The 72089-nt window shown below is 46.7% G+C and overlaps 1 protein-coding gene across 1 annotated transcript; it reads right to left on the minus strand.

The window, feature by feature from the left end:
- Nucleotides 1-22679: 22679 nt before the first annotated feature.
- LOC141167093 (transmembrane 4 L6 family member 5-like) lies at nucleotides 22680-45436 on the minus strand. The gene is made up of 5 exons (XM_073654440.1): nucleotides 45128-45436; nucleotides 44711-44776; nucleotides 43897-44078; nucleotides 27105-27373; nucleotides 22680-22924 (listed from the first exon to the last, which is right to left on the minus strand). The coding sequence occupies exons 1-5, from the start codon at nucleotides 45308-45310 to the stop codon at nucleotides 22920-22922; spliced, it is 705 nt and encodes a 234-aa protein (XP_073510541.1). The 5' UTR covers nucleotides 45311-45436; the 3' UTR covers nucleotides 22680-22919.
- Between the last annotated feature and the right edge of the window lie 26653 nt (nucleotides 45437-72089).

A 72089-nucleotide genomic window follows, 5' to 3' on the forward strand; every position in this document is an offset into this window, starting at 1 on the left:
CTGTACTCCTGAAGAAGCCTTGTGCTCTGCCTGCGAAACGCTCTCTTCCCACAGTGTCATTGTCATGGACTCTCGACCACTCACCTATTCTTTTCACCATGCACTTTAACCTTGAACTTGGTAACATTCTGGATGGACTTAGATCAATACTTTAACACACGCGATGCCCCATTTTTACAATTTCCGTATTTATTGAATATTTTCTATGTGGCGCTATTCCAATGTGTCTGCTGTGGCTTTAATATCTGTTTTTGATTTCATGTATACGACAGGTTGTCTATCACATATATAGCACACTGTGTGAGGAGGTCTCCTCTGCCGTATCTTGGGCAGAGATCTTGAGGTTCTTGATTAGTCGTTCCTTGATTTTCTGTGCACTCGTTCCTGCTCTTTTGTTGTTTTTTCCTCGGTTTTGTAATGAAGCGTAACCTTTCCTGTCTTTTGAAGCGCTGCCCACAATATGTTTGTTGTCCTTTTTCTCTTTTTTTTATGGTCTCAGGCCGCACTTCGGTCTTCCTCCCGGCCCCTTGTCCACATCGATAACTACAATATGATAGATTAGTGTCTGACGTCGCAGGTTCTAGGTGTGTCTCACGTATTATCTCACATTCCAGAACTTCTCCTCACGCTCTACTGACAAAGGTGCAGCTATAAGGGGTGCAGAGGTAATGGTCACCCCCCAGTGGAACCATGAGACCCTTTGTCACATAGTATTATAAATGGCACATATGGTGAGTGGTGGCCCTGGTACAGATTTTGAATTGCAGTCCAAGTTATAGTCCACTTTCCAGATACTAGACTTCTAAGGGGGTTATTTCTAGTGATGAGCGAGCACTAAAATGCTCGGGTACTCGTTGCTCGGGTCGAGCACATTGGAATACTTGGGTGCTCGACCCGAGCAACGAGCCCAATGTAAGTCTATGGGAAACTCGAGCATTTTTCCGGCGCCCCCCCCCGGCGGTCTGCAGAGGGCCTAAAAATTGGCCAAATCGATGGGAACAGTGCTCAAATGACATGGGGACAGCATGGGGAAGACCCCTGGAAGCATCTCTGACTCCCAGGTCACTGCTGTCAACAACGTTATCAGAGTATTACACCACTTTTACGGACTCACAATAAAACATACAAAAACTAAACCAAAATGGATTTTCCTGTAAAAAATGTTAAGGAACATCCTTTCCGGGGTAATGACTTGTATATAAAGCAAAATAAATAACCAAAAACAAAAATGCTCCTCCATACTTTGGGCTATGTTCAAACGTAGCGTTTTTGATGCGGTTTCGCACTTTTGCATTGCTTTCAACGGTGAAAAATACATTCACCAGTAAATGTAATTTTAACATTTTACTACCTTATCTGGCTATGTGGTGTGTGAGATATCATCAGACACATCATGTTTAATTTATGAAGGATGGACTCTGAAAGTCACAAAGCCTATTTTTACAAGGCCATCAGGCGGCCCTTACTATTGTTAGAGGGACAGCAGTCGTCCCTCACTATTGTTAGAGGGCCATTAACCGGCTATGCTTTGCAGTTCCCATTATTACGGAGTGGGTCTGTGGCGCCCAGCTGCGCTTGGTACCACAGATCCTAGAAGGGTGCATGAACGGATTCCTCCACAAGAGGCCCCCATAAGCATACACTTACCTCCACCTTCCACCTCAGACCACCAGAGGGAGCCCGTTAGGGATATAAATAGGGAAGGTGGAGCCAGGCAGCTCAGTGATTCAGCAGTTCCTGCTCAGACACAGAAGGAGTCAGTGCAGTCGAGCCAGAGCCTAGCAGTTCCTGCAGAAAGAGTTCAGTACAGTCTGAGAGCGGCGAAGAAGTGCAGCGTCCCGGCTGCAGTGTGTGTAGCCTAGTGAGGGCCCGAGCGGGGCCGAAGGCAAGTGGAAGAAAGTAACATAGGGGGCAGAGGAGCTTTACAAGCTCACCGCAGAAGCATATACTGGACACCGGGTCCGAGTCTACGTGGATCTTCATGACCAGTATAAAACAACCGGAACCCCTGACGAACTACATGTCCCAGGATCACCAAAAGCTGATACGTACCAGGGTCAGGAATCACGGAGACTCCAAAGAATAGGGAGAGTGATCTCCAACAGAAGGCCCTATCACCAAGTCAGCAGGTGCAGAACAGAAACAAAGTTAGGCCTAGCTCCAGGCAGGTCAGAAACTTACTACACAAAGGCAAGGAACAGGAGGCCCTATACCCGCTCCCTGGGGAGAGTCCTGAAATGCACCCTTCACCCTACAGTGGTCCAGGATGTGCCTGAACTTCCATCAGTAAAAGGTACTGAAGTGACTATCGTGTCTGTCCCTGTTCTTGCTCTGACCCGGCTGGGTCTCCCCTGTCCTGCATCCTTACATCCCCGCTGCCCTGAGGCCTAGCTCCACCTGTGGGGAGCTATACCACACAAGCTGCCTTAACACCAGCCTCAGTGGGCTGCCGCAGCGCTGGTGATCTTCACCAGACACCACAGGTGGCGTCACGAACATTTACAAACCTATTATCCCAATATACATTCCCCTCTTTTCAGTTGACTGCCCTGGGCCACGGACCGGACCAACCACCGTGATTTCCCCCAAGCTTCTGAAGGCCCGGCTGCCGAGTACCCCACAGCCCTGGGGGCACGTCAGGTCTCCTATACTATTATTGCATATGCAGCAAGTTCAAGAGTTGACAAAAATTGAGACGCACTCCAATACCCCTTTCAAGAGACATCGAAGAGGTCCTCATTAAAAAAATTGTTCCCATTAATAAGGAGTGGGTATCCTATAGTGGTAATGCCCATGCAGTGACTGCAAGGGCTGCCCAAAAATTGGACACACTCCAATATCCCTTTGAAGAGACATAGAGGAGGTCCTCATTAAAAAAATTGTTACCATTGTTAAGGAGTGGGTCTTCTATACTGGTAATGCCCATGTGTCACAGAAGAGCAGATCTCACAATTTTCCAGCCTTTACATGGTAATTTTCCTCCTTTCTGAAGTCCTAGATTCCTCTTTCATTGCACCCATAAAGTATGATGCCAAAAAAATGCCCCCCAAAAACAGTATGATACCCTCATGGTGCATTCCTCCACATTAGCCTCCACATGCACAGTATAATGACCCTACTGTGCCCCACATCAACTCCCAAGGCAAAGTATGGTAACCCCAACACAGTATAATCCCCCAACTGTGACTCCCACACAGCCCTCCAAACAGTATGATGGACCCCACACAAACCTTCACACCGTATAATTGCTTTCATACAGTATAATCGCCCCCCACATAGCCCTCAAAATATTATAATGGCCCCACATAGCCTTCCATATAGTATAATACGCCACCCATTATCCTCCATTATCCTCCATATAGTATAATGCGCCCCCCATAATCCTCCGTATAGTATAATGAACTTCCCATGGTCCTCCATAGAATATAATGCACTCCCCATAGTCCTCCATACAGTATATTACACATCCCATAGGGTAAAATGCAGCCCCCATATAGTATAATGCACCCCACAGTCCTGCAGTATTATGGGCACCACGTACTCACTGATTTTAAAATACCATATATTTTAAACAAGCAGACCCAAGTATAAGCCGAGGCCCCCAATTTTACCACAAAAAACTGGGAAAACGTAATGAATCGAGTATAAGCCTGGGGTGGAAAATGCAGCAGCTACTGGTAAATTTCCCAATCCTGGTACGCATGGCTCCCTCATCACCAATCCTGGTATGTATGGCACCCTCATCCCTCAATCCTGGTATGCTTGGCCTCCTCATCCCCCAATCCTGGTATGTGTGGCCCCCCTCATCCCCCAATCCTGGTATGCATGGCCCTCCTCATCCCCCAATCCTGGTATGTGTGGCCCCCCTCATCTCCCAATCCTAGTATGCATGGCACCCCTCACCCCCAATCCTGGTATGCATGGCACCCCTCATCCCCAATCCTGGTATGCATGGCACCCATCATCCCCAATCCCGGTATGCATGGCCTCCTCATCCCCCTATCCTGGTATGCATGGCCTCCTCATCCCCCAATCCTAGTATGCATTGCCTCCTCATCCCCCAATCCTGGTATATATGGCACCCCTCATCCCCAATCCTGGTATGCATGGCCTCCATCATCCCCCAATCCTGATATGCATGGCCCTCTCATCTCCAATCCTGGTATGCATGGCACCCCTCATCCCCCAATCCCGGTATGCATGGCCCCCTCATCCTCAATCCTGGTATGCATGACTCCCCTCATCCCCCAATCCTGGTATGTGTGGCCCCCTCATCCCCCAATCCTGGTATGTATGGCCCCCCTCATCCCCCAATCTTGGTTTGCGTTACCCCCTCATCCCCCAATCCTGGTATGCGTTGCCTCCTCATTCCCCAATCCTGGTATGTGTGGCCTCCTCATCCCCCAATCCTGGCATGCTTGGCCCCCTCATCTCCCAATCTTGGTATGTGTGGCCCCCTTTATCCCAAAATCCTGGTATGTGTTGCCCCCCTCATCCCCCAATCCTGGTATGTGTGGCCTCCTCATCCCCCAATCCTGGTATGTATGGCCTCCTCATCCCCCAATCCTGGTATGCGTGGCCCTCTCATCCCCCAATCCTGATATGTGTGGCCCCCTTCATCCACCAATCCTGGTATGTGTGGCCCCCCTCATCCCCCAATCCTGGTATGTGTGCCCCCCTCATCCCCCAATCCTGGTATGCGTGGCCCCCTCATCCCCCAATCCTGGTATGCATGGCCTCCTCATCCCCCAATCCTGGTATATGTGGCCTCCTCATCCTCCAATCCTGGTATGCGTGGCCCCCTCATCCCCCAATCCTGGTATGTGTGGCCCCCTTCATCCCCCAATCCTGGTATGCATGGCCCCCTCATCCCCCAATCCTGGTATGTGTGGCCCCTCATCCCCCAATCCTGGTATGCGTGGCCTCCTCATCCCTCAATCCTGGTATGTGTGGCCCCCTCATCCCCCAATCCTGGTATGTGTGGCCCCCTTCATCCACCAATCCTGGTATGTGTGGCCCCCTCATCCCCAATCTTGGTATGTGTGACCTCCTCATCCCCCAATCCTGGTATGTATGGCCTCCTCATCCCCCAATCCTGGTATGTGTGGCCCCTCTCATCCCCCAATTCTGGTATGTGTGGCCCCCCTCATCCCCCAATCCTGGTATGTGTGGCCCCCTCATCCCCCAATCCTGGTATGCATGGCCCTCTCATCCAGCAATCCTGGTATGCATGGCCCTCTCATCTAGCAATCCTGGTATGTGTGGCCCCATCACTGCACACACAAAAAATAAACACTTATACTCACCTTCCTTCCTCACCTCTGCGCCAGTGCTGCGTCCTGCCTGACAGCAGCTCATGTCGGCATTTGAGCAGCGCGTGCTCTCAGATGCTGATGTGAGCTGCTTCTGCCGACATATTGACTCCTCTCCATGCCGGGACTATGGGCATGGAGAGGAGTGAATATGCATTCTCTTTAGTAGCGGGCACTGTCAGCAGGAGCCGCAGCTCAGCGCTCCTCTATGCCCGCTACTAAAGAGGATGAATATTCCCTCTTCTCCACCACCAAGGGAGTGTAGAGGAGGGAATATTCATGTCCCTTTAGCAGCGGGCACACGTGGTAGCTGCAGCAGCCGGCTACCGCGTGTGCCCGCTCCTCCGCCGCCCCGACCTCCCTTCCCCTAATACTCACCTATCCTCCTCGTTCCCCTGCTGCTTTGGGGCCCTCCCGGTTCACAGGCCCCATAACAGTGGCGTGGCCTGCCGCCATTGGCGGTATTTCGCTGTAGCTGTGGAATACCTAATACCTCACTAATAAACAGCCAATTTTCTCCCTAGCTCAGCAGCAGCTCTCTCTACTCTGCCTGTTTCCGGGGTAGACTGAGACGAGAAAAGGGTCACCAGGTCTGATATAGACCTGATGACACTATGCAGTAATCCAATCACTGTAATGCCATAACCAACCTGGATGCAGCATTACAGTGAGTGGCAGGCAATTCCCGCATGTTTATTCGCTATTAAAACAGCAACAAACATGCGGGGCGGGGACTTGCGCTCTCTCCTGGGCATCCAGGAAGTACTCGCCGAGCATCTCAAGCAGTGAGATGCTCGGGCGAGTACCGAGCAGTTGCGAGCGCGCTCATCACTAGCTGTTTCAAAGGTAAGGATGTGGAAATAAAAAATCTTATACTCACTTCCCAAACTGGAGCTGCTCCTACCCACCTTTCCATTTGCCACTGTGTCCCCCACTGGTCTTGGGGCATCAGCATCCAGAGAGATGCAGCAGCCACAAGTTGATGCCCCGAGTCCAGCAGGAAGCACAGTAGTGAGTACATCGAAGCCGCTCCGGTTTCGGAGGTAAATACAGGATGTTTGTCATTACTCCACCCTGAGCCCATTGAGAATATCTTTTAAAATAAGAGATAACCCTCCGAAATCACTTTTTTTCTTAATATTTGGAAGGAGCTTGTAAAAAACAAAGCAGCACGAATCAGACTCTAGCTATGTTATTTCAGCCGTGCATGTTTTATTCTGAGGCACTGTGACGTGAACATCCGGCCGAAGACTAAGTGGCTCAGATGACTAGTCTGAGGCGGGTCTTGTTGGCTTCAACCAGCCTTGAAACCTTTGACTAATAGGTCTCTCCCTATACATGCACACAAGGAGTGACCTGTTAGTCTTAGGGAGCGGGGCGGGGAGAAGCAGCCGAGGATTTGCCCCTTGGACTGGTCATCCGAGACACACAGTCCCCGGTTGACTTTTCAAGCTACAGTATGTGTTTTCTGATATTCTGAAATGTCTGATTCATGCTGCTTGTGGTCCAGGCAGCAGGAATCTCCTGTTAGGTCCCCTATAAGGGGTGAAATTTAACCTACTAGTAGAGAAATAACCTACAGGTACAACCCCTTTTTTTTTAAAAAAAAAGTAGTCCCATTTGTAAAATGAAAACACCTTATACTCACCTCCCATACCGGCATCATTCCAGCAGTGTCAGTGTTGGGGCTCATGTGACATTGTTATACCATGTGAGACCTTCTTCTGTTTGTCCGAGGTTCACACTTTCGGAAGAAGCAGCCTAATAGCGGCCGCCCCGGGAGACTCATTGCCAACATTTCTGGAATTGTGCTGGTACAGGAGGTGAGTATTTGGTGTTTGTATTTTATAAGGCATACTACTTTATTTAAAAAGTAGTTGTCCAGATAGTGAACAACCTCTTTAATTATACTTGTCTTGGGATAATGTGGCCTGCATCTAGCAGAAGTTGGAGAAGTTGCTACCATAGCCTTGATTCACCGCTTGTCTTAGGCTAATGAGATCCACTTCATGGAGAAACCTTGCCATAAGCAGAGACATCTTTCAAGAACAAGCTACCCTCTTCTATTCCTCTTGGAATTTGTACAAAACTTGACAGCAAAGTCAAAAAACACTTTAAAAACTACTCAAAACCACTCCAAAGGCAACATTAAGACTAGAAACTTTATAAAAAAAAATCCATGGATTTCTTTTGAAAGACATGTTAAATTTATCTGCCTCATAAAACTGTGAATATACCCAAAATCTCATTTAAAAATGCTTAGATTCCTGGGTGCTGCTCCACATGCACAGGCTACTAAAAATACCATAAATTTCCTCTTGAAACTTGACCAGCAATATTGGGTTGGGATGTTATTTTGATGTCACTTGATGTATCAAGCCTCTACCACTTTATAAATCATGATAGGGGTCTACAAACCATTTTTAGTTCATTGAATTACACTAAGTATACGTAAGAATATATTTTCTTTTTAATGGAACTACAAGATATTGTCCTGACAGAGAATTACTTCTTGCTTCGCAATATGTTTTTGTTTAGAAAAAGGGGACCGCAATGGGGTCGAACATAGGCCCCTATGTATGCTAATATCTTTATGGCAGATCTTGAGATAAAAGAGCATCTATGTATTATCCTACTTCAAATATATGCTGAGGAGGTTGTGATACATTTATGGCATCATCTTTATCTGGACTGAATCTAAAACTGAACTGAATTAATTTTTTATATTTTTGTTTAAGATTGATTGTGACATAAAATTTACCATGGCATCATTTACAGAATTTCCCCAAATTCTAGACACAAGATATATATATATATATATATATATATATATATATATATATATATATATATATATATTCAAAAGGAAATAAATGGATTATACACATGTGCACCAAATTATTATGCAAATAATATTTTCTCAGATTTTCCCAAATTACCTATATGAATTGCAGTCATTGTAATTTTCTTGTCAAATAACTATTAGAGTACAATTGAAAGGTTTTTGTACAAACTGCCTATGATAACAGTATATTTTTAAAAAAATAAAAAACTCAAACTGCACTCAAAATGCATGTTCCAAATTATTATGCACAGCAGAGTTTTCAACCTTTTCATTTTAATAAAGAATAAAAAAATGGTCATTTTTGAAATTATAAGCATTAGCAGGTTATTACAAACTGAAATCAAACAGTTTTCAACTCAAAACTTTATTCTAGGTGATGTTACATTTGCACATAGGACCCCTTGTTCGAAAGGAGCTTGTGAACTCTCTCGTCCATTGAATTTGTCAGGTTTTGGATGGTTTCTGCTTTAATTGTTTTGCATGAGGACAGAATACCCTCCCAGAGCTGTTGCTTAGATGTGAACTGCCTCCCGCCATCATAGACGCTCCTTTTGATGATGCTCCAGAGGTTCTCAATGGGGTTGAGGTCAGGGGAGCATGGGGGTCACACCATAAGTTTGTCCCCTTTTATGCCCATAGCAGCCAGAGATGCAGATGTGTTATGTGCAGCATGAGACAGGGCATTATCATGCATGAAATGATCTCGATGGTCCAGATGGATGGAGTGGAGGATGGCTGGTTGATGGACACCCCATGCAAACACGGCTACGGCGCTAACAAGGAGGAGGTGGAGTAATGTTTTGGGCTGGAATCATGGGGAGAGAGATTGTCGGCCCTTTTAGGATCCCTGAAGGGGTAAAGATGAACTCCATAATGTATGTTGAGTTTCTCAAACAGCACTTCCTTCCATGGTTCAAGAAGAAGAACCATGTATTCCGCAGCAAGATCATTTTCATGCATGATAATGCCCTGTCTCATGCTGCACATAACACATCTGCATCTCTGGCTGCTATGGGCATAAAAGGGGACAAACTTATGGTGTGACACCCATGCTCCCCTGACCTCAACCCCATTGAGAACCTCTGGAGCATCATCAAAAGGAGTGTCTATGATGGCGGGAGGCAGTTCACATCTAAGCAACAGCTCTGGGAGGGTATTCTGTCCTCATACAAAACAATTGAAGCAGAAACCATCCAAAACCTGACAAATTCAATGGACGAGAGAGTTCAGAAGCTCCTTTCGAACAAGGGGTCCTATGTGCAAATGTAACATCACCTAGAATAAAGTTTTGAGTTGAAAACTGTTTGATTTCAGTGTGTAATAACCTGCTAATGCTTATAATTTCAAAAATGACCATTTTTTTGTTCTTTATTAAAATGAAAAGGTTGAAAACTCTGCTGTGCATAATAATTTGGAACATGCATTTTGAGTGTAGTTTGAGTTTTTTATTTTTTAAAAAATATACTGTTATCATAGGTAGTTTGTACAAAAACCTTTCAATTGTACTCTAATAGTTATTTGACAAGAAAATTACAATGACTGCAATTCATATAGGTAATTTGGGAAAATCTGAGAAAATATTATTTGCATAATAATTTGGAACACAGGGAACACAGTGTGTGTATATATATATATATATATATATATATATATATATATATATATATACAAAATACCTACCGACCGCAATAACCTGGTATTATTATTGTCATGATTCTTCTATTAATTATTATTCCTGATCTGTGGTAACCAAAATCTTATACCAACTATGGCTTTTTTATGTGAACTTTATATTTTAGTGTGCATTTTGTTCCTTTCATATGATAGTTACTATCTTCATTATTTATTAACACTGACTGACAAACCATTAACATGATTGGAAGCATCTATCTTTTCTTTATACATCTTTTGGAACATATTGAGTTTTTCACATTTTGCAATATTGGGCACCAGTGGTCATTATTAGAGATCACTTTGTAACATCCCTGGCGGCGTGCTGGCATGGCTCACCATCTCCCAGCATGCAAGACCGCCAACTTACCTATCAGTCCTGGCTGCACACTTTGCTCCATTACTTGCTGTGTGCATGTCTCTTGTCTGATTGCTTAGGCCGGTGGCGCCGTTACTTCCTGATTCTTAAAGTTCCAGTGTGCGCAGTCCTAATGCGTCCCGAGCCTATTGCTGTGAGTCACTGGATACTTAAACCCCCTCCACCCAGTAGGAGGTGCCTGAGCAATGCTTTCTTTCAGTGTGTTCTGTGCAACTGAGTTGCCAGGTCCTGTCCTGTATCTTGTCTGTTTCCGCCACCCTGTGAGCTGAGTACCCAGGCCCATTACCTGTATCTGTGACTTCTAGTCTGTTTCTGCCACCCTGGGGGCTGAGTATCCAGGCTCGTTCCTGTATCTTGTTCCAGGTTCAGTTCCTGTCTGAACTGTGTCGTAGCCTGTTACCTGTTTGTCTCTATGTCCGATCCTTCCCTTTTCTTGCAGTGTCTGAACCTGTACCTAACTCCAACGCGTTGTCTCTGTACTTCTGTTTGTGAGTTTTGTGTCCACAGTTTTGTGTCCACTCGCTACTTCATTGCAAGTACCTTGTGTGTATCTGGTTTTGCTTGTCCCATTTCCCTTCCTCCGTATATACCTCCTGTGTTCTAGCTATCTTCCTGTGTTTCCCAGTCTGTTCCATGTGAACAGAGCCCTGTCCTGTCTGCCTGCACCTGCGGTTCTTCTCTGCTCCTCTTGTCCTCCGCACCTGCGGTTCCGCTCTGCTCCTCTTGTCCTCCGCACCTGCGGTTCAGCTCTGCTCCTCTTGTCCTCCGCACCTGCGGTCCCGCTCTGCTCTGCTCCGCTTGTCCTCCGCACCTGCGGTTCCGCTCTGCTCTGCTCGTCCTCCGCACCTGATTTCCGCTCTGCTCTGCTCGTCCTCCGCACCTGCGGTTCCGCTCTGCTCTGCTCTGCTCGTCATCCGCACCTGCGGTTCCGCTCTGCTCCTCTTGTCCTCCGCACCTGCGGTTCTGCTCTGCTCCGCCCGTCCTCCGCACCTGCGGTTCCGCTCTGCTCCGCTTGTACTCCACGCCTGCGGTTCCGCTGTGCTCTGCTCCGCTCATCCTCCGCACCTGTGGTTCCGCTCTGCTCTGCTCCACTCGTCCTCTGCACCTGCGTTCCGCTCTGCTCTGCTCCGCTTGTCCTCCGCACCTGCGGTTCCGCTCTGCTCTGCTCCGCTCATCCTCCGCACCTGCGGTTCCACTCTGCTCTGCTCCGCTTGTCCTCCACACCTGCGGTTCCGCTCTGCTCCTCCCGTCCTCCGCACCTGCGGTTCCACTCTGCTCTGCTCCGCTTGTCCTCCGCACCTGCGGTTCCGCTCTGCTCCGCTTGTATTCCACGCCTGTGGTTCCCCCTGTGCTCTGCTCCGCTCGTCCTCCGCACCTGCGGTTTCGCTCTGCTCTGCTCCGCTCGTCCTCCGCACCTGCGTTCTGCTCTGCTCTGCTCCGCTCATCCTCCGCACCTGCGGTTCTGCTCTGCTCTGCTCCACTCGTCCTCCGCAGCTGCGGTTCCGCTCTGCTCTGCTCCGCTCATCCTCCGAACCTGCGGTTCCGCTCTGCTCCTCTTGTCCTCTGCACCTGCGGTTCCGCTCTGCTCCGTCCATCCTCCGTACCTGCGGTTCCACTCTGCTCTGCTCCGCTTGTCCTCCACACCTGCGGTTCCGCTCTGCTCCGCTTGTACTCCGCGCCTGTGGTTCCGCTGTGCTCTGCTCGCTTGTCCTCCGCGCCTGCGGTTCCGCTCTGCTCTGCTCCGCTTGTCTTCTGCGCCTGCGGTTCCGCTCTGCTCTGCTCCGCTTGTCCTCTGCGCCTGCGGTTCTGCTCTGCTTGTCCTCCACACCTGCGGTTCTGCTCTGCTCTGCTCCGCTTGTCCTCCGCGCCTGCGGTTCTGCTCTGCTCTACTCTGCTTGACCACCGCACCTGCGGCTCTATTCCTGTATCCCAGTCTGCACTGGTCACCATCCAGCCTGCTTTCCTACCTGCCAGTATCGGCCTGTCTGCATACCTGCCGTGCCTGCCAGTACCCGCCTGTCTGCATACCAGCCGTGCCTGCCAGTACCCGCCTGTCTGCATACCAGCCGTTCCTGACAGTACCCACCTGTATGCATATGAGCCGTGCCTGCCAGCACCCGACTGTCTGCATACCAGCCAAACCTGCCCGTTCCTGCATTCCCCGGTGTGGGTCAACAGCTGTGACCGGGGTCTGACCTGGAGTAGCACTTGGGCCACCTCCCACGTCCCTCCTCGGACCACGGAGTCGATTAAGCCGCCGTGTGTTCGTGGTCGGATCTGGCGAGGCCCCTAGTCACGCCCCTCCAGGCACTGCTCGGTTTGTGGCCCAGTGGGACCACTAACCACGCTCACGTCAGTCAGTCCGGGCGCGAGCGTAACACACTTGATATGATATTGACAAGTGTATAATATATTGATAGCCTCTGCGAGCATCTAAGTGAGTGTTTTTTTCTAGCTTGTATTTCATTACATCTGTTGCTTTGTTTTCGGATATATATGACTAGCTATTGAACCCGTTCTACGCCCGGGTGGCGAGCATTTTTATTGGTATATGGTCTCCCATGCTGGTATGTGCTGCCCCCCTCCTGGTATTTGTGCTGCCCCCATCCTGTCCCCACCATCCTTTCCTGGTATGCAAGGCACCCCTCACCCCAAATCCTGGTACGCATGGCACCCCTCACCCTCAATCCTGGTATGCATGGCACCCCTCACCCCCAATCCTGGTATGCATGGCACCCCTCACCCCCAATCCTGGTATGCATGGCACCCCTCACCCCCAATCCTGGTATGCATGGCACCCCTCAACCCCAATCCTGGTATGCGTGGCACCCCTCATCACCAATCTTGGTATGCGTGACACCCCTCATCCCCAATCCTGGTATGTGTGGTACCCCATTCCTCATCCCTCATCCTGGTATGCATGGGCCCCTCACCCACATCCTGATATGCATGGCACCTTTCATCCCCAACCTGGTATGCATGGCACTCCTCATCCCTATCCTGGTATGCATGGGCCTCTCATCCCCAATCCTGGTATACATGGTACCACTCATCCCTATCCTGGCATACATGGTACCCCTCATCCCTATCCTGGTATGTATGGTACCCCTCATCCTGGTATGCATGGTACCCCGCATTCCTATCTTAGTATGTATGGTACCCTTCATCCCTATTCTGGTATACATGGCACCCCTCACATCCCTATTCTGGTATGCATGGCACCCCTCACCCCTCACTCCTGGTATGCATGGTCCCCTCACCCCCCAATCCTGGTATGCATGGTCCCCTCACCCCCCAATCCTGGTATGCATGGTCCCCTCACCCCCCAATCCTGGTATGCATAGTCCCCTCACCCCCCAATCTTGGCATGCATGGTCCCCTCACCCCCCAATCCTGGTATGCATGGTCCCCTCACCCCCCAATAATGGTATGTGTGGTACCCCTCAACCTATGTATTTATGGTGTCCTCACCCCCCAAACCTGGTATGTGTGGTACCCCTCACCCCCCCAATCCTGGTATGCATGGTGCCCTTGTAGCACCCTGAGGATTCGGCTGCTACAGGGGTATTGCACCTCAACCCAGAGGTGTGGTATTCCACTCCCGGGTAAGGATGGAGTGTGGAACTGAGCTAGTAGGCTGCATGCACTACATACATCCCATTTCCGGGGGACAGAACAACGGTACTCCCACCAGTATATGTGCAGGTACGACAGCGTCTGTCCCTGGCTGGAGTGGGAGGGGGGTGGAACATCCCAGTAGTGTAGGGGCAGATAGGGGGAGCAGCCTGGGTAAAGCTAGGAGCTCATTGGGTGCTGGTCACCTGAGCTCACACATAGAGGGAGTATATAAGGTGGGCACCATCTTAGATCAGGGTCAGTCAGTCAGTCAGTCAGTCAGTCAGCCTGTGAGTCAGTCAGACAGTCTGTCTGAGAGCCTGAGAAGCAGAGCAGAGGAGAAGGAAGAGAGACCCAGAGGCGCAGGACGAGAGGGGACCCCAAGATCCCAGAATAAGGACAAAAGGGTGAAGGGTCGGCAAAAGGGTACCGGATCCCAAGCTGGCGGAGGCTACAGCACACCTTAGCCAGGAACCGGAGGTCATGGGCAGGATCTGCCACGACCCTCACCAAATCCACTAGAAAGGCATACCAAGCATAGGGTCAGGGAGCCCAGAGGAGGCTTGACCACCAAGAGACCCGAGGGAGCCGGCCAAAAGTGGATCCCTGGTGGGAACGGCCAGAGGAAGGGAGAGTCAGAAAGGAGCTCAGGACCACGCTCCGGAATTGCCCGGGAGTTGACCGAGTCCCGCACCTGGTGGACGCAGCACGGCTTGGGTGGTCACTGCTGTACACAGTGACCCGAGCAACACCAGTAAGTAAAACCCTGGAACTGCATTTTATGCCTCTGAGTCTCCTTGCTGCACCTTCACAACCACCATCCTCCACGTCTGACCCCCTGAGGCTATACCCCTTCCGTTGGGGGTTATACTACCACAGCTGCACACACACCACCAGCCTCAGCGGACCATCCTGCAGCGGCGGCCTTTTGACCGCAAATCAACGGGTGGTGTAGTCGACACAGAAACAACAACTACCAGGACTGCCGCACACTGAGTTTGACACCCTGGGCACGGACCGGGTCACAGCCACTCGGAGACTACAACCCCCATCTGATCCGGCTCCGGGTATCCCTAACAACATGGCCCAGGGGGCGCGTCAATTTTGGCGTAGTTGGCAGGATCACGTGCCCGCAACCACCGGGTACTGCGTGCCTGAAGAAAAGTTCGCATTTACCTCAAAGAGAAGTCTCCCGCCAATTCCAGAGGGTCCCCGCCATCGGACGCCATCTCGGATCAGTTCCCGCCATTTGCCCGTCATCTGCAGTCTTTTCCCGCCATCCACAGAGTTTCCCGCCACTGGGAAGCGATTCCCGCCATCAGAAAAGATTTCCCGCCTTTTCAGAGCGGACGCCATTATGGGCGTGCCAAAGGATGGCAAGAGGCCACCTCCCATCGTGGGCCAGGACCGAAAATGGCGCCAAAAGTGGAAACCGCCCCCACCAGCAGAGACTGTGATGATTGATATGTCCATCAGCGTGAGAGAACTGCCCCTGGAACTGGCAATCATAAAGTTGCCCCAGGACCGCCCTCGGTATGGGCGTAGACAGAACAAAAGAGAGAAGATGGGAGCAGCTTGGAGGAGTCTGGAGGGGAGTCCAGAGAGAACACACCCGGAGATGGAGGGAGAGTCAGGCAGCACCGACCCAGTGGTCAGGAGCCTGTTGCAGGTCGCCACTCCAGAAGGCCTGCTGGAGATCCTGGCGCAGCTCCCCGGAGATCGGGAGCGTGCACAGACCGCGCTGGAGGGCCTCGCACGGAGGATGGCCCGGGTGCAGCAGGAAACACTGGCGGAGTGGAGCAGAGAGATGGCCCAGCAGGCTGGAGCCCGCCAGCGAAGCATGCCACCCGCAGCGAGGAGCAAATCCACCTCTGAGGACGGCGAAGGAGGGACGACGGCCGGAGACGACGCCGCGGAGGGAGCCGAAGAGATGAAGGCAGGTAATGGGGACGACAGCATCCCGTGCCCAGAAGCCGCAAACCTGCCCCAGCTCCCCGTCGCAGAGCCCGAAGCCCCACTCACCGTTCCCGTATCCGCTGCGTCATCGCTCCAAGCTAGGCCTCAAGCGGCCGGAGCCGCGGCCACGCCCCCTGCTACGTCACGCGCCTCAATCCAGAGCGCGGGCAAGCAGGAGACGCCACCGGCCTGGTCGCAAGGCCGAGTGCCCCCGGGCGCCGCAGTACCAACAGCGCCCTCTACCTCTGCCGAGCCACCGGCCTGGTCGCAAGGCCAGGAACACCCGGGCGCCGCCGTCTTCACGGTGCCCTTCACCTTCAGGGTGCCCCAAGCCTGGTCGCAAGGCCTGGTAAACCTGGGCGCCGCTACCACCTCCGCGCCCTCAACATCCACAGCGCCACAACTGGGTGAAGACTTGTTTGCCCAGCACACTTGCCCGGATGGGCAGCCCTTTGTGTGGCCACCGGAGTACCACCATCCCCGACTCCGGAAAGAAAGACCCCTGGATGAGCCCCTGATCCCGGCTCCGGCGCCCGCCAAGATCACCCCGCTCTCGTTGGAGGAGGCGCAGTTTGAGTGGGACCCCACTGGAGGAGACCTCATGGGGTTCACCCAAGAAACACGGGCGGCCGCAGCTGAGCGTGCAGAGTGCTGCCGGCAGCAGCTGGAGGTCTTTGACAGGGAAAGGAGAGAGAGGCGGGTCCGTGAGCAGCGGCTGCAAATACAGAGCGCTGAACAGAAGAGCCGGACCCGAAGGAACCCCCGTGCAGCTCATTGTCCCCGTGCCACCGGGACTGTGATTAAATTCTAACTGCAGCACGGTTGAGGTTTCATCAGGGATCATCAGACCCCCGGCGACGTCTTTGTTACCCGCAGAGACGTTGAAAGTCATCTGCCGGAGGGACACAGAGGACGTGACCTATATGTAGGGGACGAGGTCACATTCACCCGGCACAAATGTGCCAAAGGACCGTACGCCCTTCATGTACACCGGCTGACGGAGGAGGAGCTGCGGTGTGAGAAGGAACAGGAGGACGCCGTCATTAGAGTACGGTATCGTGAAACTGTAAAATAGTTACCCATCAGGGTACAAGAACAGTTAATAGTTTAAAATATAGTCCCCGTTGGGACCAGTGAACTGTACCCGTGTGTCCCTATCCCCCAACAGGTTGAGGACTGTGAACAGCCATTCCTCATCCCCATTGGCCGAGGACTGAGAGCGGCCATACCTTCCCCTTTATATACATAGTTGCGCTTCTTAAAGCGCCCCCTACTGGTTTTATAGGAAACTGTTTTTCTTCCAGAAGAGACTGTGGCACTTACCCGGTCACAATTTGCACCGTGGCCGGAGGAACAAGAATGTTTAATATGAAAAGTTTTATGATATATATAATGTTTTATATGTTTATGTTTTGAAAAAAAAAAAAATTGTATGTTTTTGGATGTTTATTCTTTTACAGCCCGAGGACGTGCTGTGATTTACCAGGGGGGAATGTAGCACCCTGAGGATTCGGCTTCTACAGGGGTATTGCACCTCAACCCAGAGGTGTGGTATTCCACTCCCGGGTAAGGATGGAGTGTGGAACTGAGCTAGTAGGCTGCATGCACTACATACATCCCATTTCCGGGGGACAGAACAACGGTACTCCCACCAGTATATGTGCAGGTACGACAGCGTCTGTCCCTGGCTGGAGTGGGAGGGGGGTGGAACATCCCAGTAGTGTAGGGGCAGATAGGGGGAGCAGCCTGGGTAAAGCTAGGAGCTCATTGGGTGCTGGTCACCTGAGCTCACACATAGAGGGAGTATATAAGGTGGGCACCATCTTAGATCAGGGTCAGTCAGTCAGTCAGTCAGTCAGCCTGTGAGTCAGTCAGACAGTCTGTCTGAGAGCCTGAGAAGCAGAGCAGAGGAGAAGGAAGAGAGGCCCAGAGGCGCAGGACGAGAGGGGACCCCAAGATCCCAGAATAAGGACAAAAGGGTGAAGGGTCGGCAAAAGGGTACCGGATCCCAAGCTGGCGGAGGCTACAGCACACCTTAGCCAGGAACCGGAGGTCGTGGGCAGGATCTGCCACGACCCTCACCAAATCCACTAGAAAGGCATACCAAGCATAGGGTCAGGGAGCCCAGAGGAGGCTTGACCACCAAGAGACCCGAGGGAGCCGGCCAAAAGTGGATCCCTGGTGGGAACGGCCAGAGGAAGGGAGAGTCAGAAAGGAGCTCAGGACCACGCTCCGGAATTGCCCGGGAGTTGACCGAGTCCCGCACCTGGTGGACGCAGCACGGCTTGGGTGGTCACTGCTGTACACAGTGACCCGAGCAACACCAGTAAGTAAAACCCTGGAACTGCATTTTATGCCTCTGAGTCTCCTTGCTGCACCTTCACAACCACCATCCTCCACGTCTGACCCCCTGAGGCTATACCCCTCCCGTTGGGGGTTATACTACCACAGCTGCACACACACCACCAGCCTCAGCGGACCATCCTGCAGCGGCGGCCTTTTGACCGCAAATCAACGGGTGGTGTAGTCGACACAGAAACAACAACTACCAGGACTGCCGCACACTGAGTTTGACACCCTGGGCACGGACCGGGTCACAGCCACTCGGAGACTACAACCCCCATCTGATCCGGCTCCGGGTATCCCTAACAACATGGCCCAGGGGGTGCGTCACCCTCACCCTGCAATCCTGGTATGTGTGGTACCCCCCATCCCCCAATCCTGGTATGCATGGTCCCCTCACCCCCCAATGCTGGAATGCATGGTCCCCTTACCCCCCCCAATCCTGGTATGTGTGGGTACCCCTTACCCCCCAATCCTGGTATGCATGGTCTCCTCACCCCCCAATCCTGTTATGCATGGCACCCCTCATCCCCCAATCCTGGTATGCATGGCACCCCTCATCCCCCAATCCTGGTATGCATGGTCCCCTCACCCCTCAATCCTGGTATGTGTGGTACCCCTCATCCTGGTATGCATGGTCCCCTCACCCCACAATCCTGGTATGCATGGTCCCCTCACCCCACCATCCTGGTATGTGTGGCCCCCTCATCCCTTTCACACTGTACACACATGCAAAAAAATAAACACTTTCTTCTCTGTGCTCCAGCGCTACTGCGTCCTGTTTTGCCGAAGGCCGAGGGAGGAGTGCGGCGCCGGAGCACCGTGCTGTCCGGCGCCATTTTGCTGAAGACACACTGCAAATGTGTCTTCAGTAAAATGGCGCCGGGTAGCGCTATGCGCATGCGCCGATCAGACGCCTCACTCCTGCCCCGGTCTCCGGGGAAGAGAGGCACCGCGGCAACACTCCTCCCGGTCAGGTAAGTATGTAAGTATGGCGCCGGAGATCGCGGTATGCGTTCAGTGTCTACACATATTGCGATCTCCGGCACCATACACTCCTCTTACCTGTAACGGCTCCATGCGTTCTTCTGTCCGGAGCCAGATTGCGTGTCGCGCATGCGCAGTCTATAGAGGCTTCAGACAGAGAGACGCTTGGCCGGTTATATTATAGATCTTGTTTACATATATAACATTCCTCCTATTTTGCCCACCTGTAGTATATTTTGGAAATGTGACCCCCACTTTGATGGATTGTTTGCTGCTTTTTTATCCTTTTTTTCCTTTTTAATTACTATAATCCTGTAATATAGTCATTATGCACCATTTGTTAAACATGAACTGTCACCAGGTACATTTTTGCACTTCTCGTATTCCCATTCCTCCCCTGAGTATTTTATTTTTCAAATTTATTTAAATCCGCTATATGGTTCCGGTGATATGGGCCTCTTTGATCTTTACTAAGGGGGCTCACAGCATCCTCTGGGGCGTGTCTTTAGGCTGTGCCCCATATTTACCCTGTGAGCCACACCCCCTTGAAAAAGACCATAAAAATTAGCATGAAATAAAAATGTCCATATCTCTGGAACTGAATGGCGGATTAAAAAAAAAAACATAAAAAATTGAATATTCAGAAGACCAGTGGAAATAAAATTAAAATAAAATCTGTCCACGTTTGACCTTGTGACAGGTTTTCTAAAAGCTTTATATATGCACCAATTATTTATTTGGACATGGCAAAAGAAGTCCTTATTATTATTAATGGCCTTCAGCTCGATCTCGAGCCATGGCAACACGATGAATGAACGCTCTGTAGGAAGATTGATCTTGTGCAACCTAGATAGCTCCACCAGGGTCTTCTCCTCCGTTATCTTGATTGTATCAAGCCATCGGGTTGCTGGTCTTCCTCTTCGCCTTGTTCCTTCTATTCATCCAACCATGATGTCCTTCTCCAGTGATTGCTCTCTTCGTAAGATGGGTCCAAAGTAGGCAAGTCATAGCTTGGTGATCCTTCCTTCGAGTGACACGTCCGGCTTGAATTGTTCCAATATTGATTAGTTTGTTCTTCTTGCCATCCATGGTATTGATAACATCCTTCTCCAGCACCACATTTCGAAGGTGTCGGTTCTTCTTCTGTCTTGTTTCTTTATCGTCCATGTGTTACCACTGAAAAGACCAGACTATGTACGAGCCGCGTCTACAGTATATTCGAGACCAGCCTACTTTCATGACACTTATGTGCTCTATCCAAGTTCTAATGAGGTTATTCATCTCACGCATGAGCTTGGCCCGTATTCGTGATTTGTGAAGCCGTCCTCAATAATTGGATCTAGCACATGTGGATATGATGGATATGAGGGAATGGCTTGGACATCTTCTTTTGGGGGCACTTTCCCATTATGCATTGGACACAATGATTGACGTATTGACTTCACGAAGCTTTAGCCTCCCATTGACTTTTTACAGACTATAGCTCGGCAATGGCGTGGTTGACCCATGTGGACATCTCCTTCGCGAGTCTACTCAAGTGATCCTACTACGTCTTGTCTAATCTACCACTCTTTTCATGCCAGTATATATTGGTTCATTATATTTAAGCAGATAATCTAAGAGACTTATATGTGTTCTGTTATTTGCTTACATTTCCTTATTATTGGGCGCGCTCTCCTTATCTATATACTCACTTCCTTTATCTCTATTTCAACATCCCCATACAGTCTCATTAACCGTAATCCTTCTGATGGGGTTTTCTTTTCTCATCATCTAGTTGGGGCAGTTGATGGCGTTCCTTGAGGTAATGAGTAATCCATATCAATAATCTACTTCAAAGTCCAATCTCATCATTATGTAAGAATCTGGATAGTTGTCATTGACGTGAAAGGACCTCAATAAAAGATGATAAAGCCTGATTTTCTCCCAACTATCATGGTAAAACATTAGAGGCAAATGGAGAATCTGTCTTTAATTTGACGGCAGCCTGATGTAGGGGCAGAGACCCTGATTCCAGCAATATATCACTTAGTTTACTGGGTGCAGCAGTTGTGATACAACCACAGTTTTCTATGCTGCAGCTTTAGGAATGCTGAGACCTGTATAACCCTGCCCACACCACTGATTGGCAGAAAGTGGCCAATCAGTGGTGGAGGCGTGGTTGGACTAGGAGGCACAATACAACTAGTCCTGTAGTGATAATCTCCTGCTGATAAAACACTGATTTTATTGAAAAGCTCAGCCTATGAAGTGAGACATCACTGGAATCAGGGTCTCTGCCCCTTCACACTGCTGCTCTCAGATTACATAGCAAAAACCTGCTGACAGATGCACTTTAAGGGGGTAGCCATGTGTGCACAATCCCTTTTTGAATTATCGAGATGTCACTATGCATTTTGATGGCTCCATTTTTGGATATAATTTTTTCGGTGTGGTGGAAAATTAATTTCACCATTACTTTTGGGTTTTGCTTTTATGGGATGGTATATGTGACAAGCTAATTATTCAGTGGATCGGTACAATTGCTTTAATATCACATTTTTTTCAAGGTTTTACTAATTTTGCACAATAAAATGATATGTTTTAGGTAGGGGAATGACACTTAAATTTTTTTACATCATTTACTGCACAGGTATTATGCTAGTGTAGCAACTCACTCAGGATAATAGGTAAAGCTAAAAACTGCAACTGACCCTGCCAATTCCTGTACAGACTAGAGATCCTGACCCCGCAGTGCCTAGTGGTTCCTGCGTGAGCTGAGACATACCTAACCACATACTAGACAAGGGCGACTTGGACCTATCCTACTTGAAAGGCCATCGAGCACATCATGTTGCTCCTTAAGAACCGGAGGGCAGAGCAGAGTGCAAATTACCTGCAGAAGGGAAAGCGTGCTGAAAAAAGGAAAGATCCCAGAGTGAGTAAAATAAACCACTAAATACAAAATAAGGTGTAAAGTACATACCGTTAAATATGCCACCTACCTCCCAAAAGAAACAGAAGATAGAATAAAGAAACAGAAACGGCAAAGAGATAAACCCTAGCTGGAATTTCACTGACTGGCATTAAACAACAGCAGAATGGATTAGGTCAGCTTCAGGGCCCCCGCTCTTCTCGGATGCTGCGGAGGAAAAGCTGTCCCTTATTGCAGTTCCCGGACAGTGCACAGTTCGGGCCAGTGGCAGACAAATATGCTGGTATGAACTGTCAATCATCAGGAGCGCACCGCCCCCCCCCGGCAAGCAAGAAGCTGGGAGACAGAAGAGCAGTGTGCTCCTGAAGTGCTACCATGAAACATAACCCTTGAAATAATAATGCCATATAGATAAACTCCGAGTGAGAGACAGAGATGACTGCAATGAACAGACTGCGCTTGGGTGGTCCTGATCTTCTGCCCGTGAATGGAGTAAAAAGTAAAAAAAAATGCTGATTTATATAAAAGTCGCAACATACATTTTTGTTTATTATAAATTAATACAAAAAGTAATATATATATATATATATATATATATATATATATATATATGTATAATACATGTTATATACACATTAATAAAAACTCCTAGAATGCTTTCTGCTAAAGTAAGCAAATATTTATTGGTCAGTCAGGGTGGACTGTGGTGGAAAGGGACAGGTCCGTCATACAGCCTAGTACGCCCATTTATCCTTATCTGTACTCATGGCACAATGAGGGTATGCTCGGCACTGAATAGCTGGTGGGCTGTTGTGACAACCGGCCTTGATCATGGGGAATTATCGATGAGAGACTCTTTTTTTTTTATCTTTTTTCAGCACAGGAAATGTTGATGCATCAATCTGGACAAAGAACAGTAAAAAGATCAAATTATTATTGTGAAAATGTCATAAAAACATAGTATCATCAAATGGGATAAACATTAACATGAACCATATGTCAGTTTATGCCCTTTTCTATGCATTGTGCATGCCTGCTTATCTAGTCTCCAGCACAATACAGCACAACTGTCCTTACAACATGAATCATAGGTCAGCAAATGGACTCTTCTATTGTATTGTGTATGCCTGCTTATCTAGTCTCCAGTATAGTGCAGTACAACTGTTCTTACCACATGAACCATATGTCATCAAAATGCACTCTTCTATTGTATTGTGTATGCCTGCTTATCTAGTCTCCAGTACAGTGCAGTACAACTGTTCTTACCACATGAACCATATGTCATCAAAATGCACTCTTCTATTGTATTGTGTATGCCTGCTTATCTAGTCTCCAGTACAGTGCAGTACAACTGTTCTTACCACATGAACCATATGTCATCAAAATGCACTCTTCTATTGTTTTGTGTATGCCTGCTTATCTAGTCTCCAGTACAGTGCAGTACAACTGTTCTTACCACATGAACCATATGTCATCAAAATGCACTCTTCTATTGTATTGTGTATGCCTGCTTATCTAGTCTCCAGTACAGTGCAGTACAACTGTTCTTACCACATGAACCATATGTCATCAAAATGCACTCTTCTATTGTATTATGTATGCCGGCTTATCTAGTCTCCAGCACAATACAGTACAACTGTCCTTAAAACATAAATCATAGGTCAGCAAATGCACTCTTCTATTATATTGTGTATGCCTGCTTATCTAGTCTCCAGTACAGTGCAGTACAACTATCCTTACTACATGAACCATATGTCATCAAAATGCACTCTTCTATTGTATTATGTATGCCTGCTTATCTAGTCTCCAGCACAATACAGTACAACTGTCCTTAAAACATAAATCATAGGTCAGCAAATGCACTCTTCTATTATATTGTGTATGCCTGCTTATCTAGTCTCCAGTACAGTGCAGTACAACTATCCTTACTATATGAACCATATGTCAGCAGATGCACTCTTTTATTGTATTGTGTATGCCTGTTTATCTAGTCTCCAGCACAATACAGTACAACTGTCCTTACAACATAAATCATAGGTCAGCAAATGGACTCATCTATTGTATTGTGTATGCCTGCTTATCTAGTCTCCATTACAGTGCAGTATACCTTTCCTTACCACATGAACCATATGTCATCAAAATGCACTCTTCTATTGTATTGTGTATGCCTGCTTATCTAGTCTCCAGCACAATACAGCACAGCTGTCTTTACTACATGAACCAAATGTCAGCAGATGCACTCTTTTATTGTATTGTGTATGCCTGCTTATCTAGTCTCCAGCACAATACAGTACAACTGTCCTTACAACATAAATCATAGGTCCGCAAATGCACTCTTCTATTGTGTTATGTATGCCTGCTTATCTAGTCTCCAGCACAATACAGCACAACTGTCCTTACTACATGAACCATATGTCAGCAGATGCACTCTTTTATTGTATTATGTATGCCTGTTTATCTAGTCTCCAGCACAATACAGTACAACTGTCCTTACAACATAAATCATAGGTCAGCAAATTGACTCTTCTATTGTATTGTGTATACCTGCTTACCTAGTCTCCAGTACAGTGCAGTACAACTGTCCTTACCACATGAACCATATGTCACCAAAATGTACTCTTCTATTGTATTGTGTATGCCGGCTTATCTAGTCTCCAGCATAATACAGTACAACTGTTCTTACAACATGAACCATACGTCAGTTTATGCCCTGCTTATCTAGTCTCAAGCACAATACATCACAACTGTCCTTACAACATGAACCATATGTCAGTATTTGCCCTCTTCCATTGTATTGTGTATGCCTGCTTATCTAGTCTCCACACTATAATATAACTGTCTTTACCACATGAATCATATGTCAGCAAATGAAGTGTTCTATTGTGTTGTGACACAGACATGCTTATTCATAAACACAGGAGTCTTCTGTCCTTGCCACCATCTCTTCACTGATCATAGATGTTAGTGCAGATTCTGTAAGACACCTGCCAGGAAGAAGAGCAGTGGGCAGCCATGGGCCACTGGCAACACTGGAAAGAAAGGACACTGTGGGTAAATTTTTCCTCCCTTCTTCCAAGAGCCATATCTTTTTAATTTTTCAGTATATATAGCTGAGAGATGGCTTCTTTTTTTTGTGGGACGAGTTATAGTTTTCAATGACATCATTTATTTTACCATATGACATACTGAAATTGGGAAAAAAAATCCAACTGCATGCAAATGGTGAAAAAAATGCAACTCCGCTAATGGTTTTTGGGTTTTGTTGTTTTGGCTTTCATTGTGCGGTAAAAGTGACCTGGCGAAATAATTCTCTAGATCAGTATAATTAGGGCAAAAAGTGAAACCACCAACTAGCATACATTTTTGGCATACAATGGATATAAAAAGTCTACACACCCCTGTTAAAACCTCAAGTTGTTGTCATGTGAAAAAAAAATCATACCAAGAAGAATCATTTTAGAACTTTTTCCACCTTTAATGTTGCCCATAATCTGTATAAATCCATTGAGAAGCAAACTGAAGGCATTTTGTGGGGAGAAATAAAAATAACAAAGCTAAAATAATGTGGTTGCATAAGTGTGTACACCCTCTTATATCTGGGGATGTGATTGTGTTCAGAATTAGCCAATCACATTTTCGCTCATGTTACATTACATAGTAGTCAGTGCACGGCTGCCAATATTTACAGGGATTCTGATTAACCCCATAGAAAGTTTTGCTGTTGTAGGAGGATTTTCCTGAATTTTCTTGGTTGCATTTTACAGTAACAGCCGTAAACAGCTGACAACACAGCAAAGGGATCTCATTATTATCAAATTATTAGTCAGGATAAGGGTACAAAAGATCTACCACAGAGCACTGTAAAGTCGCCATCAAGAACAACAGTGACATTACCTATAACTGGATGTCCCTCAAATTTATGAAAGAGGCCGACAGTAACATTAAAAGAGCTGCAGGAATTTCTGGCAAGTACTGGCTGTTTACTGCATGTGACAGAAATCTCCCATATTTTCTGTATGTCTGGCCTGTGGGGTAGGTGGCAAGTCAGAAGCCTTTATTTACGATAGAAAACCTCCAAGCCTGGCTAAGTTTTGCCAAAACCTTCCTCATGTCTTCCAAAAGAAATGAGCTATGTCTGATGAGACCAAGGTGGAACTTTTTTAACCATAATTCCAAAAGGTGCAAAGCCAACACTGTGCATTACCAAAAAAAACCACCATCACCACAGTAAAACATGGTGGAGGCAGCATTATGCCTTGGGGCTATTTTTCGGCAGCTGGAACTGGAGCTTTAGTCAAGATGGGTTGAATTATGAACAGTTCCAAATATCAGTCAATTTTTTCCAATGAAAACTATAGGAATAATAAGTTGAAGATGAAGAGGACCCTAAGCGACCTCCAAATCACCAAGAGAAGAAGATCAGAGATTTGGAATGGCCGAGCCCAGACCTGAATCTAATGGAAAATCTGTGGGTGACCTGAAGAGGGCGCTGTACCCAGGAGATGCTGCAAGGAATAGTGGGCAAAGATTGCCAATTCTACACGTGATATGATGATAGTCTGACCCAAAAAGACTGAATGCTGTCAGAAACTCAAAGGGGACATCAACAAAGTATTAGTGTACGGGTGTGCAGATTTATGCAACCACATTATTTTAGTTCTTTGTTTTTCTTTTTCTGAAATTATTCTTCTTGGTATGATTTTTTTTCACGACAGGAACCTGGCATTTTAATAGGGGTGTGTAGACTTTTTATTTCCACTGTATATATGTCTTAGATGAGATTTCCCCTTTGAGTCAGTCCCATTGCAGGCCCTGGTACATTTTGGTAATGTAGCTGTGCACTGCTGCATTGAATGCACTTTACCCTCCGCCTGTTATTTTTTATGGCAAGAATGACATAATAAATGGCCTTTACAGCAGCTGTAAACTGAGATGCTCCTGCTTTATCTGTTGTACTGACATCTAGTGGCTAGTTGGTAAACTGCATTGTCTCACAATTCCTAGAGCTGCCAATAATCTCAATATTGTTAATATACTGTCAAATATTGTATTTTTGCCCCCAGATGTGGAGGTATTACTCACATTTGATTTCTTTCTTCTCCGGAATAGATTCGGCCTCCTTCTCGCTGTAACTAGATTCCTTCATCATGTCCTTATACTCATTGTCGTCCTTGTTACAAGTGCCGCAGATGACTCCAAACAAACCATTGAAAAACTGAATGGCCAATAGGATGACCTCGAAGGAGCTGGCAGCCATCAAGATGGAGAACAGGATTATGTTGAACTCCACCACATTTGGGGGTCTCACACATTTACTCCATAGATCTCTATTGTACAGATAGCTTTCATTGCTGTAGGATAAAAAAAGATAAAAATAGTATGTAAAAGCAAATGCAAAGTCCATAAATATCACAATGCAAAAAAAGGAGCATGGACCGCACCTCCAAAATATCATACATTTGATCTAATGCCTCTCGGCAAAAATATATACAACTGAACATGAGGTTCTTAGGCACCGGGTCGCTGGTGCATTGTCGCTGTGGTGGTGGTTGGCGCACGGCTCCGTTCCTGTTCAGGCAGGAAATGTTAGGACCCACTATGAGGTTTGCCGTGATATGGCAGTGGGCTTCATACAATCTGATCAGAATGTTAAACTAAGAACCTGATGTCCAGTTCTATACATTTTTGCCGAGAGGCATTAGATCAAATGTATGATTTTTTGGAGGTGTGGTCCATGCTCCTTTTTTTGCATTCCATAAATATCACACAATGAGGATTTCACATTCTCATAACACAGGAAAAAATAATTTATTTCATACTCAGTGTCGTCACCTGCTGAACAATGTCATTTATGTGTAATGTCACGGAAAATAAGAGGCGTGAAAGTTTTCAGCAGCTTCTGGGCATAGGAGTGCTTCTCCTACATCTCCTGCGTCTCTACATCTCATGCATCTCCTACGTCTCCTACTTCTCCTACATCTCCTACTTCTCCTAGATCTCCTAATTCTCCTACATCTACATCTCCTGCATATCCTACATCTACATCTTCTGCATCTCCTACATCTCCTACATCTACATCTTCTGCATCTCCTACATCTCCTACATCTACATCTTCTGCATCTCCTACATCTACATCTTCTGCATCTCCTAAATCTCCAGCATCTCCTGCATTTCCTGGATCTCCTGTATTTTCTACATCTCCTGCGTCTCTACATCTCATGCATCTCCTACGTCTCCTACTTCTCCTACATCTCCTACTTCTCCTACATCTCCTACTTCTCCTACATCTCCTGCATATCCTACATCTACATCTTCTGCATCTCCTACATCTCCTACATCTACATCTTCTGCATCTCCTACATCTCCTACATCTACATCTCCAGCATCTCCTGCATTTCCTGGATCTCCTGTATTTTCTACATCTCCTGCATCTCTTACACCTCCTGCATCCCCTTCATCTCCTTCATTTTCTGCATCTCCCATATCTTCTGCATCTCCTACCTACATCTCCTACATCTCCTGTATCTCCTACATCTCCTACATCTACTGCATCTCCTGCATTGTGGCTGCCTCCAGCTGTGAACTGGGCACTTCTCTGGGATTGTCCAGGTCACAGATCTGGGGGGAGCCAAGCAGCATTTTATTGCAGTCCAGAGTGCTGTTGTGAGCTACAATATCCCCATGTCACCACTCATAGTGTTTTGTGGGGAGCGTTGACAGGAGTGGTGAACAGTGAGTGGTCACTGAGTAGATCCGGCATAAATAAGATGGGCTGTGGCTGTGTCAAGAGCTCCGGAGATGCGGCGGTGAGTGAAGGATGGCAGTCTGGTATTGTACTACTAATCCAAGGCTACCAAGTTGTTCTCACTGCTGGAAGAAGTCAGATCTGAGCAGTGAGAACAGTGTTGCAGTGGTGACTTCTTCCAGAAGTGAAAACAGCTTGGTAAACTGGGATTAGTAATAAAATACCAGGCTGCTGAACACCGCTCACCAGCACTGTTAGCGCTGCAGTGTTCAGAGCACAGAAGTGTACTCATTATCCTGCTGTGCTCTGAACACTGGCTCAGCTCTGCTATGTCAGTGTAAGCCTCATTCAGATGTCTGTGTGCAGGGACATACGAAGGAGTCTTTACTGCTCTGTCTGCAAAGCAAATCAGAAGTCATCAGTAAAGCCTCATTCAGACGTCCCTGCATTACAGACATCTGAATGAGGCATTACACTGAATGAGCAGAGCTGTGTATCTCATCCCATCAAGTGTGACACCGTCCGCTCAGACCTGTATTTAATCCCATCATGTGTGACACACTCCGCTGAGCCCTGTATCTAATCCCATCATGTGTGATATTTTGGTATAATAGTACATTACAGTGATGTTGTGCTCACACATTCATTTTCTGGTTCCAGCTCATACTCAGCTTTAAAGACTAAGATCCATAGGAGCTAATTCCAACTCTTTTTTTTAACCTCATAGATGCTGGATGAACTCTTTATGTATCAAATGACCAAGTTCTCCAAAAAATATGACGTAGTGGTCATGGGAGATTTCAACTAACCAGACATTTGTTGGGAATCTCTCTCAAGTAAAACTAACAGGTCAAGCAAATTCTTATCCTCTCTTGCTGACAACTTTATCTTCCAAAAGGTAGGGGAGAAAACAAGGGGATCTGCTACTTTGGATCTAATCCTTATAAACAGGGAGGAAATGGTTGAGGAGGTAAAGGTGGCTGGGACCCTAGGAGGCAGCGATCATGCTATTATAGAATTTTAGATAACTAGAGGAGGAAGACATGTGAAGACTCAAACTTCAAGGTTAGATTTTAGAAAGGCAGATTTTAAGAGACTCAGAAAGAGAATAGGAGGGATCCAATGGCTGGATGTCCTTAAGGACAAAAATGTCCAGGAAGGATGGGAAATTTTTAAAAATGAGATTCTCAAAGCACAATCGTTAACAATCCTGAAAAGTAGGAAGAATGGGAAGCATTTAAGGAAACCAGGATGGATGAACACAGAACTTAAACACATGCTAAAAAGAAAGAAATGTTTATCAAATGGAAAGAGGGAGGCATATTTAAAGAAGATTATAATGCAGTCTGCAGAACCTGTAGGACACGTATCAGGTTAGCTAAAGCTGACAATGAATTAAGGCTTGCAAGAGATGTGAAAAGCAATAAAAAAGGATTTTGGGGGTATGTCAAAAGTAAAAGAAAAGTCAAAGATGCTATAGGATTTTTACAGGATGAAAATGGAGAAATGGTAAGAGAGGATGTTGAGAAGGCCGAACTTTTTAATTCCTATTTTGCATCTGTTTTCTCTCAGAAAGAAAATGTAACATCAACTGATCTTCACTGTCCTTTTAAAGGAATAGAAGAATCCAAGTTATCTGTAAACAGAAAGATTGTGAGTGAATATTTAGCTAACATAAATGAGTTCAAGTCTCCAGGTTCAGATGAATTACACCCCAGAGTACTGAAGGAGATCGTAGAAGAAATTTTAGAACCACTCTCCATAATCTTTGAAAATTCTTGGAGAACAGGAGAAGTCCCAGAAGACTGGAGAAGAGCAAATGTTGTTCCTATCTTCAAAAAGGGGAAGAAGGTGGACCCAGGGAACTATAGGCCGGTGAGCCTGACTTCTATACCAGGAAAGATCTTTGAACAAATTATTAAACAACATGTATGTAAGTACATGGATAAGAATGAAGTGATTAACCAGAGTCAGCATGGGTTTGTAACTAACAAGTCATGTCAGACTAACGTAATTTCCTTCTATGACAGAATCACTGACTGGGTGGATCAGGGAAATGCTGTAGATATAGTATATCTTGACTTCAGCAAAGCATTTGACAAAGAATCTCACACCATCCTTATTGAAAAAATGACCAAGTATGCAATGGACCAGGCAACTGTTAGGTGGATTCATAACTGGCTTAGTGATCGGACTCAAAGGGTGGTTGTAAATGGCTTCACATCCAGCTGGATGAATGTCTCAAGTGGGGTACCACAGGGCTCTGTCCTGGGACCTGTATTGTTCAACATCTTTATCAATGATTTAGATGAAGGAATTGAGGGTAAACTGATTAAATTTGCTGATGACACAAAGCTAGGAGGGATAGCTAACACTAGAGAAGAGAGAGAGAGGATTCAAAAAGACCTAAATAAACTGGAGCAGTGGGCAGCAACCAACAGAATGATTTTTAACAGGGAAAAATGCAAAGTACTACATCTGGGCAATAGAAATGAAAAAAGCATATACAGAATTGAAGGAATAGATCTAAGCAACAGTACATGTGAAAAAGACTTAGGTATACTAATAGATCATAGACTGAACATGAGTCAACAGTGTGATGCAGCAGCAAAAAAGGCAAATACAATTCTGGGATGTATTAAGAGAAGCATACAGTCTAGATCACGTGAAGTCATTATCGGTCTTTACTCCTCTTTGGCCAGACCTCATCTGGAATACTGTGTACAGTTTTGGGCACCACAGTTTAAAAAAGACATAGACAAACTGGAGCAAGTTCAGAGAAGAGCGACCAGAATGGTGAGCGGTCTGCAAACCATGTCCTATGAGGAACGGTTACAGGATTTGGAATGTTTAGCTTGTAAAAAAGAAGACTGAGAGGAGACTTAATAGCTGTCTACAAATATCTCAAGGGCTGTCACATTGAAGAAGGATCATCTTTATTCTCATTTGCACAAGGAAAGACTAGAAGCAATGGGATGAAACTAAATGGGAGGAGACACAGATTAGATATTAGAAAAAACTTTTTGACAGTTAGGGTGATTAATGAGTGGAACAGGCTGCCACGAGAGGTGGTGAGTTCTCCTTCAATGGACGTCTTCAAACAGAGGCTGGACAGACATCTGTCTGAGATGATCTAGTGAATCCTGCTTTGAGCAGGGGGTTGGACACGATGACCCAGGAGGTCCCTTCCAACTCTACCATTCTATGATTCTATGATTCTATGATTGTAGCAAGTAAGTGGTTAGAGAGTAGAAGAGTGCCCCTTTAGTGACCCTGCAGCCCTATCGCTGGGTGCCTATTAAACTGCTGGTTTATAGGCTAGAGGTTATTAAAAAATAAATATTAAAAATAATAAAGAATATAGCAAATGAATATATTTCACCCAGAGAAAATTAATTGTATATACCCCAAAATATTATTATTAAAACTACAGCTGGTCCTGCCAACAACAAGCCCTCACCCTGGTCCATCTTTGGAAAAGTAAATATTTATCAAAAAGTATTAAAATATTTAAAAAAAACAACATAATTGTTTGGTAATTTTACAAGAATATTAACCAGCGCGGTGATTGACGTAAAAATAAACTTTAAACATTTTTGGCAGAATTGTAATTTTTTTTATTTCTCCCCCTCATTAAAAGTGAATGAAACCTATATGATATATTATATGCAGTCCAAAATGGCATCAATAAAACTAAAAGTACGGTACGTCATCTGACTCCATCTGCAAACCCCATGCTGCATATCTGACCATCTTTTCCAAACTGTTTCTATCTGTCTCCCGGTATGTTCCCTGCATCCATTATCTGCTGTGTATCCCCTGATCCCTGCTAATTTTATTCTATCTGTCCTTGGTATGTTCGATCCAATCTGCATGTTCATCACTTCAATCCTTTGATCCCAATACACACTAGTCCCTATCTGTCTGTTTCCTGAATACATTTAGCCTCTGTGTCCTAATTACTCCCCCTCCACCCATGCTTTTATGAGCAGTGTTCCTGCGGCTCCTCCCCTCCTGCACACCTGACCCACCTCATGTGCTGTTCAGAGCTCCATAAATCAAGCGAGCCAAGTCTGGCACAGACGGGTCTGGCTTTTAAAGGGTTGCTTTTTAAGGGGCTAAAAATGAAATATGCCAGATATGGGCCAGAAGTGACCAGAAGGTGCGGATAACTATTTACTATTTGAACTTAGATTCTCTTTCTCATTCACACTTAACATTCATTATGCTTATGACGCGCCCCCTGGGCCATGTTGTTAGGGATACCCGGAGCCGGATCAGATGGGGGTTGTAGTCTCCGAGTGGCTGTGACCCGGTCCGTGCCCAGGGTGTCAAGCTCAGTGTGTGGCAGTCCTTACAGATGTTATTAGTGTTCTTTGTGTCGACTGCGCCACCCGTTGATTTGCGGTCAATACGGCCGCCGCTGCAGCAGGGTCCGCTGAGGCTGGTGGTGCTTGTGCAGCTCTGGTAGTATAACCCCCAACGGGAGGGGTATAGCCTCAGGGGGTCAGGTGTAGAGGATGGTGGTAGTGGTGGTGCAGTGTGGATGTTAAGAAGACTCCGAGCCGGGCTGTGCAGTTCAGGTTTTTTACTTACTGCTGTTCTTGTGGTCACTCTGGCCTTAAGTGACCGCCCGAGCCGTGCTGCGTCCACCAGGTCTTGGACTCGGCCAACCCCCAGGTGATTCTGGAGCGTGGTCCTGAGCTCCCTTTCTGACTTGTCCTTCTCTCTGGCCTTCCCCACCAGGGATCCACCTAAGTCCGGCTCCCTCGGGCCTCTTGTTGGTAAACCCTTGTCTCTGGGTTCCCTGACCCTATTCTTGGTTTGCCTTCCGGGTGGATTTAGTGGGTGGTCGTGGCAGATCCTGCCCACGACCTCCGGTCTCTGGCTAAGGTGTGCTGTAGCCTCCACCAGCTTGGGATCCGGTACCCTTGTGCCAACTCTTCACCCTCTGATCTAATTTTGGGTTCTTGGAGTTCCCTCTTCTCCCCCTCTGGGTCCTTCTTTCTCCTCTCTCTCTCTCTTGGCCTTGGAGCTGGCTGAGCTGCTCTGCTTCTCTGACTCAACTCTGACAGACTGACCCTGATCTAAGATGGTTCCCACCTTATATACTCCCTCTGTGTGTGAGCTCAGGTGACCAGCACCCAATGAGCTCCTAGCTTTACCCAGGCTGCTCCCCCTATCTGCCCCTACACTACTGGGATGTTCCACCCCCCTCCCACTCCAGCCAGGAACAGACACTGTCGTACCTGCACATTTCTCTAGTGGGAGTACCATCGGTCTGTCCCTCGGAAATGGGATGTGTGTAGTGCATGCAGCTAACTGAGCTCAGTTCCACACTCCATCCTTACCCGGGAGTGGAATATCACACCTCTGGGTTGAGGTGCAATACCCCTGTAGCAGCCGAATCCTCAGGGTGCTACATTCCCCCCTGGTAAACCACAGCACGTCCTCGGGCTGTAAGATAACAAAACATCAAAACATACAATTTTTTTTTTCCATAAACATCAACATATAAAACATCATATATATTATCAGCTATCAAACTTTTCATATAAAACTTTTCATAAATAACATTCTTGTTCCTCCGGCCACGGTGCAAATTGTGACCGGGTAAGTGCCACAGTCTCTTTTGGAAGAAAACAGTTTCCTATAAAACCGGTAGGGGGCGCTTTAGGAAGCGCAACTATATACAAGGGAAATATGGCCGCTCTCAGTCCTCGGCCAGGTATTAGGGAGGAATGACCGCTCTCAGTCCTCGGTCAGTGGGAATAGGGATACACGGGATTCAGTTCAATTGGCTGGTCCCAACGGGGACTATATTTTAACTAGAACAGTTCTTATACCCTGACGGGTAGCTATGTACAGTCTCTCTCTACCGTACTTCAACGACGGCGTCCTCCTGCTCCTTCTTTAGATTCTTCAGACCCGTCCGGGTCCTCTTGCTCCTCCTCACACCGCAGCTCCTCCTCCGTCAGGCGATGCACATGGAGGGCGTAGGGTCCTTTGGCACACTTGTGCCGGGTGAAGGTGACCTCGTCCCCTACGTACAGGTCACGACCTCTGTGTCCCTCCGGCAGATGGCTTTCTACGTCTCTGCGGGTTACAAAGACGTCGCCGGGGGTCTGATGGTCTCTAATAAAGCCCCATCCGTGCTGCATATTGAATTTTATCACAGTCCCGGTGGCACGGGGACCATGAGCTGCACGGGGTTTCCTCCTGGTCCGGCTCTTCTGCTCCGCGCTCCTTATCTGCATTTGCTGTTCCCGGACCCGCCTCTCTCTCCGCTCCCTCTCGAAGACCTCGAGCTGCTGCCGGCAGCACTCTGCACGCTCCGCTGCGGCCGCCCGAGTCTCCTGAGTGAACCCCATGAGGTCTTCTCCGGTGGGGTCCCACTCGAACTGGATCTCCTCCAGTGGGGGCGAGGTCCTCCTTACGGGCTTCGGAGCCGGAATCAGGGGCTCGCACATGGGCCTTGCTCTCTGGAGTTCCAGCTGAATATACTCCTGGGGCCATACAAAGGGCTGCCCATCCGGGCACGTATGCTGGGCGAACAGGTCTTCACCCAGGTGCGGCACTCTAGATGTTGAGGGCGCGTTGATGGTAGCTGCGCCCGGGTCGACCAGGCCTTGCGACCAGGCTTGGGGCACCCTAAAGGCAAAGGGCACCGTAAGAACGGCGGCGCCCTGGGTTACTCGGCCCTGCGACCAGGCCGGTGGCTCCGCGGAGGTAGGGGGCGCTGTTGGTATTGCGGCGCCCGGAGGTACTAGGCCTTGCGACCAGGCCGATGGTATTTCCTGCTTTGCCGCGCTCAGGGTCGAGACGCGTGACGTCACAGGGGTCGCGGCCACGGTTACTGCTTGAGGCCTAGTCTGCGGCGGTGACGATGCAGCGACGGGCACGGCAGGGGGAACTTCGGGCTCTGCGACGGGGAGCTGGGGCAGGCGCGCGGTTTCCCGGCTCGGGGTAGAGACGTCCCCTTTACCTGCCTCCGTCCGTTCAGCTCCCTTCTCGGCGCCGTCTCCTGCCTTCATTCCTCCTGCGCCATCCTCAGAGGCGATCTGTCTCCTCGTCTCGGGCGGCGTGCTCCGCTGACGGGTTCCGGTCTGCTGGGCCATCTCTCGGCTCCACTCCGCCAACGTCTCCCGCTGCACCCGGGCCATCCTCCGTGCGAGGCCCTCCAGCGCGGTCTGTGCACACTCCCGGTCTCGGGGGAGCTGTGCCAGGATCTCCACTAAGCCTAGTGGGGTTGTTGCTTGCAGCAGGCTCCTGACCACTGGGTCGGTGCTGCCTGTCTCTCCCTCCATCTCCGGGTACGCTCTCTCTGGACTCTCCTCCAGACGTCTTGTCTCCGGGTGCGCTCTCTCCAGACTCCTCCAGGCTGCACCCATCTTCGTTCTCTTGTTCTGTCTCCGCCCACATTGAGGGTGGTCCCGGGGCAACTTAGTGATTGTCAGTTCCAGGGGCAGTTCTCTCACGCTGATGGACACTTCCAGCATCACAGTCTCTGTTGGTGGGCGCGGTTTCCGCTTTTGGCGCCATTCTTCGACCTGGCCCACGATGGGAGGTGGCCTTTTGCCACCCTCTGGCACGCCCATAATGGCGTCTGCTCCCCCAAGGCGGGAAATCCTTGGAAATGGCGGGAATCGTCTCCCAGTGGCGGGAAACTCCATGGATGGCGGGAAAAAGCTGCAAATGGCGGACAACCGGCGAGAAACGACCTGTGATGGGGTCCGTTGGCGGGGACCCTCCGGAACCAGCGGGAGACTTCTTTTTGAGGTAACTGTGAACTTTTCTTCAGGCACGCAGTACCCGGTTGTTGCGGGCACGTTATCCTGCCGACTACGCCAAAGTTGACGCGCCCCCTGGGCCATGTTGTTAGGGATACCCGGAGCCGGATCAGATGGGGGTTGTAGTCTCCGAGTGGCTGTGACCCGGTCCGTGCCCAGGGTGTCAAGCTCAGTGTGTGGCAGTCCTTACAGATGTTATTAGTGTTCTTTGTGTCGACTACGCCACCCGTTGATTTGCGGTCAATACGGCCGCCGCTGCAGCAGGGTCCGCTGAGGCTGGTGGTGCTTGTGCAGCTCTGGTAGTATAACCCCCAACGGGAGGGGTATAGCCTCAGGGGGTCAGGTGTAGAGGATGGTGGTAGTGGTGGTGCAGTGTGGATGTTAAGAAGACTCCGAGCCGGGCTGTGCAGTTCAGGTTTTTTACTTACTGCTGTTCTTGTGGTCACTCTGGCCTTAAGTGACCGCCCGAGCCGTGCTGCGTCCACCAGGTCTTGGACTCGGCCAACCCCCAGGTGATTCTGGAGCGTGGTCCTGAGCTCCCTTTCTGACTTGTCCTTCTCTCTGGCCTTCCCCACCAGGGATCCACCTAAGTCCGGCTCCCTCGGGCCTCTTGTTGGTAAACCCTTGTCTCTGGGTTCCCTGACCCTATTCTTGGTTTGCCTTCCGGGTGGATTTAGTGGGTGGTCGTGGCAGATCCTGCCCACGACCTCCGGTCTCTGGCTAAGGTGTGCTGTAGCCTCCACCAGCTTGGGATCCGGTACCCTTGTGCCAACTCTTCACCCTCTGATCTAATTTTGGGTTCTTGGAGTTCCCTCTTCTCCCCCTCTGGGTCCTTCTTTCTCCTCTCTCTCTCTCTTGGCCTTGGAGCTGGCTGAGCTGCTCTGCTTCTCTGACTCAACTCTGACAGACTGACCCTGATCTAAGATGGTTCCCACCTTATATACTCCCTCTATGTGTGAGCTCAGGTGACCAGCACCCAATGAGCTCCTAGCTTTACCCAGGCTGCTCCCGCTATCTGCCCCTACACTACTGGGATGTTCCACCCCCCTCCCACTCCAGCCAGGAACAGACACTGTCGTACCTGCACATTTCTCTAGTGGGAGTACCATCGGTCTGTCCCTCGGAAATGGGATGTGTGTAGTGCATGCAGCTAACTGAGCTCAGTTCCACACTCCATCCTTACCCGGGAGTGGAATATCACACCTCTGGGTTGAGGTGCAATACCCCTGTAGCAGCCGAATCCTCAGGGTGCTACACTTACATATGCCCTTACTGTTTTTGCTCCACTAATCCTCACTCTCCTTCACTATCCCCAAACCCCAGCAACCTCTAACCAAATCATCATCTCTCCTTCCCTCTTACCTCTCCACCTGACCTCATCTACAGACCTGCTCCTCAACCTCAGATCTATCCTACCAAAACATAACACAAGACGGACACTCTCCTTCTCCCACCTGCCCTCCCTCTCTCTGCTTCTCCTCACTGCTGGCGACATATCTCCAAATCCTGGACCCCCACAGCGTGCACCTTCCACCAATTCCCCCACCTATCGCATCAAGCCAACTGCAAACTACCACCACCTCTCTTACGCAAAACCGGTCACCCTGACGCCCAACCCCCTGCTCCCTCTCTCTGGAGCACTCTGGAATGCAACAAGCTCCATTTTGTCCATGATCTCTTTACCTCTCATCATCTCTCCTTCCTGGGCATCACAGAGACATGGCTGACACCCTCTGACACCCTCCCCTGCTGCGCTGTGTTATGGTGGCTTGCACTTCACCCACACTCCTCACCCTGGTAACAGACATGGTGGAGGATTGGGACTTCTCCTCTCTAACAACTGCATCTTTAGCCCTACTCCTCCTCTTCCCTCCCTTATTCTCCCTTCTTTTGAAGTCCACTCTGTCCGCATTTACTCTCCCTCCAATCTCCAAGTGGCTGTCATATACCGACCTCCAAGTTCGGTCACTGCTTTTATTGACCATTTCTCCACCTGGCTTCTTTATTTTCTCTCTGCCGACATTCCCACAATCATCATGGGTGATTTCAACATCCCCACTGACACTCGCAAGTTAGCAGCGTCCAAACTCCTGTCGCTTACTTCATCCTTTGGACTTACTCAGTGGTCCACCTCAGCCACCCACACAGACGGACACACACTAGACCTCATCTTCACCCGACTCTGCTCCCTATCTAACCTCACAACCTCCCACCTACCCCTATCTGGCCACCATCTACTCACCTTCTCATCCCTGTCCTCCTCACCTGTCACCCATGTCCAGCAACTGGCACACCCCCACAGAAACCTTGCGCATCTAGACACCTATACACTCTGACTCTATTCTACCACTGACATCCATATCTTCACTTCATGACACAGACAGTCCCACTGCTTTCTACAATGCCACTCTCACATCAGCTATTGACTTGGTCTCCCCTCTTATGCATGGCACATCGTGATGAGTCAACAGACAACCCTGGCACAACGACCTCACTAAACAGCTTCGACAAGGGTCCAGGGTTGCGGAGCGGCGTTGGAAGAAAACACATACTAAAGATGACCTCACTGCATGCAACACTCGCATTCAAATCAGCACTCACCTCTGCTAAACAGGCCTACTTCACAACCCTCATATCTTCCCTATCCTACAACGCCAAACAGCTATTCAACACTTTTAACTCCTCCGCCCTCCACTGCCCCCTCCGACCTCCATCATCTCTGCTGAAGAGTTTGCCACACACTTTAAAAACAAGATTGACCAAACACGGCAAATCTTTACTGTCCGACCACGACAACCCCTTTGTTTTCCACACCATTGCCCTACCCCCATAACCTCCCTTCCCAACATCACGGAAAGAGACCTTATTTGTCTCCTCTCCAAATCACACCTCACCACATGTGCACTCGACCCCATTCCATCCCACCTCCTCCCCAACCTCACCTCCACACTCATCCCATCCCTAACCCATCTCTTCAACCTATCACTATCTTCTGGTACCTTCCCCGCTGCCTTCAAACATGCCACAATCACGCCCATCCTCAAAAAGCCATCCCTCGACCCAACCGTCATGTCCAGCTATCTCCCCATATCGCTGCTCCCCTTTGCCTCCAAACTCCTTGAGCAACATGCTCAGGCTGAACTTTCCTCCCACTTCTCATCTAACTCCCTCTTCGACAACCGACAATCTGGCTTCCGCCCCCACCATTCCACCGAAACTGCCCTTACCAAAATCACCAATGACTTACTTACAACCAAAGCTAACAGACAATTCTCTGTACTCCTTCTTCTTGACCTGTCCTCTGCTTTCGATACAGTTGACCACTGCCTTCTACTACAGATCCTCTCTTCCTTTGGCGTCAAAGACCTTGCACTATCTTGGATCTCCTCATACCTTTCAAATCGCACATTGAGCGTCTCCCACTCCCACACTACCACCTCACCCCGCTCCCTCTCTGTTGGAGTCCCTCAAGGCTCTGTCCTAGGACCCCTACTCTTCTCAATCTATACCCTTGGCCTGGGACAGCTCATAAAATTCCATGGCTTCCAGTACCATCTGTACTCTGATGACACCCAGATCTACCTCTCTGGCCCAGATGTCACCTCTCTGCTGTCCAGAATCCCAGCATGTCTAGCAGCCATATCCTCCTTCTTCTCCTCTCGCTACCTCAAGCTCAATGTGGACAAAACTGAACTCATTATCTTTCCCCCATCTCTCATATCTTTCCCACCTGATCTTTCTATCACAATAAATGATATCACTCTTTCCCCTGTACCAACAATCTGCTGCCTCGGAGTAACCCTTGACTCTGCCCTGTCCTTCAAACACTACACCCAAGCTCTTGCCACCTCTTGTCGTCTCCAGCTCAAAAATATTTCCAGAATCCGTCCTTTCCTCAACCCTCAATCTACTAAACTGCTTGTGCATGCCCTCATCATCTCCCGCCTCGACTACTGCAACATCCTCCTCTGTGGCCTACCTGCTAACAGTTTCGCCCCCCTCCAGTCCATCCTCAACTGTGCTGCGCGACTGGTCAATCTCTCGCCTTGCTACTCCTCTGCTCTCCCCTCTGCAAATCCCTTCACTGGCTCCCATTCCCCCAGCGTATCCAGTTCAAACTACTAACATTGACCTACAAAGCCATCCATAACCTCTCCCCTCCGTACATCTCTGAACTAATCTCCCGATATATTCCCTCACATAACCTCCTGTCCTCCCAAGACCTCCTTCTCTCCTCCACACTTATTCATTCCTCACGCAATCGCCTCCGATTATCTGCTACACTTGGATCCTTCAGACGGAACCTGAAAACCCGTCTCTTCAAACAAGTTTACAGCCTGCCATGATCTTGCTTGCTGCCACCTCAACAACACCAGAGCTACCGCAACCCCCCAACCTACTGTCTCCTTCCCCATCATCCTGTAGAATGTAAGGTCAGGGTCAGGGTCCTCTTCCCTCCGTACCGTTCTATCATTGTTAGTTTGTTTACTGTAAGTGATGTCTGTATTTTGTATGTAACCCCTTCTTATGTACAGCGCCATGGAGTCAATGGCGCTATATAAATAAATAATAATAATAAAATAATAATAATAATAAAAGTACCCCTCCCCACCCACCCTCTCGTATGGCTAAATAAATACATGAAAAATTATTGGTTGCAAAGTACAAAAAAAAAGAAAAAAAAAAAAAAGATGATAATGAAAAAGATAAATAAATGTCTGCAGTCTAAAGTGTTAAACCAAACAATATTTTAGAGTATATGCACATGGAAATTTTTGATAAGTTTTTTTTTTAGAACTGTTCCGCTGAAAAAAAAATGCCTGAAAAATTATTTTAAAAATGCTTAAAATACTATTTCTGTTCATTTCTATTGTTAAATCACTTTGTTTTTTATATGTTCAGTTTTTTAAGCACTTTTTTTCTGCTTTGGGTCTTGAAAAACGACTGGTGGGAGAGAACAAAGTGCATTTCGCGTGTTTGAAGGTTTCCTGATTGAATCCACCCCAAATTTGGCATTGTTCAAACAAAGACTGCAATAAATTTGCTTTGCAAAAAAACTCTCTTCGGGCTATGTACACACTGAATTTTTTTTGCTGAGTTTTTGTAGCTTAAACTTATAGGAAACAGAAACATTTTTAGGAGTTTTAAGTATTTAAAGAGAATTTGCAGAGTTTCCGCTCCAAAAAGTCAGCAAAAAGACTCTGTGCGCACAAGCATTCCTCAACTCCAGTCCTCAAGACCCACAGACAGATCACGTTTTCAAGATTTTCTTAGCATTGCACAAGTGATAGAATAGTCACCTGAAAACATGATCTGTTGGTGACTCTTGAGGACTGAAATTGGGGAATGCTGCCACAAGACTAGGTGCACAAAGAGATTTTGGAGCGGATACTGAGCAGAAACTCCAAATCTTCCTCCAAATCTAAAAACTACTCATAGACTTTGAGTTTCTTGTCAGTGGCTATATGCACATGGCATCTTTTTCCAGAGTTTTTTTGAGCAAAACTTCTAATTTTTTTAGGAGTTTTGCAATTTTTTTAGGAAGATTTGTAGAGTTTCCACTCAGTTTCTGCTCCAAAAATCTCTCAAAAAACTGTGTACATGTAACCTATGGCCCGGAATCCTCCTGAAAAAGCACCGCAAAACCGCCTCAAAAAATCGACACAAAGCACAGCAATATTCCATTTTTTGTTACTTCTTCTGAGTTTGGAAATGGCTTAATAGAAATATAGGGTAAAGACGCTGGTGGTGGCTGTAGTGTAAACGGGTGAAAAAATGGCGGCGGAACCACTTCAAGAAAAATCCACTGGCTTTTTCCTGAAGTGTCTAACTTCAGTGGTTCCACTGTCGGATTAAAACCTTGTGTGTACATAGCCATGTACTGCTCCAAAAACTCAGCACTGGACTGATGACCGATCACTTCTTTTATAGTGGCGGAAGCTAGAAGAATGGACCGGTCACTTTTATAGTGGCGGAAGCCAGAAGAATGGACTGATCAACTTCTTTTATAGTGGCGGAAGCCAGAAGAATGGACTGATCACTTCTTTTATAGTGGTGGAAGCCAGAAGAATGGACTGATCACTTCTTTTATAGTGGCAGAAGCCAGAAGAATGGACTGATCACTTCTTTTATAGTGGTGGAAGCCAGAAGAATGGACTGATCACTTCTTTTATAGTGGCGGAAGCCAGAAGAATGGACTGATCACTTCTTTTATAGTGGCGGAAGCCAGAAGAATGGACTGATCACTTCTTTTATAGTGGCAGAAGCCAGAAGAATGGACTGATCACTTCTTTTGTAGTGGTGGAAGCCAGAAGAATGGACTGATCAACTTCTTTTATAGTGGCGGAAGCCAGAAGAATGGACTGATCACTTCTTTTATAGTGGCAGAAGCCAGAAGAATGGACTGATCACTTCTTTTATAGTGGTGGAAGCCAGAAGAATGGACTGATCACTTCTTTTATAGTGGCAGAAGCCAGAAGAATGGACTGATCACTTCTTTTATAGTGGTGGAAGCCAGAAGAATGGACTGATCACTTCTATTATAGTGGCGGAAGCCAGAAGAATGGACTGATCACTTCTTTTATAGTGGCGGAAGCCAGAAGAATGGACTGATCACTTCTTTTATAGTGGCAGAAGCCAGAAGAATGGACTGATCACTTCTTTTGTAGTGGTGGAAGCCAGAAGAATGGACTGATCAACTTCTTTTATAGTGGCGGAAGCCAGAAGAATGGACCGATCAATCACTTCTTTTACAGTGGCGGATGCCAGAAGAATGGACCGATCACTTCTTTTATAGTGGCGGATGCCAAAAGAATGGACCGATCACTTCTTTTATATTGGCGGAAGCCAGAAGAATGGACCGATCACTTCTTTTATAGTGGCGGATGCCAGAAGAATGGACCGATCACATGTATTATAGTAGCGGAAGCCAGAAGAATGGACCCGATCACTTCTTTTAGCCACTTTGCGACTTTCGAAGGCTAAAGTGACAAAATACAGAGCGAGTGGACAGCAAGTTGTTTTCACACTGCTTTGCATATATTTATTCTTTTTTTTTAAAAAAAATGTAGGCAGATTTTAGGCAGAATCCACCTGAAAAAGATGCTATGTGCAAACAACCTTTGGGTGTGCTCAAACTGAGTTCTTTTTGCTGAGTTTTTGGTGCAGAAGCTCTATGATGAGTTCAAAAACCATCAGTTTTGATCTGAGATTTGAAGAGTTTCTGCTCAGGAAACTCAGTAAAACAAACAGTGTGAACACACCCTAGAACAGAAAAAGAGGAATTTCAAGAGTAAATCGATGTAACTTGGTACAGAATGACAAAACAATGACTTCTTACTTGTCAAATGGACGCCCCCAAATTAGGGAGTCATCCCTAGTGGTAGAAGGGGTGGTGGCATTAATCTGGTCCAAGTCATAATAAGCACAGACGGGCCCTCGGGTTAGTCCTACGATCGACATTACAAGGCAGAACAGTGATCCTGTGAGTCCGATAGCAGCGAACAGGATGGAGAGAAGCATCTGGGGATAGAGATACAGGGGTGATGAGAAAACCTCCCAGGTGGGTGAGTGGGGGTGTTATTCTCAGCTTAGAGACCCAATGTCCTTATTCAATTCTTTGCAAATGTGACAAAGTAAGAATTATACAATTTTTTACAAATTTCTACGTGCACTATGTTGCATGTTTTTGCATAGGATGGGTTAATGGCTACTAATATTATTCCTTGCAATATCTATAGTGGTCTAAAGTGGTTAAGGTGTCAATATTTCTAATAGTCTATGGTGGTAAAGGGGTTAACAAGCATATTTACAGCACTGTAGGGCAAGCAGGGGTTATCCTGATATGCTCTTTTCTGACCGGGACAGTAAAGGGTTAAAGAATAAATATAATTTTATATATATATATTCTGTCTAGCTGTACATGTGTATAGTGGTGTTTTACACAAAGCTCCAAATCTCCTGCTGCACTTCATGCAGATTATAAAGTTCTGGCAGCCACCACTAGAGGGAGCTTAATGCAGACAGAATCATACTCTGAGTTAATACTATAAATCCATTGTAAGGAGCTCCCTCTTGTGGTGGCTGCAGGATAAATTACATTAATTATCTCTAGAGATGGCGGCAGGGACTTCCTATACAGTAAAAGTTCTCACCCCACATCTGTTACCGCAGCAGCCTTTCCTTCCGGTTGCCTGGATCTGAACAGCAGGAAGGATGACCTTATGTTAGAGAAAATAATAAAAAGTATTACATACTGAAGTCGGTTTCTTACTGGTTTGCAGTAAACCCGTTTTTGAGAAGATATCAGGCAGTTATGGGTTTCCGAAAATATTTAAAAAATCCCCTAAATGTGGCTTATATATTGCTCATAAGGTCAAGAATAGACCATCACCACCACCACCACCACCCATGACCATCATGTCCTTGGAGGTGATGCCAGTAGAACATCCAAAAAACGAAACATTCTGATAATTTCTCATGAGGGACACTGGACGTCTTCCACTCTGGGGACAGCAGGATGCTATTCCCAAATGCTACAAAACATTTCCAAAAGTTGTATACATTCTCACCATTATTCCGCCTCCCACGATGCCCAACAGAGTGGACACCTCGGTGGTCAGTTTGAGCCCTGCGTTCTCTGCGGCCTCCAAGCTCCATCCCGGGAAGTAAAGGATAATATTGGACACAATGCAAATGATAGCGAAGGGGTACAGGGTGCCCCCAATAACCTTGGCGCACTTGCCGGTACACATGATCCCAGCTGTGGCAGTGCGAGTGACAACAGGTGTAGGGTGGTGAAGCTTTTATGTCTCGGCCCGGCCTCTGAAATTGCAGTCACGAGTTGAGTCCCAGCTTCGGAGATTGCAGTCACCTGGGTGAGAGTATGGAGTTTGGACGCCATATAGCGCTGATAAATAGAGAATGGGAGGCGGACAGATCCGTGCATTGATAGCGAGTCACGAGACGAGGTTATGTCACAGATACAATGCAGAGAGAAAATATATATAATAAGTGCAAACAAGCAGGAAATTACATGTATGGAATAGGTAAAATCATAGAAATGCAGTAAAAATGCTCTAAACATAATATACCGTCTGATTAATACTGATTCTATTACTAGCCCTACTACCCCTAATAATGCACATATACTGAAAAGCCACTTTAGGATTAGAGCTTTCCTGTATGAAAATCAGACTTGAGACCCCGAAGGGCAGCAGAAAATATGTAAAAAAAAACCAGCAACACATTTAACATAATAATTTAAACAATTGATAATTTTCTGATGACACATCCCCTTTAAGCAGCTGTTTATTGAAGGCCCTGGATTGAAGTCTGGCATTTACTGCAGGTTGTCATTGCCACCATCCAACTGTGAAGACCCGGGGTCTTCCGTGGGCGTAATACTACTCAGACAACACAGGGTGAGGGTTAAATGGTGTGGCATTACTTTATTAAACCACTAAACGGACAATAAAAAGATAGAACAGTTCCAGCGAATACCCAAGATGGTGTGAAATTACACAATCTCACCCTTCCGCTGGCCCACCGAGAATAGAACAACTGTGACTTTGGTACTTCCAGGGACAATTACCTCAACCAGTGGTCCCCGGCTTTTGGGGGGTCCCCACAGAGAGGAGGTAGCGGCAAGCTTAGGAATCTGAGAGTCCATCGAGGTACAAGCCCAGGAGACCAGAGGGTTCCATCCTGGCCTCTCCGAGAGTTTCCAAGGGGCCAGATGACCGGCTGGTCCCAATCTGTCTTCTACAAACGTCTCCATGGATTCCAGGCGACTGGAGGGTCCCACCTGGCAACCCCAAACAACATATCCATGGGGCCAGGTGACCTCATTGTCCCAACCTGGTTTCCCCAAATGTATCCATGGGTTCTCTGATGCTCAATCTGCATGCTTCCAGTCAGGGCCATGTACCCTTAGGCTGGAGTCCTGTAGAATCCAAATCTGTGTCTCTCTGTATGGAGCCATGCTACCAAACTATCGTCCTGAATAGTTGCTCTCATCTTTGATTCTCTCTGCAGCAGGATAGAAAAACCCTTTTTATATTTACATATTTGGCTAATGTCATAACAGGTCAGGGGGAAAGGTGCAGTGCTCAGGTCTCCTTGTCTGAGCATTTAATCTATTTACATCGTTGGTCTCCCCCTGCTCTTGTAAATAAACAACTAGCTGGCTTAGTACAATATGTAATTAGCATATTAACAAACACTATTGTTTCCAGACCAAGAGAAGTCAACATTCAGACTTATATAAATAATAGTTTGTCCTTCTTGACCCACCAAAGAAACACACATAAATTCTACAGTAAACATAAAGATAATAGTGTATTTCTCCTGGCTTAACAAATCTAGAAGTCTGGCTGATTAAGATTAGAAGCTGAGATGTAACATTGCTTCCCCAACTTAATTAGCCAGACGTGATAGAATCATAGAATCATAGAATCATAGAATGGTAGAGTTGGAAGGGACCTCCTGGGTCATCTGGTCCAACCCCCTGCTCAAAGCAGGATTCACTAGATCATCTCAGACAGATGTCTGTCCAGCCTCTGTTTGAAGACGTCCATTGAAGGGGAACTCACCACCTCTCGTGGCAGCCTGTTCCACTCATTAATCACCCTAACTGTCAAAAAGTGTTTTCTAATATCTAATCTGTGTCTCCTCCCATTTAGTTTCATCCCATTGCTTCTAGTCTTTCCTTGTGCAAATGAGAATAAAGATGATCCTTCTACAATGTGACAGCCCTTGACATATTTGTAGACAGCTATTAAGTCTCCTCTCAGTCTTCTTTTTTGCAAGCTAAACATTCCCAAATCCTGCAACCGTTCCTCATAGGACATGGTTTGCAGACCAGTCACCATTCTGGTCGCTCTTCTCTGAACTTGCTCCAGTTTGTCTATGTCTTTTTTAAAATGTGGTGCCCAAAACTGTACACAGTATTCCAGATGAGGTCTGACCAAAGAGGAGTAAAGACCGATAATGACTTCACGTGATCTAGACTGTATGCTTCTGTTAATACATCCCAGAATTGTATTTGCCTTTTTTGCTGCTGCATCACACTGTTGACTCATGTTCAGTCTATGATCTATTAGTATACCTAAGTCTTTTTCACATGTACTGTTGCTTAGCTCTATTCCTCCCATTCTGTATATGCTTTTTTCATTTTTATTGCCCAGATGTAGTACTTTGCATTTTTCCCTGTTAAAAACCATTCTGTTGGTTGCTGCCCACTGCTCCAGTTTATTTAGGTCTTTTTGAATCCTCTCTCTCTCTTCTCTAGTATTAGCTATCCCTCCTAGCTTTGTGTCATCAGCAAATTTAATCAGCTTACCCTCAATTCCTTCATCTAAATCATTGATAAAGATGTTGAACAATACAGGTCCCAGGACGGAGCCCTGTGGTACCCCACTTGAGACATTCATCCAGCTGGATGTGAAGCCATTTACAACCACCCTTTGAGTCCGATCACTAAGCCAGTTATGAATCCACCTAACAGTTGCCTGGTCCATTGCATACTTGGTCATTTTTTCAATAAGGATGGTGTGAGATACTTTGTCAAATGCTTTGCTGAAGTCAAGATATACTATATCTACAGCATTTCCCTGATCCACCCAGTCAGTGATTCTGTCATAGAAGGAAATTAAGTTAGTCTGACAAGACTTGTTAGTTACAAACCCATGCTGACTCTGGTTAATCACTTCATTCTTATCCATGTACTTACATACATGTTGTTTAATAATTTGTTCAAAGATCTTTCCTGGAATAGAAGTCAGACTCACAGGCCTATAGTTCCCTGGGTCCACCTTCTTCCCCTTTTTGAAGATAGGAACAACATTTGCTCTTCTCCAGTCTTCTGGGACTTCTCCTGTTCTCCAAGAATTTTCAAAGATTATGGAGAGTGGTTCTAAAATTTCTTCTACGATCTCCTTCAGTACTCTGGGGTGTAATTCATCTGGACCTGGAGACTTGAACTCATTTATGTTAGCTAAATATTCCCTCACAATCTTTCTGTTTACAGATAACTTGGATTCCTCTATTCCTTTAAAAGGACAGTGAAGATCAGTTGATGTTACATTTTCTTTCTGAGAGAAAACAGATGCAAAATAGGAATTAAAAAGTTTGGCCTTCTCAACATCCTCTCTTACCATTTCTCCATTTTCATCCTGTAAAAATCCTATAGCATCTTTGACTTTTCTTTTACTTTTGACATACCCCCAAAATCCTTTTTTATTGCTTTTGACATCTCTTGCAAGCCTTAATTCATAGTCAGCTTTAGCTAACCTGATACGTGCCCTGCAGGATCTGCAGACTGCATTATAATCTTCTTTAGATATGCCTCCCTCTTTCCATTTAATAAACATTTCTTTCTTTCTTTTTAGCATGTGTTTAAGTTCTGTGTTCATCCATCCTGGTTTCCTTAAATGCTTCCCATTCTTCCTACTTTTCGGGATTGTTAACGATTGTGCTTTGAGAATCTCATTTTTAAAAATTTCCCATCCTTCCTGGACATTTTTGTCCTTAAGGACATCCAGCCATTGGATCCCTCCTATTCTCTTTCTGAGTCTCTTAAAATCTGCCTTTCTAAAATCTAACCTTGAAGTTTGAGTCTTCACATGTCTTCCTCCTCTAGTTATCCAAAATTCTATAATAGCATGATCGCTGCCTCCTAGGGTCCCAGCCACCTTTACCTCCTCAACCATTTCCTCCCTGTTTATAAGGATTAGATCCAAAGTAGCAGATCCCCTTGTTTTCTCCCCTACCTTTTGGAAGATAAAGTTGTCAGCAAGAGAGGATAAGAATTTGCTTGACCTGTTAGTTTTACTTGAGAGAGATTCCCAACAAATGTCTGGATAGTTGAAATCTCCCATGACCACTACGTCATATTTTTTGGAGAACTTGGTCATTTGATACATAAAGAGTTCATCCATATCTTCAGCTTGCCCAGGTGGCCTGTAGTAAATGCCTACAATGGTGTCCTTTCCGTTGTTCTCTCCTTGTATTCTTACCCAAACAGTTTCCACAGAACTCCCAGTCTCTGAAGCTTCAATCTCTGTGCAGATATACACTTTTCTAACATACAATGCAACACCTCCTCCTCGTTTATCAAGTCTGTTTCTTGCAAATAAGTTGTATCCTTTTAGCCTTTTATTCCAATCATGTGTATCGTCCCACCAAGTTTCAGTGATCCCAATGACATCATATTCCTTTTCCTGCATTAGTAGTTCCAATTTTCCTTGTTTGTTGCCCAATCATCCTTCTCCACTTATTGGGGACAGTCCATCAGTATGTCTTTGAACACTGACACAAATGTAATAGGTTTCACCTTCATGAGAACAAAATTTTGTATCATCCAGTTTCCTCAGAGCATATTCCATGTCTTCCCTGCAAATAAACTCCACATGTAATTGAAGAGAACCAACTCATTTCATAGCGTCCACACATGCAGTACTCAGCATCCTGTGGTTCCTGAATTAAATCTGATGAGTGTCGGTAGCCTGGTATTCAGTCTGCTGAAGCTGGCACAGCTCCTGTAGTTGCCATTTCTTGTTGCTGCTGTATATCCTCTCTGGTCCTCCCCCCAAGGCCAGGCTCATGAGGTTGGACATGGTAGCATCCGAAACCCGCTGTGTATGCCTCACCTATGGTCTGCTGGGTCTGTATATATGCCTCCCTGGTCTTGGAGCCCTTGGATGGTGTGTGCTAACACCAGTCCCCTTGCAGCTCTCCCAGATATTCTGGTCTGAGTAGTTTCCAACTGCTGCCACCAAAATATGAAGACCTGGGGTCTTCTGTGGGTGTAATACTACTCAATCAACACAGGGTGAGGGTAAAACAGTATGGCAAAATTTTATTGAACCACCAAACGGACAATAAACACATACAACAGTCCCAGAAAATACCCAAGATGGTGCAAAATTACACAGTCACGCCCTTCCGCTGGCCCGCCGAGAATAGAACAGCTGCGACTTTGGGACTTCCAGGGCCGACTACCTCAACTAGTGGCCCCCCGCTTTTGGCGGACCCCACAGAGATGCTCTGTGATCTTAGCGTGGTATAGCATGCTGACCGCAGTCTCATGTGTGCGGTACTTTAGAGACTGCATTATCTAGCTTACCTACGATCACTGCAGTACTGTGCAGTGACCGACTGTCTTGTGGTCTTGGCATAGTACAGCATGCTGACCCCGCAATCTCATGTGTGAGTTATCCCGGAGATTTATGAGTAAGCACGTGCAGCCATCAGCCTGGCTATTCATGTGCTGCCGGGCGCACCGATGGCAAACTCAAGAGAGGGACTGAAGATAAATGGTGTGGCTAGGGAATACCATCCCGAGACCACTCTTTACACTATTAATCTGTCAGTCTCTTTAATCTGTGCTAACATAAATTTATGGTTTGATGGTGTGAACTGTTAAAGTATTAACCGGCTAATTACAGAGTTTAACACTTTAACCCCTTAACAACATTTGACGTACTAATACGCGTCTGTGCCCTGGGACTTAAGAGCCTGACCCGTATTAGTACGTCATGGCGATAGCGCGCGCACACAGGCTGTGTGGGCACGATCGCCGCCGGGTGTCAGCTGATTGTCACAGCTGACACCCGGTACTATGTGCAGGGAGCGGTCACGCACCGCTCCCAGCACATTAACCCCCGCGATGCTGCGATCGAAGTCGATCGCAGCATTGCGGTGGCAAGGGGAGGTGATAGCAGATACTCACCTCCTCTTCCGGCTTCCAGCGCTGTCTGCTGTGGCTTCCAGGATGTTGCCATGACGACCCGATGTCATCATGACAACATCCGGGTCAACAGACAGCAGGAAGATTGTTTGGACATGCGCAGTGCATCTCCAAACAATCTTCTCCCTGTCCAGCGCTGACAGCCTGCATGGCACAGGGATGGTGCTGCATTCCTGTGCCATGCAGGCGATCAGAGAAAAAAAAGTGAAAGTCCCATAGTGGGACAAAGTAATAAAGTATAAAAACTATCAGAAAGTGAAAAATAAATAAATAAAAAAAATTGCAAAAATATAAAAAAAAAATAAAAAAAAGAATCCACCAAAAATAAAAATATAATGTACCCATCAATAAATATTATTATACAAAAAAAACAATAAAAGTACACATATTTGGTATTGCCGCGTCTGGAACAACCTGACCTATAAAACTGTCCCACTAGTTAACCCCTTCAGTGAACACGGTAAAAAAAAAAAAAAAAAAAAATATATATAGGTGCCTTGGGGGGTCTAGTTTCCAAAATGGGGTCACTTGTGGGGGAGCTCCAATGTTTGGGCACACAGGGGCTCTCCAAACGCAACATGGTGTCCGCTAACAATTTGAGCCACCATTTGTTAGCGGATACCATGTTGCATTTGGAGAGTCCCTGTGTGCCCAAACATTGGAGCTCCCCCACAAGTGACCCCATTTTGGAAACTAGACCCCCCAAGGCACCTATATAGATGCATAGTGAGCACTTGGAACCCCCAGGTGCTTCACAAATTGATTCATAAAAATGAAAAAGTGTTTTTTTTTCACTTTTTCATTTTTACGGATCAATTTGTGAAGCACCTTGGGGTTCCAAGTGCTCACTATGCATCTAGATAGGTGCCTTGGGGGGTCTAGTTTCCAAAATGGGGTCACTTGTGGGGGAGCTCCAATGTTTGGGCACACAGGGGCTCTCCAAACACAACATGGCGTCCGCTAATTATTCAAGCAAATTTTACAATCAAAAAGTCAAATGGCGCTCCTTCCCTTCTGAGCCCTGCCGTGCACCCAAACAGTGTTTTTTCCCCACATATGGGGTATCTGCGTGCCCAGGGGAAATTACACAACAAATTTTGGGGTCCATTTTTTCTTGTTACCCCTGTGAAAATAAAAAAAATTGGGTCTAAAGTAACATTTTTGTGAAAAAAGTTTAATGTTTATTTTTTTCTTCCACATTCCAAAAATTCCTGTGAAGCACCTGAAGGGCTAATAAAGTTCTTGAAGGTGGTTTTGAGCACCTTGAGGGGTGCAGTTTTAGAATGGTGTCACTTTGGGGTATTTTCTGTCATAAAGACCTCTCAAAGTGACTTCAAATGTGATGTGGTCCCTAAAAAAATGGTTTTGTAAATTTTGTTGGAAAAATGAGAAATCGCTGGTCAACTTTTAACCCTTATAGCTCCCTAAAAAAAAAAACTTTGGTTCCAAAATTGTGCTGATGTAAAGTAGACATGTGGGAAATGTCATTTATTAACTCTTTTGTGTGACATATCTCTCTGATTTAAGGGCATAAAAATTCAAATTTTGAAAATTGCTAAATTTTCAAAATTTTCGCCAAATTTCCATTTTTTTTTACAAATAAACGCAAGTGACATCGAAGAAATTTTACCACAATCATGAAGTACAATATGTCACGAAAAAACATTCTCAGAATCAGGGGGGGGATCCATTGAAGTGTTCCAGAGTAATTACCTCATAAAATGACAGTGGTCAGAATAAAAATTGGCCTGGTCATAAACGTGCAAACCACCCTCGGGGGTTAAGGGGTTAAACATGATCATGAGCATATATATATATATATATATATATATATATATATATATATATATATATATACATTAAAGCATGATCCATAATTGAGCATCACAACAGGCAGTGTCAGACTATACGAATTGGATATCCGATGCAGAACATAGCTCACATTTACATGAGCAATCTATGTCAATTGTTCAATAAATAACTGGCAATGAATTTTCAATGGGCTACTTTAGGTGTATAATATACAGCCATAACCTAATAAATAAGGGTCTGGCTTATGGCATTTCCATCAAAACTTTTTTCCACCTCACTACGGACCGGGTTTTGTGGGTCACTATTTGATAGATGGTGACCCTGCATGTATTTATTAATGCACGTTGCATGTTTTGCACAAATTTATTCATTTTAAGATCAATTTTCAATAAACATTACATTTTATTTTCCATTCACATCTTTTCCTCTTTTCCCTTCCCATTTTATACTTGACCTCATTGTCCCAACCTGGTTTCCCCAAATGTATCCATGGGTTCTCTGATGGTCAATGGAGCAGATCTGTATCCTTCCAGTCAGGGCCGTGTACCCTTAGGCTGGAATCCTGTAGAATCCAAATCTGTGTCTCTCTGGATAGAGCCATGCTACCAAACTACCGTCCTGAATAGTTGCTCTCATCTTTGATTCTCTCTGCAGCAGGATAGAAAAACCCTTTTTAGATTTACATATGTGGCTAATGTCATAACAGGTCAGGGGGAAAGGGGCAGTGCTCAGGTCTTCTTGTCTGAGCATTTAATCTATTTACATCGTTGGTCTCCCCCTGGTCTTGTAAATAAACAACTAGCTGGCTTAGTACAATATGTAATTAGCATATTAACAAACACTATTGTTTCCAGACCAAAAGAAGTCAACATTCAGACTTATATAAATAATAGTTTGTCCTTCTTGACCCACCAAAGAAACACACATAAATTCTAAAGTAAACATAAAGATAATAGTGTATTTCTCCTGGCTTAACAAATCTAGAAGTCTCACTGATTAAGATTAGAAGCTGAGATGTCACACCAAACTTTAAAAAAGACCTGTAACCAGTTCAAAAGTGAACCGTTTTTGTTCTTATTTTATTCCTTTATATAATATAAGGGGCCATCATACAGTGTGGGGGCTAATGTGGAGCAATCGTATAGTGTGAGGGCCATCTTATAGGGTGGGTGCAACTTAGAGACCATTAGACAGTGTGGGGGCTATTAAGGGGCAATCATATCGTGTGGAGACTACTATGGTGCCATCATACAGTGTAGGGGCTACTGTGGGGGCATTGTACAGTTTGAGGGGCAATATACTGTGTATTGGAGAGCTGTGGGAGCATCATACTGTGAAGAGTCGAGCTGTGAGGACAACATAGTTTATATAGGGATCTGTGAGGATACTGTATAGAAGGGAGCTCTGGGCCCTCATAATGTGTATAGGGGAGCTGTGAGGACATCATACTGTGTATAGGGGAGCTGTGAGGACATCATACTGTGTAGAGGATAGTTATGGCGACATCATACTATGTATAAGAGGGCTGTGGAGACATCATACTTTGTAGAGTGGAGCTGTGGGGCCATTATACTGTGTGGATGGAGGGGAGCTGTGGAGGCATCATACTTTATTATATAGGGGAGCTTTGGGGACATTATACTGTATAGAGGGGAGCTGTTGGCCCAACATATTGTGTATAGGGGAGCTGTAGGGACATCATATTGTGTATATTAGAAGCTGTGGGCCCTTTATAACATGTATAGAGAGCTGTGTGGGCATTATATTGTGTATAGATGAGCTATGGGGACATTATACTGTATAGAGGGGAGCTGTTGGTCCAACATATTGTGTATAGGTGAGCTTAAGGGACATTATACTGTGTCTAGAGAGCTGTGTTGGCATTATACTGTGTATGGGGGAGCTATGGGGACATTATACTGTGTAGTGGAGAGCTTTGGGGACATCATACTGTATTAGAGGGAGCTGTGGGGACATCATATTGTATTGGGGGGAGCTGTGGGGACATCATACAGTGTAGTTGGTTTACAATGGGGACTCAGGGGACATTATTAAATGTTAAGTGGGCACTTATTGTTATAGGGGCACTCAGGATAATTTTTTTCATAGAACAGCTGTAGTTATACTGAGAAGAAATTACACCCAGGTGTGGACTCAATTTATTAATTATGTGACTTCTGGAAGCGATTGGTCACTGAGGATTTTATTTAGGGGTTTCAGACTACAGGGGGCTGAATACAAATGCAAATCACAATTATCAGATTTATATTTTTAAAATAATTATTAAACCTCGTATCATTTCCTTTACGCTTCACAAATACTAGCTACTTTGTGTTGGTATCACATATAATCCCAATAAAATACATTTAAGATTGCAAGTGTAACATGAAAGTATGTGGACAAGTTCACGGGGTATAAATACTTTTTCAAGGCACTGTACTTGTATTAATAATATAAGGTCATCAATATAAATCATCACTGATATAAGTCGTTGCTAAAGTCGGACTTTGCCACATATAAGACATGTGACGCTCTGATATTGGGAATGAAGCTGCATTACATCACCATAGAAGACGTTGATTATCAGAGAATATATTCCTGGAGGAATGTGATTCACGTGACGGCTTCTTCACATTTCGGAGCTTTTCTTTACATACAACCAAGGACATAAAGCGTCACTCTACCAGTATCTCAGATCCCACCTTCATGATGTAATGTACAAGGTGGCTCAGATTAACTATTGCTGAATTATACCTCTACCCCAAATATACCCCTATCCTGAAGGAACACCTAGGGGGATGCAGCTGTGAAGGTCATCAGTTTACTTTCCTACAAGATAGGATCATGGAACGGGGATCTCCAACCTTGGAGCAGGTGCATCTCAGCTTCTCTTCACTGGGGTCGTCTGTCGGACCAGGACAGATGAGGGCTAGGCCTTGGGTGTTGACAGGTATTGTCTGAGTCATGGATCTTGACTGGCACAGGGCTAGTCCTCAGGTCTTGACAAGCGTAGTCTGTTTTGCAGGTCTCAACTGTCGTCTGGGTCCCACTCACTGGTGTGACGCCCCTGGTCTCGCACTAGTGACTCGGCCACGATGTCCTCTCAGCACATGTCGTGCTGGTCTCATTTATTGGTGCCAAACTGCTTCCCGCCTTTCGATTCCGGTCTTTTACATTGGGGAGCTGCATGAAAGATGTCACCTGACCTGGTGCTCCTTTTGAACCTGTCTTTCCCGCAACATTTCCTCTTTCTTCTGGTTCCGCAGGGTTCCATTTGAGCAGTAGGTGGCAATCTCCAATTACAAGTGGTACACAACACTGGGGAATCTCATCTTCCATTGTACACTGTCTTGCACATGTTGTGACACCATTAAGTGTGCTTCCTGCGGCGCTGGCTAGACTTTGGGCAATCCATGTTGTGACATCATGGTGTCACAATATGAGCTGTGACCTTAGGCATCTACTCTTTGCCAGAACTCCTGGGGCAGCCTGAAGATGCCTGAAGAAGAAGTTGCACGCTAGAGGGAGGAGGAAACTTCAGGCTAGATTGAACAGATGAACAATTCTAAGCTGCGGTGGACAGGTAATTGGCGAGGTGAGTATAATTTATTTATTTTTTTTTTTTGCTCCCTGCTTTAATTTTGCTCTTGGGTCTGGCGAGACATCAGAACATAAGAAGGAACATCCGATCCATAACAAAGAACTTCAGTGCAAATCATGTCCTTCCTAAATGAGAACGATCTGCAAAATGTGATTCCCTCATAAGTGAAGATAAAGGAGGAGGAACACACGTAGGATTGAAGGGTGGCAAAAATCTTGTCTTTGGTTTCATTGAAATTGCAGTCCACACAGAGCCTTTTGCTGAGTTTTTGGAGAGCAAACTGAGAAAAACTCAAAGCTTTTGAGGAGTTTTGCATTTTTGAGGAGGATTTGAAGAGTTTCCACTAAGTTTTGGCTCCAAAAACTCCTAAAAAACACTGTGTGCAGAATATGAGGCGAGCTTCCCACCTTCCCAGGACTTTATGTTTTCATAGCTTTGTGCGTACGATTAGAGTTTACTTTCCTATTATCTCGAAAGACTGAAAGGATTAAAGGTGATTTCCATTTTTGAGCTATGGAGATAATGGTCGCAGTAAATACGTGACCAGAACAGTTTTCAGCGTGTGCAAGGGACTATATTCATACCCAGTTGTAGGGGGATAGAGGGAAGGGATTCAGAAAAAAACGCAGAAAAAGGGTCTGTGCAAAGGCCCAGTGGTATAGGGTGGGGTTGCCCAAGGTGCTAATTTCTATGGGAGCACAATATTTTGTCCCCTTCCCTCACTGCTACTTCTTCTTGGAGTGGTGCAATGGCGCAGTGAAGACTCGCCCCTCAGTCAGGAAGCGGCTGCTGTCACTTTTTTTTTTTTTCCATGTTCATTTTTTTCCTTCCCTTCTTCCAAGAGCCATAACTTTTTATTTTTCCGTCCCCATAGCCGTATGAGGGCTTGTTTTTTGCAGGACGAGTTGTACTTTTGCAATGACTCCGTTCATTTTACCATATAGTGTACTGGAAAACAGGAGAAAAAAATGTGTTGAAATTGCAAAAAAATGCAATTCCACAAAGTTTTTTGGAGTTTTTTTTATTTTCCATGTTCACTATATGGTAAGAATGACCTGGAAATATGATTTCCCAGGTCAGCACGAGTTCGCAGATACCAAACATGTATAGTTTTTTATTTTATTTAATAGTCCCCTTAGGGGACTTGAAGCTGCCATCGTCTTTGCAAAAATAACAATATCCGATGAACGCCGGACATGGGCTTACTTTCACAGGAAGATCATAATGACAAGCACGGAGGTCTTCTACAGACCCATCGGCTTTCATAGCAAACCATCATGATACTGAGCTTTTTCATGCCCGGAGACCCCTAGCATCCAATACTGACAGTCGGCCTTGGCCCTTGTGCACATGGATTTCTCCAGAACCTCTGACTCTTGTAATGATATTATGTGCTGTAGATGGGGGGCCAGAGAGAGGGGGACAGTATATTACATGGGGGCCAGAGAGAGGGGGACAGTATATTACATGGGGGTCAGAGAGGGGGAGACAGTATATTACATGGGGGCCAGAGAGGGGGAGACAGTATATTACATGGGGGTCAGAGAGAGGGAGACAGTATATTACATGGGGGCCAGAGAGGGGGACAGTATATTACATGGGGGCCAGAGAGGGGGACAGTATATAACATGGGGGCCAGAGAGGGGGACAGTATATTACATGGGGGCCAGAGAGGGGGACAGTATATTACATGGGGGCCAGAGAGGGGGAGACAGTATATTACATGGGGACCAGAGAGGGGGAGACAGTATATTACATGGGGGCCAGAGAGGAAGACATTATACTACATGGGGGCCAGAGAGGGGAACATTATACTATATGGGGGCCAGAGAGGGGAACATTATACTACATGGGGGCCAGAGAGGGGGGACAGTATATTACATGGGGACCAGAGAGGGGGGACAGTATATTACATGGGGGCCAGAGAGGGGGGACATATACTACATGGGGACCAGAGAGGGGGAGACAGTATATTACATGGGGGCCAGAGAGGGGGACATTATACTACATGGGGGCCAGAGAGGGGAACATTATACTATATGGGGGCCAGAGAGGGGAACATTATACTACATGGGGGCCAGAGAGGGGGGACAGTATATTACATGGGGGCCAGAGAGGGGGGACAGTATATTACATGGGGACCAGAGAGGGGGGACAGTATATTACATGGGGACCAGAGAGGGGGGACAGTATATTACATGGGGGCCTGAGAGGGGGACATTATACTACATGGGGGCCAGAGAGGAAGACAGTATATTACATGGGGGCCAGAGAGGGGGACATTATACTACATGGGGGCCAGAGAGGGGGACATTATACTATATGGGGGCCAGAGAGGGGGACAGTATATTACATGGAGTCCAGAGAGGGGGACATTATACTACATGGGGGCCAGAGAGGAAGACATTATACTACATGGGGGCCAGAGAGGGGGACATTATACTACATGGGGGCCAGAGAGGGGGACAGTATATTACATGGGGGCCTGAGAGGGGGACATTATACTACATGGGGGCCAGAGAGGAAGACAGTATATTACATGGGGGCCAGAGAGGGGAACATTATACTACATGGGGTCCAGAGAGAGGGACATTATACTACATGGGGGCCAGAGAGGGGGACAGTATATAACATGGGGGCCAGAGAGGGGGACAGTATATAACATGGGGGCCAGAGAGGGGGACAGTATATTACATGGGGGCCAGAGAGGGGGAGACAGTATATTACATGGGGGCCAGAGAGGGGGAGACAGTATATTACATGGGGACCAGAGAGGGGGAGACAGTATATTACATGGGGGCCAGAGAGGAAGACATTATACTACATGGGGGCCAGAGAGGGGGACATTATACTACATGGGGGCCAGAGAGGGGGACATTATACTATATGGGGGCCAGAGAGGGGAACATTATACTATATGGGGGCCAGAGAGGGGAACATTATACTACATGGGGGCCAGAGAGTGGGGACAGTATATTACATGGGGACCAGAGAGGGGGGACAGTATATTACATGGGGACCAGAGAGGGGGGACAGTATATTACATGGGGGCCAGAGAGGGGGACATTATACTACATGGGGGCCAGAGAGGGGGACATTATACTACATGGGGGCCAGAGAGGGGGACAGTATATAACATGGGGGCCTGAGAGGGGGACATTATACTACATGGGGGCCAGAGAGGGGGACATTATACTACATGCGGGCCAGAGAGGGGGACATTATACTACATGGGGGCCAGAGAGGGGGACATTATACTACATGGGGGCCAGAGAGGGGGAGACAGTATATTACATGGGGACCAGAGAGGGGGAGACAGTATATTACATGGGGGCCAGAGAGGGGGAGACAGTATATTACATGGGGGCCAGAGAGGGGGAGACAGTATATTACATGGGGGCCAGAGAGGGGGAGACAGTATATTACATGGGGGCCAGAGAGGGGGACATTATACTATATGGGGGCCAGAGAGGAAGACATTATACTACATGGGGGCCAGAGAGGGGGACATTATACTATATGGGGGCCAGAGAGGGGAACATTATACTATATGGGGGCCAGAGAGGGGAACATTATACTACATGGGGGCCAGAGAGGGGGACATTATACTACATGGGGGCCAGAGAGGGGAACATTATACTACATGGGGGCCAGAGAGGGGGACATTATACTACATGGGGGCCAGAGAGGGGGACAGTATATTACATGGGGGCCAGAGAGGGGGACAGTATATTACATGGGGGCCAGAGAGGGGGGACAGTATATTACATGGGGGCCAGAGAGAGGGGGACAGTATATAACATGGGGGCCTGAGAGGGGGACATTATACTACATGGGGGCCAGAGAGGAAGACAGTATATTACATGGGGGCCAGAGAGGGGAACATTATACTACATGGGGGCCAGAGAGAGGGACATTATACTACATGGGGGCCAGAGAGGGGGACAGTATATTACATGGGGGCCAGAGAGGGGGACATTATACTACATGGGGGCCAGAGAGGGGGACAGTATATTACATGGGGGCCAGAGAGGGGGACATTATACTACATGGGGGCCAGAGAGGGGGACAGTATATTACATGGGGGCCAGAGAGGGGGACAGTATATTACATGGGGGCCAGAGAGGGGGACAGTATATTACATGGGGACCAGAGAGGGGGGACAGTATATTACATGGGGACCAGAGAGGGGGGACAGTATATTACATGGGGGCCAGAGAGAGGGGGACAGTATATAACATGGGGGCCTGAGAGGGGGACATTATACTACATGGGGGCCAGAGAGGAAGACAGTATATTACATGGGGGCCAGAGAGGGGAACATTATACTACATGGGGGCCAGAGAGAGGGACATTATACTACATGGGGGCCAGAGAGGGGGACAGTATATTACATGGGGGCCAGAGAGGGGGACATTATACTACATGGGGGCCAGAGAGGGGGACAGTATATTACATGGGGGCCAGAGAGGGGGACATTATACTACATGCGGGCCAGAGAGGGGGACATTATATTACATGTGGGCCAGAGAGAGGGGGACAGTATATTACATGGGGGCCAGAGAGGGGGACATTATACTACATGGGGGCCAGAGAGGGGGACAGTATATTACATGGGGGCCAGAGAGAGGGGGACAGTATATTACATGGGAGCCAGAGAGGGGGACATTATACTACATGGGGGCCAGAGAGGGGGACATTATACTATATAGGAACCAGAGTGGGGGACATTATATTACATGGGGGCCAGAGAGGGGGACAGTATATTACATGGGGGCCAGAGAGGGGGACAGTATATTACATGGGGGCCAGAGAGGGAGACATTATATTACATGGGGACCAGAGAGGGGGACATTATACTACATGGGGGCCAGAGAGGGGGACATTATACTATATGGGGGCCAGAGAGGGGGACATTATACTACATGGGGGCCAGAGAGGGGAACATTATACTATATGGGGGCCAGAGAGGGGGACATTATACTACATGAGGGCCAGAGAGGGGGACATTATACTATATGGGGGCCAGAGAGGGGGACATTATACTATATGGGGGACAGAGAGGGGGACAGTATATTATACGGGGGCCAGAGAGGGGGACAGTATATTACACGGGGGCCAGAGAGGGGGACATTATACTATATGGGGGCCAGAGAGGGGGACATTATACTACATGAGGGCCAGAGAGGGGGACATTATACTATATGGGGGTCAGAGAGGGGGACATTATACTACATGGGGACCAGAGAGGGGGACAGTATATTACATGGAGTCCAGAGAGGGGGACATTATACTACATGGGGGCCAGAGAGGGGGACATTATACTATATGGGGGCCAGAGAGGGGGACAGTATATTACATGGAGTCCAGAGAGGGGGACATTATACTACATGGGGGCCAGAGAGGGGGACATTATACTACATGGGGGCCAGAGAGGGGGACATTATACTACATGGGGGTCAGAGAGGGGGGACAGTATATTACATGGGGGCCAGAGAGGGGGACATTATACTACATGGGGGCCAGAGAGGGGGACAGTATATTACATGGGGGCCAGAGAGGGGGACATTATACTACATGGGGGCCAGAGAGGGAGACATTTTACTACATGGGGGCCAGAGAGGGGGACATTATACTACATGGGGGCCAGAGAGGGGGACAGTATATTACATGGGGGCCAGAGAGGGGGACATTATACTACATGGGGGCCAGAGAGGGAGACATTTTACTACATGGGGGCCAGAGAGGGGGACATTATTCTACATGGGGTCCAGAGAGGGGGACATTATACTACATGCGGGCCAGAGAGGGGGACAGTATATTACATGGGGGCCAGAGAGAGGGGGACAGTATATTACATGGGGGCCAGAGAGGGGGACAGTATATTATACGGGGGCCAGAGAGGGGGACAGTATATTACATGGGGACCAGAGAGGGGGACAGTATATTATACGGGGGCCAGAGAGGGGGACAGTATATTACACGCGGGCCAGAGAGGGGGACATTATACTGCATGAGGGCCAGAGAGGGGGACATTATACTACATGGGGACCAGAGAGGGGGACAGTATATTACATGGAGTCCAGAGAGGGGGACATTATACTGCATGAGGGCCAGAGAGGGGGACATTATACTACATGGGGGCCAGAGAGGGGGACAGTATATTACATGGGGGCCAGAGAGGGGGACATTATACTACATGGGGGCCAGAGAGGGAGACATTTTACTACATGGGGGCCAGAGAGGGGGACATTATACTACATGGGGGCCAGAGAGGGGGACAGTATATTACATGGGGGCCAGAGAGGGGGACATTATACTACATGGGGGCCAGAGAGGGAGACATTTTACTACATGGGGGCCAGAGAGGGGGACATTATTCTACATGGGGTCCAGAGAGGGGGACATTATACTACATGCGGGCCAGAGAGGGGGACAGTATATTACATGGGGGCCAGAGAGAGGGGGACAGTATATTACATGGGGGCCAGAGAGGGGGACAGTATATTATACGGGGGCCAGAGAGGGGGACAGTATATTACATGGGGACCAGAGAGGGGGACAGTATATTATACGGGGGCCAGAGAGGGGGACAGTATATTACACGCGGGCCAGAGAGGGGGACATTATACTGCATGAGGGCCAGAGAGGGGGACATTATACTACATGGGGACCAGAGAGGGGGACAGTATATTACATGGAGTCCAGAGAGGGGGACAGTATATTACATGGAGTCCAGAGAGGGGGACATTATACTGCTTGGGGGCCAGAGAGGGGGACAGGAGGCCTGACAACATAATAAGTGGGACGATTAGTTCAGAGGAAGAAAACGCCCCCCCAATAGTCGCCCACTGATTTGCATATCCCTGGCCAAATTAAATAAACAATTTTATGGAAATGTATTAAACAGAAAACAGAAGAAAAGGACTTGTTGGAAGCAGTAGAAAGAATGGGATAAAGACATGAAAGACATGGGGCTGGTCTGTGGGATGTGAGGAAGCCGTCTGGGTATCTTTCATTTACTTGGACGTTTCCCCCTGCCCTTTCCCTGTCCTGTGGCATACCATCACACAGTGGCCGAGATGCGTTTAATGGCTTCTATGGGAAATAGAAGTTAGAATCATGTTCAGCCACTGCTCCATTCAATCCACGAGAAATAATACAGATATGGTGATAACTGTGGATAGGTGAGAACTTCTTTTCACCAATGAACCCCTTTAATGTAAACCACCGTAATTGTACATCACAGGTATGGCGTTGTCACAGCAGATCTGCAGGAGCCGCCTTTGTTTTAGTCTCTTTACATGGTAAAATATCTGAATTATGAGTATTATAAATATTATGATTCCTGTAATAAATAGTAGCAGTATATAAAGCCAGGAAGGGCCAGTTTTGTAAAATTCATGGCTATTTTGCGCTGGATTCAGCTCAATTGATGTATCCATAGTTGTAGTAATGCAGTTTGGCCACTAGATGTCGCAAGTTTACAGGATAATTTCAGAACTCTCCCTGAGGCCGGATGGATGGAGCGAATGCAGTTTGTATATCCAATACATTTCTCTTGGGGTTTCATATCTATTATATACGAGTTCTGGAATATAATCCATTGGTGGGATGAATATGGGATACACTGTACCAGGATGATTCAAGCCACCCCATGTTTCATGAATTTATTTTTCACATTTGACTTGTATTTATTCAACCTGCATTTGCATTCAGCAAGATAAATGACATATTTAGTTTTCCACCTCATGTTATGTTTTATTATAAATTCTTCCTTGATTTGGTTGGATAAATATCTGGTAGTAATGTGTTTAATAAAGTTAAAAACAGATTAACCTCAGCGGCATCTAGTGGTCACTTTGCATTACTGCAACTGTGGATGTATCAATTGAGAAGACTCCAGCACTCCATCCTCATGGACTATACTGAATTGTCCCTTCCCGGCTTCTGTGTCCACCAGGACATTAATTATCGCTCGATAACTTCATTATTTGAGAGCAAACTTAAACCGAAATCGATATAAGAATCTATTGGCTGCACAGTATGTGTGCTCAGGAATAGGAATCATTCTCTTGAAAATTTAGTGCACTGCCACTATTTGTTACACCAACTATTACAATATTCAGAAATGTCTAAAAAAAAAATATATATATATATAGTGAATATAGAAAGTCTACACACCCCTGTTAAAATGCCAGGTTTAGACTAAATCATTTCATAGTCTGTACAAATCCACTGAGAAACAAACTGAAATCATTTTGAGGGAGGAAATAAAAATGGCAAAGCTAAAATAATGTGGTTGCATAAGTGTGCACACCCTCGTACACTTGGGGGATGTGGTTGTGTTTAGAATTAGCCAATCACATTCACACTCATGTTTAGAGATGAGTAAACCCATGGATGTTTGGGTTAGACGAACATAAAAAGTTTGGTTCGGGGCCCGAGCTTGACCTTGAACTTGACCGTGGACCTGAACTCAATAGAAGTCAATGGGGACCTGAACTTCAGTGCTGTAAAATGGTCATAATCAGAGCTAGGGGGCTGCAAAAGGAAGCTAAATGGGGGTAAGAGCAGGACAATTGCCCTGTAAACAAATATGGATGGGGAAATGACTTAAAGGTGTTCTGTGACCGTAGCAATCATGGTAAAATAGGGAGTAAATGAATATCATAAATATTTTAACAGTGCCCTCACAGAGACTCAGGCTAGCTACTTCCAGTCCAGCTAAAAATGTCACCCACAAGCATGTTTCCACATTTCCCAGAGAAAACAGATTAATAGTTTCACTTCCAGACAATGGGGCACAGGACCCCCACCCCCACAGCTCAAAAATGTCTGCTCCAGTAGCGTATGTTACAAATGCTGCCTATGGAAAGCTGGTAGTATGATCTTGGGTGGAGCTGGTGGTCCGCAGCGAGGTTTGCTAAAGGCAGTCAAGTTAAAAGCTTCACCCACAGAGCATGTTAACACATTTCCCCCCACAGCTCCACAATTTCACCTCCAGTAGCGTCCAAGCTGCCGCAGATAAAAAGCTGGTAGTTTGATTCTGGATAGAGCTGGCGGTCCGCCGCGAGGCTTGCTACTGCCAGTCCCAGCCCCTTTACCTTGAGATACCTCCCACTGCTCTTGTTTTAGGGTCCATGGGGCCAGAAGTGTTTCCCTTGAAAAAATTAGTGTTCAAAGCAGGCAACCACAATTGAATAATTCAGCTAGGGATAATGGCATTGTACTCTGTTTTTATGTTCTTGTTTGTTCCAGCTGGGGCCAGCAATCCAGTCTCAACCCACCCACAGACGGGGTTGCAGAGTACAGACGTGTAACGGAGAATCAGGCTTCTATTCCAGAGATGCAACCATCTAAACGTGTACCACATTCAGGGAAGGCAGCAGTCAAGCAAATTAACCACTTCTCAACTGAGTCAGCAGCTGATATTGCAAGACAGAATAGTCATCCATGACAATTTAGAGGCTCTGTAATTGGAATGGGTAGTTAGATCCTTTAATGGGCTTTAAGCTCGGCCACAAATGTAGAATAAAATAAATTTTTTAGGCACATCTCTCATACACACGCGGCTGCAGAGTACACAGAGGCGTTTGGGTACAGTACCCCACAGAAGGTTATAAAAAATGTCACCCACAAAGCATGTTTCCACATTTATTCCACAGAAGCTGATAACAAATTTCACATCTAGACAATGGCCCACAGTACCCCCACAGATAGGGGTTCAAGAATACTCATAACGGATTAAAGGCATATTACCCCTACAGATAGGGGTTCAAGAATACTCATAACGGATTAAAGGCATATTACCCCTACAGATATGGGTTCAAGAATACCATAACGGATTAAAGGCATATTACCCCTACAGATATGGGTTCAAGAATACCATAACGGATTAAAGGCATATTACCCCTACAGATATGGGTTCAAGAATACCATAACGGATTAAAGGCATATTACCCCTACAGATATGGGTTCAAGAATACCATAACGGATTAAAGGCATATTACCCCTACAGATATGGGTTCAAGAATACCATAACGGATTAAAGGCATATTACCCCTACAGATATGGGTTCAAGAATACACACAGCGGCTACGCATTGTACTGTCACAGACACAGACAGTGTTTTTGTAAAACTGCGGACATGCAACACCTAATACTGTCCCTTAGTACATCTGTGTCCTGTCCCTACGCTAAGCATAGTAGAAATAAAAAATAAGAAACTTGAACCAGGAGGAGCAGGTCCAAGTGGAGGAGGGGGTGGACTTGGTGGTGTAGGTGGATGAGGCAGAGGAGGAGGTAGCCATCAGAGTTTTTTTTTTATTTTGGGAGGAGACCCACAAATGAAACGAATTGCAAATAAGGTTGAAAACTGTCTGGGTTCGGCTGTTATAGGTGTCTAGTCATCCAAAGGTACAACCAAGTCCTGTGGGATCTGCGCCTGGTTCATTTTAAGGAATGTTAGGTTCCCCACGTTGGATGTGGACAGGTGGATATGACGCACCCCCTGGGGCCATGAGGTACTCGGTAGCCGGGCTGGTCCTTTTCGGGGTAGTCATGGTAGCAGTGGCCCGGTCCGTGGTCCCGGTCGGTCAAATAAAGGCAAAGTAAAAGTCAATTTGGGAAAATAAAGATTTGGGGAAAATGTTCGTGACGCCACCCGTGGTATGCGGTTAGGTGGGGCTGCCACTGCGGTGCAGATCCACTGGGGCTGATGGTGACGTAGCAGAGTTGGTTCAGCTCTCCATGGGCAGAGTTAAGCCCCAGGGCAGTGTAGATGATTTTATGAGGTAGATGTTGCCGGCAGGGACAGTGTAGTGCAGGGTTGGTGACGCAGTAATTAGTCAAGGATACAGCGGGGTGCAGTCTTCAGGCTTTACTTACAGTTGTTAAGCTGCTCCAAGTTACAATGGCCAGGTTATAACCGCCCACGTCGTCCTGTGTCCTCCGGGGAAGTGATCCAGCCAACTATCAGGTATCTCAGGAGCACTTAGACGGGACTCCGTTCTATGTACCTTTCCAGGTCGTCTCACTGCGCTGGCTCTCGCCCTCCTGCCCTGCGCCTCACACCCAGTGTCCCAAGCCAGTGGCCGCGGGCCTTGTCGGGCGACTTCCGGACTGTCCCCTTTGTCCTATATGGCCACCTTTTCGGCGATTGCGTATGGAGTGTGGTTACAGCATCTGAAATGCTGCAACCTCCGGTTTGCTAGCTGAGCCCTAAAGTACTCCACTAGGCTGGGGCTGGTCCCCTACTGCGGCCTGATCCCTCCACGTCAGCGTGAATTCGGGTGCACGGGTGGCCTCCACACTCGCCTTGCCCCTGGGATCCCTTCTCTCTCTGGAGCCTTTCCCACTGCTCCTGTCTTCTCTCCTCACTCTCCTCCTGCTGGGCCCTTCTGCACTGCTCTCCTGAGCAGAACTGGACTGATCCCACTGCTCCCCTGAGCAGAACTGGACTCTGAACTCTTTCTAGATCTTTCCACCCTTGCTTATATACCCTTCCTGTCTGTGCTCCCCTAAACTTCTTCATCCACCCACACCCACTACATGGTTCCCTCTCTCTTTGTTCCCCCCCTTCCAGCCAGGGACAGGGTTCAGCAGTGACCAAGTGCATCTTGCCCAGCCTGCTGGTCTGGAGTGGTGTAGTGTTGGATGTAGGTGTGTGGGTCCCGGGTAGTGCTCCCTCCTTACCTGAGAGTAGGATACCACACCTCTGGATGAGATGCAGTACCTCTGTGACAACTGGACCCGCAGGGGCGCCACAGATGCATCTGTCTGTGATGACCACCCCTGCCATGCTAAACACACGTTCCGGCAGTACACTTGCTGCAGGGCAGGCCAGCACCTCCAAGGCATAAAGAGCAAGCTCAGGTCATGTGTCCAGTTTGGAGACCCAGAAGTTAAATGGGGCAGACCCATCTGTTAGTATGCGAAGGCGTGTGGACACATACTCTCCCACCATGTTGTTGTAACGCTGCCTCCTGCTAATACGGAACCTATTACATGGTGGTGCTGGATGTTGTGTAACCAGCCACAAGATGCCACTGTCGGGTACAGCTGTTAGTGAGAGTCTACTAGCAGAATGACAGTGAAGAGTTAATTGGGTAAAAGGACAGCCCATAGAGAGTGGGCACTTTAGGCAACGAGTAGTGAGTTTCCAGAAAGATTCAGTGAGAATTTGGACAGTGAACCTTATGGACAGCCTAATATAGTGGCTGCAAGGGTAGACGGGAGCTCCGTACCCTCAGACAGTGCGATCACCAGTATGAAGATCTCCATACACAAGAGTCCTGTCTGGCCTTTGTTATTCTAGGAAGGACTGTTGATACCTTCATGGCCAGAAGGCCTGTGTGGCTTTTTTTCCTTAAAAGGAATCAGAGGGACTGTTTGAGATACCCTCGAGGCCAGGTGGTCCTGTAGTAACTGCGGACGGCTGAAGGTTTGTTTGCCCTTTTCTTATTCCCTGCTGGTTGTGGGGCTTTGTGCTGTGAGAGGGTTCACACTGAAGCACACCTTGAGGTTTGATATCCTCTACTACTAAGAGACTTACGGTCTAGCGGGAAGAACCGGTGACCCCCGCTATGGCCAGGAAGAAAAAGACTCACGGGGTGCTCCCCGTGACTGTGTGTCTCAGGATCCTGCCCTTAAGGAAGATGAAGGGCCATTGGTGAGATGACTTGTTTGGTAAAATGGACATGGACACTGTGGTTCCGGGGTCCTTACCAAGAAGGACCGGTATTCCTGAAAAGTTTTCAAAGTTATGACAATGAACTGTCTGAGTTGCTGTTCTGGGGCCCTTAACCGAGAAGGGCCGGTTTCCACACAAGAAGAAGACTTCAGGATCAGTCGTGTACTAAAATGTTTTAGTAATCTGATATATGTTATAAGTGCTAATATGTGATTTGTTGCCTGGTATGGCCATCATTAAAGTGTGGGGGAATGTAATAGTTCAGACGCCGACGGATAGTACGGGTTGACACTGTTGTACCCTCGGACTGCAGGGCAGCTTGAACTTGTTTGGATGTTAGTCGAGGTTCTTTATCCACCGTCCGCACAATCTTGCGTTGAAATCTCTCGTCAATTTTTCTTTTCCGTCCACATCTAGGGAGGTTAGCCACAGTGCCATGGGCTTTACACTTCTTGATGACACTGCGCATGGAAGACACAGGAACATTCAGGTCTTTGGAGATGGACTTGTAGCCTTGAGATTGCTCATGCTTCCTCACAATTTGGTTTCTCAAGTCCTCAGACAGTTCTTTGGTCTTCTTTCTTTTCTCCATGCTCAATGTGGTACACACAAGGACACAGGACAGAGGTTGAGTCAACTTTAATCCATTTTAACTGGCTGCAAGTGTGATTTAGTTATTGCCAACACCTGTTAGGTGCCACAGGTAAGTTACAGGTGCTGTTAATTACACCAATTACAGAAGCATCACATGATTTTTCAAAGGGTGCCAATACTTTTGTCCACCCCCTTTTTTAGGTTTGGTGTGGAATTATATCCAATTTGTCTTTAGGACAATTCTTTTTGTGTTTTTTCATTGAAGACAAATTAAATGAAGATAATAATACCAAAGAATTTGTGATTGCAATCATTTTCAGGAAGAAACTGACTATTATCTGACAGAATTGCAGGGGTGCCAATACTTTTGGCCACCACTGTAACAAGTGCTTGAGCATCAGTGCACTCCGTCCCTTCCACTTTATACAGGCCCGGTCACGTGCTGCCATGGTGTCACGGGTTTTCCGCAACAGAGAGGAGCCAGAAGACCGCAGCATCTGAGTTCACGTACTGCTGTATTGAACAGAAGCACTTCTCCCTCTTATTAAAGTGTGTTAGTTTCTTTCAGCAGAGTTAAACTGCTCAGCGTTGAGTCTCTGTAGCTTCCTTTCTTGCCTCTGGCAATCTGGATTGCCAGTGTTAAGTTTTGTACAGCCTTGTGAAGAGTGGAGGAGTAGGTTATTATTATTATTATTAATTAAGGTTGTTAGTAGAGGCATTTAAGGAGAGTTGTTATTGCTCGTGATTGTTGCTTGGTGTTTTGGTTGTGTGGATAGTCCCTTCCTCTTCTATTTTTGTTTACCTTCCTAGTCCCTCCGGTGTTTCCTTCTCTTGTCTGTTAGTGCATATTTTGTATGATTGGTATTTTGATTCATCCCTTGTGGTAGATCAGCTCACTTGGCTGCACATAGAAGTAGACACAGGAACACTGTCTCTTTAAATCTCCCGTTATTTATTAAGAGTTCCACATAAACCATAGCAATGATAGCAAAACAAAACACGGCGTTCCCGGCCTAACAGGAAACGCAAAACAATGTATGGCACAGTCCTCTGACTTCCCCCCTCTCTACAGGTGTTTAATCAACCTAATACTAAACATGGCTGATTAACCCCTCATCACTTTGTGTGCTGAAACATTTTTCCTAGGTTTATATTACTAGAGTTAACAATCTCAGTGCTACATATCTCCCCTCCAGTACTTTGCTAGTGACTTAGTTGTACCCTGTATGTCCTTTCCTTGTTTGTCTGGTTTGTATATTTACATACACTATTCCCACCCACTTCCCTGAGTGGGGGAGGGGACAGGTATAGGGCTGATTTATGAGTTCAGCAAGGTATATGGCCCCAACATCATCACCATCAGAAGTATCCTGGGGTGCAGGGATAGCTTGGGCACCCCTAGCGTTAGGAACAGGGTAGGAGCCCCTGGCCCCGGGTTATCAGACAACAGAATCATGACAGCTGGTCAATCACAGCCATGCCAAGTATTGTGATGACTCCAGAAGTGCTCACAGTTTAAAAGTTTGTTGATTGGCTGAGCTGCAGCCTTTCTGCAAGCTTTATTAGACTGGTGAACTCGTAGGTGTCCGGTACGAAACACGAGCTTTCCGGTTTGGGTTCGCTCATCCCTACTCATGTATAGTCAGTGCACAGCCACCATTATTTACAGGGATACTGATTAACCCTGACATAGAAGGGTTAATGTTTTTTTCTCTGTTCTACATTTTGTTTACTCAGCCTTATAGTCTCATAGTCATAGTCAAGGCTTTCATACTTCATCTAATACTTTCTTATCTTATATGTTTTGAGGTTCTGCAAAAACTGTTTTATGGGTACATGATAAATAAAGTCATCATGACCTGGGTAATGGGGGGGCAGTGTGTGGAAAAATTCCTAAATGACAATTACATTATCTGTAAATGGTATGAGAAAAAGCATTCACAGAAGAGTAAATAGAATTGTTTTGCTCACAACAAGTGTGCATTCTTTTCTCCAAGCACTCTTTATTTTAGAGGGCCTAATCTCTTAATTCAGCCTCACTGGTGATTCCGCAATCTGACTTTGGGTCAGAACAAAAACAGC

The sequence above is a fragment of the Phyllobates terribilis genome, unplaced genomic scaffold (genome assembly GCF_046119375.1).
Source record: "Phyllobates terribilis strain yellow unplaced genomic scaffold, ASM4611937v1 Scaffold_11__3_contigs__length_659146591, whole genome shotgun sequence".
In the NCBI taxonomy this organism is placed as follows: Eukaryota; Metazoa; Chordata; class Amphibia; order Anura; family Dendrobatidae; genus Phyllobates; species Phyllobates terribilis.

Bases quoted from the DNA above. Each gene is read 5' to 3' on its own strand.
- LOC141167093 (XM_073654440.1), bottom strand. From the start codon at position 45,310: ATGTGTACCGGCAAGTGCGCCAAGGTTATTGGGGGCACCCTGTACCCC. The intron at 44,079-44,710 runs GTGAGAACTTTT...CTCTATCCCCAG, and splicing joins GCTGCGGTAACAGATGTGGG to ATGCTTCTCTCCATCCTGTT. The intron at 27,374-43,896 runs GTAAGAAGTCAT...TTTATCCTACAG, and splicing joins TGGGGGCGTCCATTTGACAA to CAATGAAAGCTATCTGTACA.